Genomic DNA, 72,089 nt, shown 5'->3' with positions numbered 1-72,089 from the left:
CCTCATTTGGATCTTAAGAGCTCAGTCTGGTGCTCCAATTTGGGTCTCTGTCTCTATCTCGATCCATCGCCAGATGAAGGTTCTAAGGTGATATGCAAGATATTCATCAGTATGGCTATAGGATAGGGTCATTTCAGGTTCCCTCTCCTCAGTTGCTCAAGGTACTAGCTGGGGACATCTCCCTGGACACCTGCGAGCCCCTCTAGAGTCAAAGCTCTTGCCAACCCTAAGATGGCTCCCTTAATTAGGATATATATTTCTCTGCTCCCATGTCCATTGATTTTATTAGTGTTTTTAGAGAATTTCATACTTCAATATTGTATTTATCTCACTTCCATGTACACTTTTCTCCCCTCAACTTTTCTATTGTCCCGTTGACTATCTCTTAATATATTATTAATATATTACTACTTCTGACTAGTTCCTGAATGAGAGTTTTAGATAAGTAAAAGTTCACAATTAAAGACCCATAGCTTTATTGCATACTGAATCTTATTCACCTAATATTTTAGCAGTTTCATTTGCACTTTTTTCAGAAACACACATGCACACATATATATGTATATACATATATACAAGTAATGGAAGGTATATATATACATATATATGTATATATATACACACACACACACACACACACACACATATATATATAGTGTGTGTGTGTGTGTTGACATTGGACAAGTCATCATGTCCTGTCCTGATGGCAGTCTTTCATATCATATCTTCCATTTCCTCCAAACTTTCTTGTGAAATGCGTCTCTACCAGGGGTGACTGAAAGCAGACTTGGCTGTCCACCAGATTTGATGCTAAGACCTGAATGCTGAAGACACCACACACCTTGGTCACAGGAGTTAGAAAAACCAGGCTGGCACTATCAGGAAGCTTTCTGTCTACTGGAAGGTTTTGTAATTCTGGGAGGTGCTGTAGAGGCTGCTTGGCCAGAACAGTCATCACATGTCTTCCCAACCTTGAACTCTGCAAACTGCAGTAAAGATTGGCACAGTGAGATATGGCCATTCATGAAATAGTGGCGTGAATATTATGGGGCAATCAAATGCTTTATGGCTGGACTAAATACCTGCTCCATGAGACAAAATTCATAACTGGTACTAGAGCTACAGCCAAGAACATATGATCAGGAGTTCATAGACCCTAGGAGTAAACCTACTACTATTGTGTTAAATTGGTTGAGTAGTAAACTGTCTTCTAAATCTGTGTTTCTATTCTTATTGACTAATGAGTCTAAAAATTCTGATCATAGAAGTTTCTTCCTTCTGTGAATGGTCCTTAACACAGAAACTCACTATTGATAATAATGCAGTGAATAGGTAGGTGTTTATAGAGTACAAAGCCCTAAATGGGACACTGATAGCACTCCCCGCCTTTCAGACTTAGTGAGTATCAGAAGAGGGACCAGAAAAACTGTTAGGGCCAGAGGTCTGATAAGACTGGGGCAAAACAATATCATTAGAACCTGACAGAACCAAGGTACTCAGGAGTTAAAAGGAGCCATGGCTACCTTCACAAGGTCAAGTCAATCAACATTTAAGCATAGACAGAGAAAGACAAGATTTCCCAGCCTAGCATCATTCACAGTTGATGCTTACCAAGGGTAAAAAAAGTCAGTTTTCTTTGGATGTGTGGTCTCTGGTAGGTTTTCCAAGCTCCAGTAGATGGCTCTTCACCCATGCATGTATGGACAGAATTAACTAGATACAGTGAGTGGAGAGGCAGAGACAGAGAGACAGAAACAGAGACAGACAGAGAGAGAGAGAGAGACAGAGACAGAGAGAGTGGAATTGGGAAGGGGTTATCAGTCATAGATCTGAGAAAATAGAGGAGAGAGAGATGTATAAATATGCTCAAAATTCATTGTCTGCATATATGAAATTCATGAACAATAAGATATAAAGATTGAAAGCTGCATTATTATATGTATATAAACCTAAATATTCTTGTAGCTTGAAAATATGTCCATTTAGTGAAATCACCCTCACAGATGCCCCCCCCTGCCCCCCGCATCAGGACCATTACCTCACAAGCCATAGAGCTTTGACTTGGTGCACAACACAAAGAATCCATCATTTCCAATGTGGAGAATGAGAAATCAGCTAGCTGCCCATAAACGGGTAGTGCCAGTGTCACCCACTGAACATATCTTGTCTGCCAGGCTGGTTTTGTAGCATGCAGGGTGCAGAACTGGATGAGACCCCTGAGGAGTTTTCTCAGCCAGCAGTCTGCTAAGCTCCTTCAACCTTGATCTCTCTATGCCCCATAACTGCAGCTGAATTATTTGGGGGTCCCTCGACCAACAACTCAGAGCAAAGTTCACATCTGGCACTGGGATTTTCATTTGAAAGTTCATGGCTCTGGGGACCTTATGATAGACCCATGTGGGACACCTCTGTTTCAAGATCCTTTAAAATTATATGTTTAAGTTAGTTTATAAAGTAGTTGTAAGTTTTTAATGCCTTCCTCATGCACCCTTCGTTCTCATTAACATCCTCAACACATCAAAGAATTTTATCTATAATGTTTTTCGTATTATAATCACTTTATATTTTAATGTCTTCCAAGAAAACTCAAAAATATTTGCAAGATTTGAAAGACACCAAAATGAAAAAAAAAAAACAAAAACAAAAACCTCCGAGGACAAAATAAATACAGAGCCACAACACGAGCAAAACTAACACAGGAAGCAGTAAATACTCACGATGAAATCCTTAATTATGAAAAGAGAAAACATTCCTGAAACAACAACCACATAAATTTTATCTAGAAGAAAGTAGAAAAACTCTAGAAGGACAATAAAAGTAGAGCAGGCTAAATTCATCGAAGAACAAATGAAAAGTACCGTTCTTAGAGTTTTGAGTCAATATAGGCAAGTGCATTGTCCGAAAAGCCATGGATGGCCCCGGTCCCACTTCCTACTAGCAACCTCACTCTCTCACTCTCATGTGAAACACCACGAGCATGGTTGGTCTCTACTCTCCTTGTGCATCTGGACTTCTAGCCTCCTCTCTCCAGCATCCCCAAGCTCAACAAACAGGCTCTTAAACTTCTTCCAGACTAATGATTCCCACAAAGCCTGTCCAAATGCTTCTGGACCATGTAGTCAAACAGTACCACTCAATGCAAGTTCTCTATGGGCTTCACTGTTCCAGAATATCTTGGAGAATCACTTAAAGAGGGATAGATTTACCATAGTTCATGATTTTGGAGATTTCATTTCATGGTAACTTGGCTATGTTGTTCCCAGGCTATGGTAAAGTGGTGGAATGTCATGGTTAGAGATGTTGCACAGAAGAACAAGGATTCTTGCCTCATGGTGGCCAGGAACTAAGGGGCAAGGAAGGAGGCTGGAAGGAAAAGAAGAAGAGGTGTAAGGTGGGAGAAAACTGGACAGAAGAGAAGGGCCTACCTGGCTTACGATACATCTTTTAAACCATGTCTTCACTTACCTAGTCCTCTAGCAATCCTTACCTCCTAGTCTCAACCAACTTCAAATGATGCAATCAAATTGTGAATTATATCAACCAATCAGTCCATTGTTTAGCTCAGAGCTCTCATGATCCAGTCATTTCTCCAAATCCCAGTTTTTGAATATTTCACTGAAAGTTCTAAGCCTTCAACACATGAGTCTTCTGGGAGACACTTTATAACCAAACCATAACACTTCCTGAACTCCAGACAAAGCACAGATGCCTGCTTTCATGTGACCATTTGTATTTACAATAAATCATTAAGAAATAAATGATGAGTCGGAAGAAAGAAATAACACCATCTATATTATTATCTACATAGGAAATCCCAAGAAAGCATCAATAAAAAAAGCAAACAATTTTTTACTACTGTGAAGCATGTATAGAAACGTCTCCAGATACAAAGTCAATTCACATCATTTATATGGGTAGATCATGAATCATTAAACAAGAAGATATGATCTGGAAGATTCAACATAGAAAATATGTCAGTTACTGTTGGTCTGAATGCAGAAGAATCAAGGCAGTGTTTGCACAAGAAGCTGATTCTAGAAATTTTATGGCTTTTCTACTACCCATAGAGAATGTTGTGGAGCTCCACATAACTTGGGGGGATTTATGTTACCCATGCCATGATGCTAGGCCCATGTCATGATATGTGTGGTCCATGTCACTCAACCCATGCCATGAGGAGCTGCCCATGCCATAAAAGGAAGAGAGGAATACCTTGAATTTTTACTCAATCATATGGCTTCAATATTGATTTCTAGATGACAGAAGAGTGACAGAGGAAGAGTAGCATCATCTGCATCATAGACTGAAGGGGACCTGGGAATCGCAGTTCCTAACTGTCCTTTCCCCATGGAGCTCCTGCTGAGGGCAACATCCTGTCCTCTAGGATTCTATATCATGGGCTTCATTGGATCCATCATTGTGACTGGTATTTCCCTCTAGATTCTTTACTGACCATATCTTTGACACTTCTTAGAGCTGTAGTTTCAAACTGATGATGATGATGATGATGATGGGGTGGCAGCTAATCTTCCACTAAGCCATCACTTGCCTGCCATTGTTCTGTGTAATAGAGATTTTCCTCTGTGTTTAATCAATATTGCTACAATGAGCAATCACAGCTCATTTAATAGGTAGAACATGGCAGGTGCTAACCATGTGAACATGGCAAACATGCTTTACAGATATTCATATGTAATCATATCTGATCTCCAGTTCCATAGAGATGCCCAAGGGCTGGGGAACCAAGAATGACGATTGTTGAAACAGTTGTGACCAAAGAAGAATTTAAGGCAAATGAGCACCCCCAGCTTCTGGATTTACTGTTGCTTGGTCTCTGATCTTAGTTTGCTCTGCAGGATGGCAGTACCCTTTGTGCCTGCTCAGTGACTCCAGACCAAAGGATGAAGCACCCAGGAGACCATTGATGGCTTTCCAATAGAAACCAATGTTAAGTTACTGAGTGCATAAGATTAGCTATTGAGGACTTTGCTGTTATACCACCAGAAAAAAATGAAAAGAAATAACACTTTCAAAAATTACAGTAAAATGTACGTAGAAAGCCATAGACACTAGAACACCTGAAATCTGCATGAAGAAAATCTCAAGGAAAGGATCACTCAGTCAAGTGGTAATATCTAGTCTGTAGAGACAGCTTTCAACACAGCATGGAACTGGTGGAAAGACACAGACAGTCCAACAGAATATCATAGAGAACCCAAAGACCACGCTAATAATGTTCCTCAATGATTGATGACAACTGTAGTGGTTGCTTATTAGAGAAAGTACAAATTTTTCTTCAATGTGTGATTCTAACCAATCAGAATTCATAGGCAAAAAACTAGAAATAGATAGGTAGATGATAGATGGATGACAGAAAGATAGATAGTTGATATATATAGATAATAGATAGATAGATAGATAGATAGATAGATAGATAGATAGATAAAGAGAGAGATAGATGGTATGTAGAAGAGAGAGGGAAAGAGAAAGAGAGAGATAGAAGCAACTATGAACTTAAGAGAAATCTCAGTTGGTAAGATGTATATCTTGTAAACATAAGGATCTACATTCATGCTCAGAACCCACTTAAAAAGCCAGACTTGGGCCGGGTAGTTTTTGTGCATTCCTTTAATCCCAGCACTCAGGAGGCAAAGACAGGCAGATTTCTGGGAGTTCAAGGCCAGCCTGGGCTACAAGAGCTAGTTCTGGGATAGGTTCCAAAGCTACAGAGAAACCCTGTCTCAAAAATCCAAAATAAATAAATAAATAGCCAGACTTGAAGGCACAGGCTTAAAAACCCAGTCCTAGGGAAATAGAGACAGAAGGGTTACTTAACTGGACAACTAGCCTGGCCTAGTCTGCTAACTCCAGATATGAATGAGAGACTAGAGGTGACATTTGAACAGGCATACAAATTCATACAACATATACAAAAAAGTAAAAATGGATCAAACTTTTATAATTTATACAAAATTAGTTTCAAATGGATTCCAGATACAGACAGTATAAATGAAAAAAGTACTTAACATTTTTAAAGCAATAGTGGAGGAAATCTTGGAGAAATAATGAATTCAGTGAAGAATTCTTAGATTTGAGAAAGAAATCTACCGGTACATTAGAATTCAAGAAAATTAAAAGCTCATCCCACACATGGAGGTGGAGGTCTGAGCTACCTCTGAAAACTCGTAAATCATGTGCTAGCATTAACTGGAAGCTCCATGTACTATAGACCCTCCTGAAAAGGAGTCACAGTGGCATAACTCCCTTTATCAGGCTGTGGGCATCTAAGTGATGAATTGTCTTGATTGATAGTAATTGATGTAGGAAGGTTCAATCCACTGTGGGCAGTATCATTCCATGGCAAGTTAGTCCTAGGACACATTAGGACTAACTGATTGAGCACAGGCAGCAAGGCAGAGATCCAGCTGGCAAGGAGCTCTCCTCTATGATCACTGCCGACAGGTCCCTTCCTTAGCTTCTCTTAAGAATGGATTGTCCAGCTAGGAGTAATGGCATACTTCTTTAATCCCAGCACTCAGAAAGAAGGGGCAGGCAGATCTCAGTCCCAGGACAGCCTAGTCTACATAGTAATTTCCAAGAGCCAGAGCTACCTAGTGAGATATTATCTCAAGCAAATCAAAAGAATTGATTGGAACCTGAAACTCTAAGCCAATCAAACTCTTTCCCTCCCCTGCCCCAGGTTGATTTGGTCAGAGAGTTTCATTGCATCAACAGAAAGTGAAGTAGAATACATGTAGCTAACACATGGGTCCTACCTGCAACATACAGAAAATTAGCAAGGTAAACTTCTTCAAATGTGAAATGAAGAAAGCTACAGGAAGACAAGACAGTAGAGGAGCATGCGTGGTATCTTGAGCTGTTAGAGAAATAGCTATTTAAATGAACATGAGATGGCAAAAAGCAAAAGCAGAATGTGAAACAAACGCAAAACACTGGTGAGAATCCGGTAGAAACCATTCACCCTGAATTGTGGGTGGTAGGAAGAAAGCTGAACCATGGGGAATGTTCTTACAAAGTAACCTGCAATTACACATGGCCCAACAATTCCATTCTCCATATGTACCCTCCTCCCCCCCCAAAAAGCCCTGAAAGTTTATGTTCACACAAAAGTCTCTACAGAGGAGCTTCCAGTCCAGAACTTCTTTGGTGGATAACTTGTTAGACACCCTGTGATACGCATTAACCGTGAGACATAGAGGTGGAATAGTATTCACCACTGGGAGGAAATGAACTATTCAACCACATAACAGTATAGATGGACATGGATAAACTGTACTGAGTGAAAAACAACCATCTTCATAGATTTATTCTGTTGGGTTCTTTCAACAGCTTCTACAATGTGACAAGGTTATAGCAATGGTAACAGGGTAGTAGCCATGTGATGTAGGAGGTTGCTGTGATTGAAATGAGGAGGCATCTTTGAGGTCACAGCATTTTGTGTACTATATGGCAGCTGTCACACAAACCTACAGGTAACAACACTGCTTAGATAGAACCTATCTAACACTGCTTAGATAGAACTACTACAGAAAACTACAACCAATCAAACAAAGAGAACAGGAGATCTCATAGTGCCCATTTTCACCTGATACATCTAATAGGGCAGAAAGATTATTAGAGCTAGAGAATCAAGTCTACTGTGAGATTGTGTGTCCTATAAATGTCAGAAACTTCACCTATACAGCCTCATCACCATGGCTGCCTAAACACGGCCTAAACAATGATGATACAAATGGGAATGCCAACAGGAAAAGGGGAAATCTCTCAAGGCCTGGGCTCTAAAGGAAAGTCTCCAGGAAACTGGGGGATGCTGAGAACAGGACAAATGGTCTTCACAGGGAGGAGGATACCATCTGATCACCCACTGAGCTGTTTGATGGCCTAACATCAGTATTTTCTGGCCATGTGCTTCCAATGAATGCCACTCCTCCCACTTCCATAGTTCTCTGAGCTTGAGAGTGACAGGAGCTTTAGTGAGTCCCAGTGTCCTGATCAGTTCTTCTTTCCTCTGATGCTCCCCATGACCCTTTTCATCTATCCAGTAAACAAAAATCCCTGAAACAATATTTGCAAGGAGAATTGGTAAGCCATTTTTCTCCAAATTAAGAAGAGGTAACCTCTTTAGGGCTTCCAGGAATGGTTGACTGCTACCCTTGTAAGACAAAGAAGCAACCTGTGTTTCCCAGGTTCACAACCATACCCTCCTCTATGAACTCATAGCTACTTGGGAACTCATTGTTGCCTGTCAGTAAGCAGACCCGTAACATAACCTATCTCTGGGGATTGTATCTTATCCATTGGAGTACTGATGGCATAGGCACACATCGTCTTCAGATTAGGATTTGTCTATGGAAACTCTTTCATATATATTGTGTGTGTGTTCACACATGTGTGGACACATGTGTACATTTCATATATGGGAAAAGGAAGCATTTTACTCAAACCATTATTATAATCTCCAAAGTTTCCCTCATACCGATTGACTCTAGTTTCCCCTTGCATATCTTTATTCTTTATTTCATAAAGGACGTAGCTCTCTGGAGGTGTGAAGAGAGCCCACATGTCTATTCATAAAGATCCCTTTTCCTTTGTTACCATTGGACATTTCTGAATTAACTGTGGTCACTGAAGTTTAATCAAGATGACAGAGTCACCACTGCACCTGCTTCCATTTCTGTCTGGCAGACTGCATCAAATTCTTCTCTTTGTTAATATTCTCTAGATGTCTACCACTGCCAAGAGACAAAGGATAAAAATTTGATTTTTACCTAGAAACTTTACAAAACAATTGAAATATTATCCTATGCATCAGCATCCATTTCGTGGGTTTTATGAAATCTATGGAAATGGAAATGATAATTGAATTCTATTGTTGAAAAAATCGAAAGGTTTCAATGACAGTTGGCAGTGGACAATACACAGAGGGTGTTTTATTTCATTATTTTGTTTATAAAGCCACCATTGGAAAGCATTGTAAAAACAGCCATAAAACATAGCTAACATACCTAATTCCATATTACAGGGTACATTTTCCTCCAAGCCATCTGGAAAGCAGTTAATACCCTGAAGCACAAGATTGATAGTCCTCTTAATTTTTATCCTTGCTTGCTGAAGGTCTTTGAAAACATTGCACTGAGTCTCAGTTGTGTATGGCAGTGTTGACATCAGACTGAGAGAAGAGGGAAGGCAGCTGGAGTCTAAGCTCCAGGGCCTCATTTTCAACAGACTTTCTCAAGCTTCATGCTGAATACAGTTGTGTGTGATTTATACCAAGGTAGAGCTAAGCAAGAAAAATGAAATAAAATTTGTATTTTGTACAATGTTTGTCTCCCCTCCGTGATTGGCATATAAGAAATAGAAAGTGATTGTTCAAAACTCAACCTGTAAAATATACCTTAACATCATGTAATCTGAAGTATTATCCTTTTGTGTCTTGAAATTCAGAGACAGTTAACATTTGTAAGATATTTATATGAACATCTCAAAAGTTCTTTGGTTTTGAAAGTTTTCAAGATGTAGCCTTATAAATATGTGAGCTTACAATACAGAGTCCTTCCCAAGTAACTCCCAGCACAACGTCTTATATTAAAGAAACCAGATTCAAACGCTAACAAGGAAACACCTATTCTCCAAGGATGTCAATGCCACTCACTAATATGAAAAAAAATAAACATATCCTGGTTCATAAAACTTGGGCACAAGAATATGAAAGTAATTTTAAAAAGAATATTGCAATTCAGAATATTGCAATAGCAACACTGAGGGTTATCTGGTTTCATGGTGTGAGGTGTATGTGTGAGTGTGGGGTGTGTAAGCATGAATCTGTGACTGTGAATACGTGTGTGTGTGTGTGTGTGTGTGTGTGTGTGTGTGTGTGTTTGCAAGAGAAGGCCAGAGGACAACTGTTGGTTGTATATTCTCTCCTTTGACCTTTAGTTCCAGGGACTGAACTCAGGTCCTCAGGTCGTCTTTACCTACTGAATCGTCTAGCTGGCCCCATCTTGCTAAGACTCAAAGATAAGCTTACATTTTCTTCTTCATAATCTAAAGTGTTCTGACTTTGGGGAAGCAAATGAGAGAGGGAAATTTAGAGAAGGGCAAAAGAAGGGGGAGGAGAAAAGGAGAGGGGGTTGCTGAGAGAGGAATGAGGGGGAGGAGAGGAATGGGAGAGGGGCAAAGAAGAAAAAGAAAGAAAACTGATTCCAAGAATATGAGTCTCAGAAATGAAAGACTATCTATTCCCGAGTGAGAATGGAGTCTTCTCAGGAGGGCTTAAACTTAGGTAAGGTCTTGCTTGACCTCAAGGTCCCCTGAGAGTTCTGCCTGCTAAAGTGTCCACCTAAAACATCCTTGCCTTCAGTCATTCAGAACTAAGGGTTATTCTGAGACAGTCCAAGAAAGACATGCTCCATGACCATGCAGGCAGACATTACTAGCAGAAGAGAGCGGCTCCATGACCGTGCAGGCAGACATCACTACCAGAAGACAGACAGACTAGATCTTGCTCTCGCTCCCAGGCTGAGCCTCTTCCCAGAGGATGCATCCCCGGTCATGAATCAATAGGACAACCCAGTTTAATATTTTGTCTCAGACAATTTTTTTAAAATTCCATCTAAAAATACGGTATTCAGCAGATATAAGAGCTTTGCTATAAATTTTATGGCAAAGCACAAGAATTTAATGAGTACTTACATTATGTTGGGGTGGGAAAAGTTTTGTTACTGGAAAACTCTTTACAGAAAATCTGTAGCTCTCCCATCCAAGACATCTTGTGGGAAGGTTCACAGTTTACATGCTTTTAATACAGAGTGCACGGAGCCAAGCTGCCTTGGGGTGACCAGGGCTACTGGTTTTACTAGCCTTAGGCTTTGTTTAGTATTTTTTTATTCTTTTTGCCTACTGCTTTTTGAAATGGAAATAATTTTTATCTAACACAGCACACATGGTGTGGTACACAATTTTTAATCCCAGAATTCCCAGAAGACTGCCTCTACCTCTGCTGACTGAACTGTCCTTCTCCCCCGCCACAAATGCTACTGACTCCCTGGGCACCTGCCCATCCAGCCCCTAGCAAGTTCAAACTGCAAACCAACAAGATCTGTGTTATGAGATGTACCAGATTTTAAAATTATTATCATCTCATGATTTTACTAAAAAATGTATCCCCCCCCCCATTAATGTGTAGCCAGCCAGATTTAAAATCTTTTTCACTATATAGCAATACCTTTCCTTCCACCAACAGCGATTCAGATATCTTACAGGGGTGCCCTGTCTCAGGTCTGTCTACTGAAACCTGTCTCAGCAGTAGGAACTGAGGGTCACTGCCCTTGCCTCCCTCATACTTGTGAGGCTCAGTATGACAGTGTCCTTTACAAAGGGAGGTTTTGAGTTGACTGGAGGAGCAGCCTTTCTGTTAAACCAACTCAGTATTTGCAGAGCCTCTCTAGGCTTTAATAGAGGAGCTTATTAATTTCATCTGTAGCTCGGGTGCCCAGCTTCCATTAAACGACTACGTATTTGATGGCTCGCTCACCCCCGGCTCCAAAATTAAAATTAATTATCCAATCCACATATATTGAACTCCTCATTATTTTGGGGCTCTGCACACTATGTTCCACATACGTAGCATTTTAAATTAATTATCTGTTTCTTTGGCTGTCTTCCTTATGGGACCTTAGGTCTTTGAATGCGGGGAGACCACATTCATCATTGTATCTCTGGTGCTTAGAAACCAAACAGACCAGCAGATAACTGCCTGGGAATTCAAATTTCAAAAATCTCAAGACCTGGCATTTCACTTCCAAATCCATATGATTTGCAGTCAAATTTCCAGTCATAAAACTGTCTTAACAATTCATTTGCAATGAGGAACCATGAAAGGAGCAGCACCCACAATGCATTGCCGCAACATAAATTCAACACAGGGAAAGAGGAACATTTTATTATTTTAATACAAAATACAAGCCCATTTTGAAGATCACTAGTACGATGTCGTGGGTGTTAACAGACAAGACTTCCTATGCATTCTCAGAGATAAATATCTTAAATCTTATATTTACTGTCACATAAAAAAAAAACATCGAGGTTTCTCCCAAACTATTTTCTTTCACAAAATATGTTTTCAGAAATATCTACTTAGCTTGATTTTTATTTACTTACGTATTATGATTTTTATTTAAATTTATATTTTGAGACCCTCTGACATGTACGTAGTATATCTTGGTCATATTCATTCTCCCATCCATCCATGCTTCTTTCCGCTGGCCCTGCCCCCAACACATTAATTACTGAAGCAAAAATCATTTAGCAAACGTCTCTAAAGAAACACTGTGGCAGCCAGCAGGAGGTGTGACAGTATTTTTAGCAGAAGCTTGGCACTTACTGAAGGAGAAAGGTTTCAATGTTAAAGGAAACCCTCCGTCTCCTACTATGTTTCCATGCAGGGTTCAGGTCATGCGGCTTCTAATTTGAATTCATTATTTACAAGAGGATTTAAGGAAACTCTGCCTCTGTTAGACATCGCTTTCAGGGCTTCGCAAGAATGTTTTCTTTATGATATTGAAATTAAGAACACCCTCAAGTTTTTTAGATTGTTTTTTGTACTTTTTGTTTCCTTTTTATTTTTTCCTTGATTTGTTTACTGCCTATTTTTAAAAAGATGATTTATTAAGTATCTAATTCCTGGCACATCCTGCTGTTTCTCAAAATATAGGGCATGCTCTGTAAATATTACGTTACTATTGTTTTAGGGCCACCCTGTGAAGCCCGGGTGGGCCTCAAAGGTGCAGCAATCCTGTTTCAGCTCCTTGGGGCAAAGATAACAAGTTCTTGTCAACACACTGAATGATTTTTGTTACTTTTGGAAATGAAATTTTAGTATATCTATTGACACTCTGAATTCTTGAGCATACAACATCAAACTAACCATCTAATACAATAAATTCCATTAACTCAGAAACTTTAAATGATTTTGTAAGATTGTCAACAACTAGCTTCATAGTAAAGCAAAGAACAACAGAAAGAACAAGATGTTATTATCTGTAGAAAAATGTAATAAACACGCACACTCTTATTTCTCCTTGGAAACTGAAATTCTATGATGACCTTACAAAACCAGATCCAAAGAAAGTTGATTTTCCACATTTAAAAAGATTCATAACATTCCCATTTATTTCCATTGTCCTGAATTTGCTGTCTTTTCTGATAAAAATGAACATTTGAATGAAACTGGGATAAACATCTTTGGAATCGTGTACAGTTTTAAGATTTTAAAATGATCATTTCTCTTAATTTTATTTGTGTGTGTGTGTGTGTGTGTGTGTGTGTGTGCATGTACATGCCACATGTGTGGGTGACTTTAGAGGCCAGAAGAGGGCATTGGGTTTCTGAAGCTGGAATTGCGGGGACTTGTGAGCTGCCCAACCTGAGTGCTGGGAACTGTACTCAGGTCCTCCACGAGAGCAGCCGGTGCTTTTAACCATTGCACCATTGCTCCAGCGTAGTGGGCGCAGTTCCTGAGTGTGGGTTACAATCAGACTCTTGAGCTATCGTTTGACTTACATATGAAACTTCCTATCTTAGAGAGTGTTGTGTCTCTTTGGCATAGCCAACTCTCTGTTGTTTTGATTCTGAAGCTCATAATTAAAGGAAATGAAGATGTTTAGAAACAGTGAGGGCTTTGTGTCATCAGAACCCTAGGACCTAAAGCACTTGGGATGAAACTTTCAAGAGGCCCAGCTTTAAATATTCACCAAACAAACAGGAGCTGTACTTGGGGGATTTTATGGCAACAGAAATCTGTTTTGCTTCTTAAAAGCAGCAATTTTGTAAAATTTTAAACACTTCCTAAATTATTAAATAATTGTATAGTACGTCAAGTCATTACAAGTAATAAAATGTATTCCTCTCTGTGATAGCGTGTTTGTAGCAGTGAATTGTTTGCTAGTTTATGAAAGCCACTCTTCCGGCTGGCGAGGAGGTTGTATGAGCAGAGGACATGGGTCCAGCTCCCATCCCTCAACCATTTGTGGCTCCAGCTCCAAGGGATTCAATGCTCTCCCCTGGTCTCTAAGGGCATTACGTCACAGGTGCACCCCTACACCCCCCCCACAATACACATAAATAAAATAAACAGAATGGAAAAGAAAGACACTTCCTTAGATGATCTTTGTGCCACTGTAGTGCACCCCCGAGTTGGAACTGGGAAGTCATGGCTCACCTGATCAGTTCAGCTACACACATCCCCTTAACTCTTTTATGGTGAGGTCCTATGGGCTTTTACACACAGGTCCCCTGATATTATTCCATAATTATGTGAATGTTTTTACAAGATCTCTTTGCCTATCTCTGTCTCCCATGATAGAGCTGGGAATCCTCAGAGGCAGTGACTGAATGCTTAATTCTTCATATTCTTTTAAACATTTTTTTACCCATACTCTTCTGCCTTCCATGAGGCAGCTGGAGGCTATTTTGGGTCAAAGGCCATGCACTAAAATTCTTCATATTTTGTCATAACATCAGCACCAAACAGTTCACAGGAAAAAAGGTCTTTCCGCAAAGTCTTTCTAAATCAACTCACAGTCCTGATGGGTGTTTATTGAAACTAATTTCACATCAGTAGGTCAAGCGTGAAGGGCACACACAGGGGTTCTAAGAGACGCTGGCACTCGGGGCTCTAATGCTGGCAAAGGTCTCTTGGCCAGTCTACGAGAAAACAACTGGCAAGCAGCTCTCAGCTCCAAATCCTTAGTATTTTTTCCAAGGGTAAATGAAGAATGAATTAAAGCTCTGAAGTCTACTAAAGCAAGAATAACTGAAACATGTAAATTATGCTTTTCCCTTCCCTGTCAACGAAATAGGCATGGTTTCATAAGCGCAGCTTAATCCAAAAAGCAGATGTAGTTTTTCTTAAGGATATGAGACGTAGCCAACTGGCTCTCAGGGTACCTTCCTTCTCCAGCCTTATTGGAAGTGGCAGGTTGAAAGACCCTGGGATTATAGTGGCAAGACAGCGATAGAGTTGGAGAATGGAGCTCTAATCCTCTATAGGAAATAGAATGAAAAATTTGGGAAGGGAAAGGATGAGAGGAGCGTTTAAGGGAAAAGTAACATGATGTCTCTGAAGTCAAAACAGCGATGCTGAGAAAGGATGCCATATACCCCCCGACAGGCCCAAGCACACAGTTGAAGGGGACAGTGTACCAAAGAGACCATCTTCCACTGAACACATTCATTAGCTCTTTCTGTGGTCCCATTCCCTCCGGACACAGCCAAATCTCTTAACACACAGAGGTTGCGTTCTTTCCTGGTGATGGGCTAGGGGGCTGCTTGTTAAGTCAGTCAGCTTGGCTCGTTGATGATGCAGTGCTAATGTCCACGTTGGGGAGGGTGTCATTTGTGTCTCTACAATCACCCCAGAGCGCCCTGTTTACTGCTTCCTGAAATGTTTGGGTTTCAAACACAGGAGTATGATTGTCTGATGGTTGAGCACAGGAGGTGTTCAGAACAGTCTTTAAGAAGGTCCAAAGACATCGTGTGTTAACTGTGAAATACAGAAAGGGACATCAAGGGGTTGAAGAGATGGCTCAGGGGTTAAGAGCATGCACTAATTAATTACACAGAAGACCACAGTTTGATTCCCAGTACCCATGATAGGCAGCTCACAATACATAATTTTTTATTTTATTTATTATCATTGTCATTATCGTTATTATTTATCATTTAAATAATATTATTACTTAATGTTTAATATAAATTAATTTATATATTATATTTATAATTTATATAATAAAACAATATTATTTAATATAAATTAATAATAATATAAATTAAAAATTATTATTTATCATCATCTGTTTTCAGAGACAGGGTTTCTCTGCGTAACCCTGGATGTCCTAAAACTTGCTTTGTAGAACAGGCTGGCCTTGAACTCACGGAGACCCACCTGCTTCTACTACAATGCATAATTTTTTAAAAAATATATTAATATTAAAAACAAAAAAAGGAGACATCAAGTTTAGGTTTATTGGAATTTCCAGTTCTTTTTGTTTAGATTTTAAGATTAAATTATATATCTGTCTAAAGACTACATGCCTACTTGGTACATATTACATATTTGATGAATGAAATCATAATTATTGGTCTGAGAAAGCAAGGATATTAGCAAGTGTTACCTTGTGGTGAAGAAACAGGCATAGTGGTACTGGTTTCCCTCTGGGTCACGGGTAGTCTGTGTAGTTCTCAGTAAAAGAAAATACATCTCACAAAGCCAGTACGTGCAGTAGGATCAAAAACCCACTGCAATTGTTCTTGAGTTCTCAGTATTCCTCATTGTCCGCTATGTTCAGCTAGTCCGGATTTATCCCATGCTTTTTCAGACCTAGGCCAGCTGGCCTTGGTGAGATCCCAATAGAACATCCCCATTGTCTTAGTGTGTGGGTGCACCCCTCGTGGTCCTGAGTTCCTTGCTCGTGCTCCCTCTCCTTCTGCTCCTGATTTGGACCTTGAGATTTCTGTCCGGTGCTCCCTTGTGGGTCTCTGTCTCTGTCTCCTTTCATCGCCTGATGAAGGTTAATATTCCTGAGGATGCCTATGTGTTTGTCTTTGGATTCAAAAAAAAAAAAAAAAGAAAGAAAATACATCTCCTCCTGCACATGCGCGCGCGCGCGCACACACACACACACACACACACACACATCAGCTCTCGTCACACAGGGCTGCACCCTCTCACTAAGTTTGTACATCTATTATTTTTCCTTTGCTTTAGAATTCTAGAAACTGAACTAAGGGACTTTTAGATATTCTGCAAGATCCTTACCATTGACCCGTATTCCCAGACATCACTGCAGTTTTAAAGTTAATACTTTTAATTTTAGGTTGTTGTCTGGATGTTAGATTTTTGATCCAAGCGTGGTAACCTATATTTGCAATTTTAGCCCTTGGGATATTGGCGTAGGCAGATTATCATGAATTGAGGGAAGTCAGGGTTATGCAGTGAGTTCCACATGTGCCTTCCCCATTGGGTGAGTCCCTGACTCAAAAACAAACAAACAAATAAAGATGTTTTGGTTATATTTGTGTTTCGTGCTATATCATATAAAACTATAACTGCAAACTATTTTTGTCTTCTAATTATCTAAATATTTCAAAGGAGATTGACTACTTCCTACAGCCTCCCAGTTAACTGAGAATTAGGTATTTCTGGAGACACATTGTTACAGCATGAGCCTTCCAGTGTCTACATCTCTAATAATTTAGATAGTTGTTGACAGAATCCAATGAGTGGAACTTTGACCTCTTATTTACAGAATTCATCTTTTCTGTTCCATGAGCAATTAATTCCTATAATGGTTGACATTAGGAAAGGGAACCCTCTTAAATGAACCTGAACTTCTCCCCATTACGGATGTGGTATGTTCTATTGCCTCAACAAGAGAAGTGTCTATCTACCATGTAGGAGTGACTCAGAATAACGGTTTTACCTTAATAAAAAAAATCCATGAGATTATACGAAAAGTCAATAATGAAGAAAAATGGGCTTTTAAACCCATTTTTCAATTAATGCAATGCCTATATAAGTAAACTCTAATGCCAAACACAGACTTTTACTATTATAAATGGCAAAGAAATATCGACAGTGACAGAATTATTACTGCTCAAACTCTCAAATAATTTTTGAGATACAGGTCATAAAAGAATTCTTTTCCTCTCAAACATCAACAGACCCCATTTTGAGTGTTCTTGTGATATGGGTATCAGTTCTAGTCCAGATGTAAAGAAAAGCCGTAAGAAAGAGGGACTCTAGTAATCTAGTGAAATATATCACCAAAATTTTTAGGATGAAAGATATCTATTTCAAACAATTTGACCAAGGTTAATGAGTTGAGCACATACATTTCTAAGCTAGAAGAAAGATGATTAAACAGAAATTTAAATTGATGCCACTTTGCTCCTGCAGGGTCCCTCTGTAGACCCTGCAAAGGATTAACCCAGCTGCCCATAACTGACCCTGGCTAAGGAGGGGAAGCATGCCACTTGCCACCCAGCCCCCAGGTCCCAGAGACAATCAGACACAGCGGGGTGTATAGCATGCAACCTACAAAGCAAAACCCCACAAATCCCAGAAAGAAGCAGAAGGGAAATTAGCCAGTCACATCTGCATGAGCAGCGGCTCCTAGAGCCCCTGATGGGGATCACGTGGGCATCAGGCATTTTATGTCATCTTAGCCCATCTTTAACTCCAATCATCTTTTTTATCTCCTTCCCCCTTGCGCCCCTTCAGCGCCATCTTGGCTGGGGGTATTCTTCACCGGCTTTGTGACATTACTGTTTTTGAATCTCGCACCTTTTTCTAACTGTTATGCTATGGGTGCCAGCTGCGCCTTTTTCTGACTGTTACACTATTGGCGCCAACTTTGGTCACTCCAGCCTCCTATGTACTCCATTAGGCCCACATGCTCCTTTGGGGTAAAGGGGTCAGATCCACGAGATGATTTAGTCAAATGTTTTGGAGAATAAGAATTTGGTTGAAGCAAACAGGTTGCGTCAAAACATATGTAAAGTGTTGGCACCTGAAAAAGAGCCAATGTCAGTGACATTTGTGTGACAGAAACGAGGCAGAGACAAACATCTTTGGTAAAATCCTGTATGATATCCTATTACTTGTTTTTAAAATGAGGTTTCTTGTTCTGGAAAAAAGCACTATGAGACACGGGTAGTGTCATGATTTAAGGCTTTCCTCTAAAAGAACCAACTAAACCTGCCCACTCTCGACTGCCTCCAGCACGACGGTGATATTGCGTTAGATGATAGTGGGGTGATGGTTTCCTCCCCAATGCACACTGCTGCTCATGTGCCAACCGAATCTGCCTCAGCTAAAGCAGCAGATACTCAGCTGAGACTGAGGTGGTTGTGATTGTGCAGCTCCTTAGGATAGAGAAAGCAACATCCCTCCCTGTGTCTGGGTTGTTTCCTCACTACAACATTCTTTCCAATGATGTTCTGATTGGCTGTGGTGATATTTTGTTTGTGCTGTTACAAAGAAAGCTTGCCTGAAGATCAGCATGTGGAGCTAGGCATACTAGCTAGCCATAGAGGCTGGGCAGTGGTGGCATGCACTTTAATCCCAGCACTGGAGAGACAAAGGTAGATGGATCTCTGTGAGTTCAACGCTACCCTGGCCACAGGAGATTGAATCAGTCTAAAAGAGAGACAGAGCCAAGGGGTGGCAGCTCACCCCTTTAATCCCAACACTAGGTAGGTAGAGATAGGAGTGATATGTCTGGGTGGAGAGGGAATAGAGAGCGGGAAGAGACGGGAGCTCAGAGCATTTAGTCCGAGCATTCAGTCTAAGAATTTGTCTAGAGAGGATCTTGCCTGATGTGGGATTCCCCTCTGTATGCTGGGAATACCATTGGTGAATAAAGACACTGCCTTGGCCTGTTGATAGGTAAGCGACAGTCTTGTGGCAATACTCAGATTAATGGAGATGGGTTAATTTAAGATATGAGTTAGCCAGAAATATGCTTAAGCTATTGGCTAAACAAAATTGCAAATAATACAGTTTCTGTGTGGTTATTCTGGGAGTCTGAGCAGCCAGAAAACGAACAAGAGGTCTCCTACTACACTTGCCTTTTTGGTTTGAGCATTCAGAGAGGTAAGCACTCTAGTGGCTGGCTGCTCTGCTTCTCTGATCTTTCAACTTTCACCCCATAATATCTGACGCTGCATTTTGATTTCATAAGATTAATTAGGACTGTGTTACAATCTGCCACAAGGAAACCCCAAACTAAGCTTCTTTTACCTGTGGTAGTACCAAGTCCCACTTTCTCTTTCTTTTCCCAGTCCCAGCAAAGGTATGTCAGCCATTCTCTATTCCTCCCTCAAAACCATCTGTATCTCCAGTTCCAGTGGGTCAAAACTCAGGTCCTTGTATTCAGAAAGTTATTAAAAGAAGTTTGCTAGGTCAAGTTCCTTTCACCAGAGTTGGCCCTCATAATTGCGTTGGATTTTGTTGAAAGGCAACAAGACCAAGTTATTGGGCCTAGTCTCTGATGTTCAGAGACATCTGGATTTCTCCTACTCTCCACTGTTTTCAACTCTTTGGTACCTGAATTTGGAATGACACATACACAAAAGCTAATGTGTATGGGGCTATGGTGATGGGTAAGAGCAACTGATGCCTGAATGTGAGGATCTGAGTTTGGATCCCCAGCACCCATAGGGGCAGTGTGGTGTAGTAATAAGGGTGGCGGGGCTGCATCCCTGGCACCCCAGCCGCCTGCTCGGCTAGCTTATGCCCCGAAATAACAACACACAAACTGTATTCATTTAAACACTGCTTGGCCCATTCTCTTCTAGGCTAATTCTCACATATTAATTTAGCCCATTTCTAATCATCTGTGTATGGCACCCCAAGGTGCGCTTACCAGGAAGATTCTAGCCTATGTCCATCCTGGGTCAGAGCTTCATCCCAGGAGCGGGGCATGGCGTCTCTCTCAGGTGTCTGCTCCCGAGAGGAGAGCTGTCGAGAGTGAGCTCACTTCCTCTTCCTCCCAGCGTTCTGTTTTGTTTACTCCTCCCACCTATCCTCTAACCAATAAAATGGGCCAAGGCAGTTCCTTTATTAGCCAATGACCTTCCTCCATCAGTGTGGTATGGTCAAACTGATGCCAGGAATGTCTGTACGACAAGAGTCAAAAAAATAGAGAGCATTGCCACCTCCTCTTTGCTCCTCTCATGTGCATGGGCACACAGTCTCCACCTACATTGCTCACAGGCAACTCAATAATTACTCTTCTATTACTATTTATCTTAGTTATTGCTTATCTTCCTGTTCTCACTATACAAACTGGGATTATTATTTTATTATCATGCAAAGAGATGGAGAAAGACCAAAACTTAAGAATTAAAAACCCTAAATCAAGACATCATGATAATCTCCAACAGCATTTATTGTATGTTTGAGTTTATTGTTTTAAATCTTAATGTCCCTCTACCCCTAAACAATTTAAAAGTGAATGTTTTCATGTAGAAAAATTTGTTCAATCATAAACTTATGAATTAAAAAAAATGAACATTTCTTATAACACCCAGATCCTGAATAAGGATGAAAAGTCTCTAATTCTGGAAGGATTTGGGGTTAAATGTTCTATACGAATATAAATTCAGAGAAAATACGTTCAAGCTTGAAGTTTCAGGTATAGGAATGATGTACACAAACCTCTGTGGATGTTTGCGCTGCATTTCCTACCTTGTGTCTTAATTATATTCTCTCCCATGACAATTTCGTCTTTGAAGAAATAATAAACATAATTTAATTTCCTATCGTTGCCATGGCGAAAACTCTCCCCCCTCCACTTAGGAAGGCAGATAAATGGCAGGGCTGGGTAGCCTTCTGATGCCTCCTCAGGCAGTTTTAAAGACTAAAGCTGGGAATACAGCCTTCCTTAGAGAAGTATGATGGATAGTTCTGCCAGGAATCAGAAGATTCTGAGCTGGTGAATGAAGCCATCCATCTGGATGGCGTCCGAGACTGAGGTCTGACATAGAGAACCAGGAAGAGCCTTAGAGGCCGAAGCTTGCCAACCCCTGTTCCTGCACACCGGCACTCCCTTCTGACTCAGCATCCACATACACATCTCATTTCATTCATGAGCTGCACTGAGTGTTTGACAGAGCTCATCCATCATCACATGCTTTTGGCATCTGGGGTGCAGCCAATGCTGGCTCACCGTGGGAGAATGAATTAATGAGGGTGAGCTATGGAAAGCCAGAGAGACAAGTCTGCTAGGGCAGATTACATAATGAACTGCCCAGGTCAGCAACATCTCAAGAGAGATAGTCACTTCAATCAATAGGTCCTGTACCTCACTGAGCCCCAGTGTTTAAGGACAATCAGTCTTTGTTTCTCCTTTTTCTTTTGCATTAAGAAATACTGCTATTTGGCACCAAATATGGGGCTGGGTAGGAATTATTCTGTTATATTTGATGATATAATCTTGTAGATAGTTTTCTAAAAGTCTTCTGACTTTTATATCTGTATTTATGTCTGTCACTTATAATGTGTTTTGAAGATCATTTGCATTTAAATGAAATGAATGAAATAAATAAGGAACAAACATGCATAACTTTTCTATAATGATGATAAAATTTCATGGTGTCTATGATTTTTAACATTTTATTTTTGTGTGTGCACACCTGTGTATATGTGTGTGGGATCATGCATTATGGGGCTCATATGGAAGTCAGAGGACAGGCCATGGTAATCTGTTCCCTCTTTATCACCCCCCCCAACCCAACCCAGAGTTCCTTTAACCACCAAGCCATCTTCAGGACTATCTTTCTGATCATTTTAATTATCATTTCAATTGGAAGGAGAAGTACCCAAGATAGATGGAGAGATCCATAAGTGGTCAAAACGCACAGGATAAGTGACCATTGTATGTCACCCAACTGATACATATACCAGCAGTTCCAACCCCAAAGTGTTGGGGAACATCAAGGAAGAAGGGACAGAAAGATTGTAAGAGCCAGAAGACAAGGGCATCTGCTGCTTGGTAGTATTCTATAGATGTCACAGGGAGGCCATACCCAAGAACTCTCAACAGCGTGGTTACTTGAATCAGACCAGCAGAGTTCTAGCACCAACTGGCATACCAATGTGGATGGGAAAATTCACAAAGTCTTGCTACTGGATGAAAAGCTATAGGAGACCTATGGCTTCGAAGAAAGGGAGAATCAGTCTCCTACAGTAACTGACTCATCCATAAATTGTCCAGTCCCAAATCATCAGTCCTGGACACACACGCATACAAGCAATACTAAGTGGACTCTGGATGTTGTCTGTGTTTGTGTATGTGTGTGAAGGATATATGGATGTGTGTGTGCGTGTGTGTGTGTGTAACAATATTAATTAAAGAAAGGGTCATGAATTTGGGAGAGAGGGAGGGGGACACAGAAGCTTGAGATTAGGGAGGGAAAGGTAAGTGTAGTGTAGACACAGTCTTCGTGTAAGAAATTCTTTAAGAAATAATAAAATAAATTACATCTACAGCATGTTATTAAAATATTTTCTCCGCCTCCTCACTAGTACTTACAGTTGCCATCATTTTAAAACTTAGCTATTCTGTTATTTTGCATTTCTGTCTCACTGTGGTTTTGATTCATTTAAACTTACTTATTTAATTGGCAATATCTCAGACATTGAATTACTTTACTAGAGTTGTCAAAATCATATAAATATTGATCTGTATAGCTGGACTCCAACAATACGGCCTGAAAGGAATTTTTTGAATAGAGTTTATTTTTGGGGTGTGTGTGTGTAGTACATGAATTGAGGTGCCTGTGGAGGCTAGATTTGATGCCCTGATACCCTGGAACTGAAGTGACATTGTGTGCCCCCTGACATGGGTGCTGGGAGCCAAACTTGGGACCATTCTGAAGGCAGTACAGGCTCTTAATCACTGAGCCATTCCGTCCCTGCTCTGAATTGTGGAAGGTATATAATGAGTCTTTAAACTGAACATACTTGCTCCTCCAAATATTTTTCTTTGTTCCCTTGTCAATCAGTTTTAGGCAGTCTAACTCTTTGCTTTTTATAAATCAAGAATGCTCTTGTCTTACCACATAAGTAGTGCTAGAAATTCAATTGGTTGTATACAAAATCTAATCCTAAGTGTCAGGACATCATGGTATCTTCCCCCCAAAAAGGTGCTTCTCTGTACTGAATTTGATATGTAATTTTTTTTCTTCAATATTTACAATTTTAACTTACAACCTACAACTTTTAATAGATGTTCACCCTATAGTTTTGAGCTGTTTTAAATGGTAAGTTTCAATTTCATGTCCTTGTTTGATTACTAACATATGGAAACATAATTTGCTGGTCCATATATCTTCTCCTTCCTCATTACACTTTTCAGTACAGTATGTTTTCTGTGAAGGTTCAGTGGAATTTTCTGGGTAAAGTATCATATCTTCTACAAGGGCAGGCCTATATATTTTCTACCCAAGCTTTCTTTTATTTCCCTTTTCTTACTGCACAGGCTCAATCTTCCTGTTCATTGTACTTAATTAAAAGACCCAAGTGAGAGTGCTGGGAAGAAAGACCAGAAGTTTGGGGTTGGTAAAGCCTTATTTCTGGGCGTGTCTTCAAAGGTGTTTCTGGAAAAGATTAACTCTTCAAAGGTCTGAATCAAGCACAGATGGAGAAGGAGACTGACTTCTTGATGTTTGAGGGGGACATCCATCCATCTTCTGCCTTAGACAGCAATCGCCCCTACTCTTTAGGGCTTCAGCCTTAGGCTGGCACTGAGGTCATCAGCTCTCTGAGCTGGCATCTTCCAGAGGCAAATACAGCAGCGTTTGCTGAATCTCTGTTTCGTACAGCTGACTGTGTGTGGACTTCTCAGCTATCTTGGCATCTGCCAGTTTCTATTCGCTGTACCCATCTGGATATCACTACACAAGTATTTTATTTTCTTATAATTTATTACTTATTACTTATATAATGTATTTTAATCACATTCAGCTTTACTCCACCCCAAGCCTTCTTCTTCCCAGTAAGTTGAGTATTTTATGCATGCATATAAAAGAAGCATATATCCAAGAAGTATATAAATACAACCCTTTAAAAGGTTATGAGTACATGAGGGAGATAAAAATGGATGATTCACACATATACACCCCAATTGGTCTACCTTTTTGCTAAATAATTTCTTGTTCTACATTGCCCGAGTACGGAAAAAAAAAACGATGAGCATTCAACCCTAGTGAGAAAACAAGTTTATTTTTATCATGTAATATGTTACTAGATATAGATTTTCTTACCATTCTCTTTAGCTTGGAAAAGTACCCCTCTATTCTTTTTTAACTTTACTTATTCCCAAAACTTACATTTTGTTTGTACATTGATTGACATGCTGCTGTAATTTCTCTGTTACCATGATAAATGATACAGGTAGATTTAGGTTCAACCATCCTTCAGTAATTGAAATAAGCCCTGTTTTGTTCTAGTAAACATATGGGAATATTTATTATTTTATTTTTCATACTTTGTTAAGTACTTCTCAATCTATTTTGATAATCTATATTGACAAACTTGCCAGATGATTGTACATTTGTATGCATACTTGCATATGTGTGTGAAATTTTTCTCAGTTTTGCACTGAGGTATTATAAAATTCAAAATAATAACAAGTTACAAAAGGCACCTTCCTTTTATAGTTTCAGAACAGAATGAACATATGAGTATTCACTCTTTAAATGTTTGCTAGAATTCATCAAACAAGCCATCCTCACTTAAAGATGTTTTTTTTTTTTTTTTAAACTTTGTTAAATTGCAGATTCAGGTATCTTAGATGATCCTCTTCACAGTACCACAAGCAAAGGAACTTGGACTTTGGTCACCTCAATTGTTGCTTTCTGTGTTTGGCCTTCTCTACTAATGCTCCCTAATTCCGTCGAGCTTTTATCTTTCAATTTACAAAATTCCTTTACCCATTCCTCTACTGCACAATGCCACTTACTACACTTCAGTGTTCTGATGGCTTTTATTCATGGAGCATGCCTCCATGCCTCTTTGAAGCTGGGGGATATTTTCACGCCATATGGCTTCTGAGGTGACAGCTCTCTTAATAGCACTTGCAAACCGCCATCTGCGGCTGGCTTTCACGGCTTCCGGTAACAGCTGTTATCATGTATTTCTCTCCTGAATGAAACATTTTTTTTTCTATTTCTGCTTTGATAGTAATTTATTTGTTTTGGCCATCCAAGATAGACTGTGATGTTCATTAACAGAAAATACCTGGTTGTGTCCAGTCTGCTATTCATTCAGAGTGAATTCAGCTTCGACTTCTTGTGTACTTTGAGAACATATAAGCCACTCATTCTTCATATTTTGTCGTCTTTCTTCTCTTCTTCCAAAACTCTGATAAAATAATCATAATATCATTCTTATAGTTCTATGGGTCCCCAAGTCTATAACTTTTCCCATGTAGGGGTTTCTTTGTGATTCCCATTCTCAAGATTTATTTTGTGCATAGATTTTCATACACCATAGTGAGCTTGTGGGTATCAGAGGTCAATTTGTACTTGTGGTTTCTCTCCCTCCACCCTGTGGTCCCTGGGAATCTTACTTCAGTTGTCAGGCAAGGTGGCAAGGACCTTAACCCTGTCTTCCATCTCATAAGCACTCTTCATAGTTCAGCTTGTGATGGAGGAGGGTCATCTGTCTATCTGTTGCTTTCATTGGTTAATAAAGAAACTGCTTGGCCTGATAGATCAGAACATAGGTGGATGGAGTAGACAGAACAGAATGCTGGGAAGAAGGGAAGTGGGGCAGACACCATGTCTCTCCTCTCTGAGATGGAAGCAGGTTAAGAATCTTCCTGGTAAGCCACCACCTCATGGTGCTACACAGATTAATAGAAATGGGTTAATCAAGATGGGAGAGTTAGCCAACAAGAGGCTAAAACTAATGGGCCAGGCAGTGTTTAAAAGAATACAATTTGTGTGTTGTTATTTCGGGTATAAAGCTAGTCGTGCGGGAGCTGGGCAGGAATGCAGCCCGCCGCTCCTTCAACAAGCTTGAGCAAATAATTCTGTCTCCAGCTGTCTTCTGGGTTTCTCCGGTGCCCACAATCTGCTCAGCAGCTGGACCCTGCAGAACTTTGTTTCTCTTGATGTTTTATTAGTAGCAAAAGTTTCACGTGTTTCTTCACATCTGTAATTTCTTTACAAGACAAAATTCTCATTCTTATCTGGCTTAGGGATGAATATAAATACGTTCTGAGGCAATTTCCTCATGGTTGCTCTAAAATGTTTATACAATAGCCTGTTTTTAACTCACGGCTCATGTCTGTCGATTGTCTTTTTCCTCTCCACTCTCCACAAAGTCTTCTCAAATGTTGTTGAATGGATATGTCAGTAACTAAAATAAATCGTAACATCTTTGCTTTGTTTCAAAATTTGAATTTGTCAGTCATAAAACATAACAAATTTCCAGGTAAAAATGAGATTTAAAAAGGTTAAATCTATACAAAAATATGAGCTTTATCACTGCCAGTTTGATGGAAAAGTTGACTGCTCTGTAGGCTTCTTGGTCTGGGACACCATAGCTCATTGACTAGATTACATTAACAGCTCCTCGTGAGGCCGCCTCACTTCTAGCCTCGTCGTTGCATTCCGTATTTTCTCAAAACCACATGGGCATAACCATCTAGAATGTTCATATGGTTAAACAATTAAGACCAAAAAGTCACTAGTAGTCAAATACAAGCAGCCCTTGTCAATTTAAAGCAAAAGAACACTGAGCGCTTTATAGTTCCTGCAGGATGTGCCTGGGCTTCCTTCCCCCATGGGCAACCTTGCTTGCTTCCGTCAGGTATTCCTCTGGGGCAGATGCCTCAAGTGCCCCCCTCTCCTTGAGCACAGGGCAGCTCCGGCCACTCAGTCTTCACAGTACTCTCTCATCTGTCTGAAATGCTCACTGTTTCTCTTCCACTCCTACCCCTGCGAGTATCTGCTGAAATTTGCACATTCCGCTGAGGACTTCCTTGTCTTGTTTTACTTCTATTTACGTTAAAATCATAGCTACATGTTTCCTCAATGTCCAAGCTTTACTTTACATTCATATTTTACATCTCATTACTAATACTGGAAAATAATATCCTGTAGACTCCTTTTGAGTATCGTCTGTGTCCTGTGGCATATGGAACTCTTGTCACCCTTAGGTTCTCAGCATCTGGTCAGGTGTCCTCATGTCATATGTCACTCATGATAAAGAGCTACTGAGCAAATCAATCCGTCAAGGACTTCCCGTACGCCCTAAAAGGAGCAATTGTACTGATGCAAGTGAAAGGGGTTTGTTCCTCTAAATCATAACCAGAAATTAAATGGTATCATTCTAAAAAGCACTAAAGAGTGTGTGTGTGCAAATGTATTTGAGTGCTGAACACTTATGTCACACACACATGCACAGATGCACAGGTCCCTGCCTAATCTCAGCACAATCATGCTGTAGAAATCTCTGGAAGCATTCACAACCCAAAGAAAACTTCCTGCAGATGCTTCTCTGTGGACCAGTTACCGAGCCCTCACCAGACGCTGAAGCCCTTGGCACCTCAGTAATGCACTGTGACACTCCAGAATTGTGAGAACGAAATTTCTTTTCATTGTAAATAAACCAAACCATAATATTCTTTTGTAGCTGCCCAGATGGGATGAGACATTTCAAAATAGACAAATGGTATGCGCTGGACCCATATCTTATCATCTTTCTAGAAAATTAGAACGAGATGAAGGTCTTCTATAACATCTATAATGTTCAGGATCCCTTCTTCTTTACTTATAACATATGAAACAGTGTCTAGGAGTGTAGCAGGGATCATGTTTTAATTGCAGCCTCTCTTTAGGAAGGAAACACAGTGGAGGAGGAGGGGGGAAGGGAGGGAGAGATGTACAATGGAAGGGGAATAGCATTTAACCAGCAATGTCGTTAGTGGAACTAGACAAACAGAATTAGTAAATTCTCATTTAATTTTAGTGACCATAAACAACAGAGATCCAAGAGATGGATCCTTGGGTAAAGTGTTACATGAAAGCCTAAGGACCTGGATTCAGGTCCCCAGAACTCACAGAAAGCTAACGTGTGGTGGTGTCACCTACCTTCCCAACGTTGGGGTGCAGGCAGAACAAGCCAAGTTAGGAAAAGAAGAAGCACTAGGCTCAGGGGAAGACCCAGTTTCAGAAAACAAATGGCAGAGAAACATTGAGGAGGACTTCACTTCACAGTGTCTATCAGAATCATCTTTCCAGGCGGTGGTGGCGCATACCTTTAATCCCAGCGCTTGGAAGGCAGAAGCAGGCAAATTTCTGTGATTTCGAGGCCAGCCTGGTCTATAAGAGCTAGTTCCAGGACATGCCCCAAAGCAACCCTGTCTCAAAAATTCAAAAAAGAAAACAAAATCATTTCACTAAGCACAAACAACCAGGCACAGAAGGAAACACAAACTTAGAACAGAGGCGAAGGCAGTGGTTTATCCAGGCTGGGACTAAGACACAGTGAGGTGCCACAGGACATGGTAGGACCTTGTAGTACACATTGATTAGAATTATTGAAATTGTACAATTAACATGGGGCCTTATGTAAATGTTCCCATAATAAAAGGTGATTTGAAAGAAAATTAAACTGATTGAACCTGGTACGCAGTCAAAGCAGACAACTCTAAGCCTCATATATGCCTTTGTCCAATGAAAGCCAGGTTCTGTGGGGTAAACAGTCTGGAGAGCCAGGTTCCATGGGGCAGGCAGTCCAGGGAAGCCAGGTTTTGGGGGTTAGGGGGTCTGGGGCAGCCACGTTCTGTGGGGTAGGCAGTCAGGACAGCCAGGTTCTGCAGGGTAGGGGGTCTGAGGGAAGACAGGTTCTGTAGGGTAGGCAGTCTGGGCAGCCAGGTCCTTTAGGGGAGTATTTGTATGTTCTTTTTTTTAATTTATTTATTTATTAAGGATTTCTGCCTCCTCCCCGCAACCGCTTCCCATTTCCCTCCCCCTCCCCCGATCAAGTCCCCCTCCCTCATCTGCTCAAAGAGCAATCAGGGTTCCCTGAACTGTGGGAAGCCCAAGGACCGCCCACCTCCATCCAGGTCTCATAAGGTGAGCATCCAAACTGCCTAGGCTCCCCCAAAGCCAGTACGTGCAGTAGGATCAAAAACCCACTGCGATTGTTCTTGAGTTCTCAGTATTCCTCATTGTCCGCTATGAAGATGTAGACAGCCTCTACACTATCCATAAACCTTCCCAGCTAGGTTTACAAAAGGTGTTGCCCATTTTAAGTTATGATATACATTTCTTTTGAAAGGGTTCTAAGGCACCTCTTTCAGAAACTGACCAACAGGTGCTTTATATTTATATTTTGTTAAAGTACAATATTTCACTGATTCTTAATTAGATGTTTACAAGATTCAAAACTGAAGCTAACTTGAAATTACATGTTTTATTTGAATTCTGAGAGCAATCAGTGAGCCACAGCACAACGAAAAACACAAATTATTTTAAATTTTTTCTGCTATGACAAATGTTCTGCACCAAGTGTTTATTAGCATTTCTGCAGTAATATACTCAGCAATTAAAACTCCTTAGCACCATTAGCACTACGCAAAAATGTAATAATTAGTCTAAACTTGTGTTTAAAATGTCATTATTTTTTTATATCATTTTGTCCACTTATGCAATGGACCTTCTAGAACCACATGGTAAATTCTTTAAACACAAGGTGTAGAATCCACCAGAACTTCAAAATTTTAACATATTGAGGACTAGTGGGGAAATATATGGATATTTCTAATGAAAGTTTCACCATTATGGGATAATGCTGTGTTCTTCTAAGGGTTCTTTTTTGTTTGTTTGTTTGTTTTTGTTTTTTCAAGACAGGGTTTCTCTGTGGCTTTGGAGCCTGTCCTGGAACTAGCTCTGTAGACCAGGCTGGTCTCGAACTCACAGAGATCCACCTGCCTCTGCCTCCCAGGTGCTGGGATTAAAGGCGTGCGCCACCATCGTCCAGCTGGTCTTCTAAGGGTTCTGTCTTGACAATTCAGAGGCAGAAAAGAAAAGCCGAAACAATGGAGGCAGGAATGAGAGTCTCTGTGGCAAACATGGGGATATTGGAAGCTCAAGCAAACAGGGATGTTGAACCTGTTGAGAATGCAAGAATTTCACTCTGGCATCTTCACTGGAGACCTTCCCCAAACCACCCTGTGTGTGTACCATGGTGCTTCAAGTCACTGGATAGAAGAAAAGAGAAAATATTTAGAGACAATTTTAATCACTTTTTCTTAGAGCTGGAAATAATTTTGATTTCTGTGACAGGAAAAAAACATGTCTGTCTGAAATATAGTATTCAAATGACAAACCTGGGTGGCCTAGATGGTCACTTGTGCCGTGTGCTGTCCTTGGACAGAAACTCACATGCCAGGAAAGGAACTGTCTTATTAGCACCACCGTGGTGTTTTTTTTTTTTTTAAGACAATATGTTTTCTTTCTTTTTTAGAAAAGTTTCTTTTACTACTTGTTTGGAGAGACATGTGGTTGAGGATATCCTCAGTCTCCTTATATAGCACAGGATGACCCTGCTTTGAATCCTTGCACCTTTAATTACAGTCTTGAAAGAACAGATGTGCACTACCACAACCAGCATAACTAGTGCTGGGCATCTAAGCCAGAAGGCTACGTGCAAGTTAGCAAGCAAGCACTCTACTTACTGAGACACCCCAACCCAACTGTGTGTGTGTGTGTGTGTGTGTGTGTGTGAGAGAGAGAGAGAGAGAGAGAGAGAGAGAGAGAGACAGAAAGACAGAGAGACAGAGAGAGAATATTTGTGTGTGTGTGTGAGAGAGAGACAGAGGCAGAGACAAAGACAGAGACACAGAGAGAGAATGTGTGTGTGTGTGTGTGTGTGTGTGTGTGTGTGTGTGTGTGATTCTGTCATATTGTCCCCTGTTTCAGATAGAGGCATATTGCAGTAATCAGAAATAAATATATCATTAAAACATGTGTGTTCCAGTCCTGATATTGATGGAAGGAACAGCTACAATTAATTTGATGTAGAAAAGATCACCTTTCTTTTGCACTCTACCTCTCTCGGTCTACACAGATAGACATACAAACATGCTGTTAATATTCTTTCCAACCACTACAGATAAAGACTCATTAACTAACAAAGAAGGTTTCATTTAGTACATAATTTTGTAAGTTCTGCATCCCAACAAAGACAGACCCATTCCTTCAAGCCTGTGCTAGACTTTTGGGATGCAAAGAGTGCCAAACTAAATCAGCCACCTTAGCTGCCTGCCAGTATCATAGGCATGTGAGTGAGGGTTGGAGACTTTCATAGAAATGAACATCAATTTGGGACATTTTTGAATCTAAATAAACTAGCCCACATACTCACAAATACCACAACTATCAAAGTACCACCTTTAGGAACTTGTTACCTAGAATTTGAAAAACACCCAGGAAAAGTTTGCAAATATATTGGAAAACTTTGCCATGGGTTTAGGTGTTTAAGTGTGCTATTAGGTTTTCCATTCTTGCTTTAACACAACAGTGGATGGGTGGGGAAAGCATGATTGAAATTCTTATTAATGTGGTAAAATTATTTTAGAGTTATCTGTATATAACTGTAAATAAAACTGCTATTTTATTTCAGGAGTGACTTTATTTACACTCTGTCCCCACCTCATCCCAAAGCCTAATAATGTTAAAGGAATCTGAATGCTGCACATACCTCTGCCTGGCCGAGTGCACATATTTCACATGAATCATTTGATAACCCTTGGCTATGTGGAACCCAGGGCATTTTCAGGTCAGTCTGGTCACACAGCCTTAAATACATAGATCTATGTGGTCTATCAATTATCTATGAGTGACTTTAAAACATTCACCTCAAAACACCAGATGGCTAAGCAGGTTGGCGATTCAGGCTCTGGTTTCAATTTTTCCCTGGACAGAATGACTAAGGGTAAGTGTCACGTACCATCTGCCAGAAGCTCGGGGACAGGGATTAGTGTGCTCAGTCTCGTTCACATACATAGTTGTCTATATTGAAGGGATGAGCCTCATTCCACACACAAATGATTTATTTCTATCCCCTTTAATGAAAACTTCTCTTAATTTTACCTCCTGTCACTGTCGTAACAAAGCCTGGTAAAAGCACCTTAGGAAGAAAACGAGACCCAGTCAAGGAAAAAGGCTGAAGCAGCCAGTCACAACCACAGCCAAGAGCAGAGGATGGATGCACGCATGCCTGTGCTTGGTTCACGTCTCCACCCCTACACAGCTCAGGATCCCCTTCCTAAGGAACGGGGACACCCAAAGTGGATGGGTCTACCCACCCTAAAGTAACCCATATTCATACGTACAGGGCAGCCTGATCTAGGCAGTTCCTCGCAGATCATTTCTCCAATGGCTGTAGATTATGCCAAGATCACAAATAGCATGAATGAGCAGAGCACACACAAACTGCAAATTTCTGATGGGGATTTAAGAATTTTTCATGTTAAAGTCCATAGAGCATGAGGAACCAGTAAAATGATTTCTAAACTTCCTATTTCTAAAGAACTTTCCTATTTTCTACCACACGTCTCTGGGGCATTCTGTCCTGAGAATGAGGAGTGAGTACTTGCTTTTCATCTTTAAAAACAAGGATATTCAACAAAATAGTTACTCACTGTTGCCCCATTTATATTCAGAAAACATAAAGTATCTTAGCAAACTATCAGTTACTGAAAAGAACCTAGCTAACGTTTGAGGACGTGCTGAGAAGACAGTGCACAGTCACGGCCTCTTTACCACACTCTTTCCTGAGCGCAGACCCATGAAAGGGTTGAGGCAACAAGGTACCCTGACTCCATGATCATCCCTAAGACTACTGGTGCATCCAGGGTCATTTTTATGTAAAGGAGTTTGATGAACACAGATATGTAATCATTTGTCATCTGAACAGTAGAATTGCTGCACCTGTCTCTAAGTTCACACTAATCTTCATTTTGTCTTAGTTTTTAGCAATTGAATTAAAATCTAATTGCACCGTGCTTCCCTTTTTTCCTTTCTCCAAACCCTCCCATGTCCTCTTCCTCCAAAACCCCCATCTGCTCTTCCTCCAACCCCTTACTCCCTCTCAAGTTCATAGCCTCTTTTTCTTTGATTATATATGGATATATACACATATATATATATGTATACATACATACATATATATATATATACATCATGTGTCATTTTAACAGAAAAGAAACCTTTATGTATTTCCATAGACACTTAAAAAATAACTCTTAAATGTAGCAATATTATAAATTATTTTTATAGAAAAACAGTATAAGACAGCCACTGTTATTTAGTTATAAAAAATCTTAAAAAGAAATTAGAATGGTAGTTCAAGGTCTTACAGTGAATCTAGCTGATTTTCAGAGTTCTAGTCAACTCATCGAATGTACTCATATGACTTAAAATAATCAAGTCATCTTATTGAGTATTGCCCAGTAAAACAGCTATGATGTATAAATCGTTCCTAATTTTTAAGGGACATACTTATTTCTGTCTCTGACATTTTTATACCACTGTCTTCTCTCCCGTTAGCTCTATGTCAACCTACTTTACAGGCAGCTCTAAGCCCATTAAATATCATAGGCCTTTGTATTTGCACAATAGACTGCCAGCAAAGCACAGGACTGCAAACTAGAGAAACCTCCTAATTCATTCGTTTTTTACTTTTTGTTAATTTGACAGGCTTTGAGAAATTAGTGTTTAATTTATTATTCAACCTTAATTCTGGCCTTTTTCCTTAGGGGTAGAAAAACAATTTCTTATTTAATTTGTGGTAATTGAGTTGGTACCTAGATTCCCTGACTACTGGTTGGCTCTCGCAGCCCTGCTCCTCCTGTGAGTCACCAAGATGATTCTTTGACTCCTCATCCGCTTCGTGGATGCTTTCTCTCACATTGCTATTACAGCATCCTTGCCATCATGACTTAAAATCCTCATGGTTACTGCTTCCTTGAGTCTCATATTTGCCCTAAATAGTAGGCAAGAAGTTGAGTAACTGGAGCAGAAATCAGGCTCTCAAGGAAGCAACTTGAAACTTTCAAAAATTAACAAGCATTACCTGACCCCTACCTGATCACACGCTAAGGATTAAACAGAACCTGAATTCAATTAGCAGCCGCTACTTGGCCCCAACTTCTGGTAATCAGTTTGATTAGCTACCTCTTTTCGCAAACACCCGTGCATATCCAAATTCTAAAAAATAAGTAAATGAATGTTTTAAAATAAACCAAAGGAAACTAGTGACTTTATAAAAAAGTATTGTTTACCAAAGTTTGTGAAAGAGCACTGGGAAAATATAAAGTAAAGGGGAGAGGGGGAGGATAAAAACTGAATTAAGGAAATTAATAATTTAAGTTATAATAGAAGTTTTAAGGAAAGAAATAATAACTTAAAAAAGGTAAGAAATTCTATGTTAGGCTTAAGTATCTAAAGAGAAATGTTTGTGTCTATTGGGAAATGAATGGAGAAAAAAGCTTGAATCTATGATTGAATTATGACAATGTAATTGAGTAGGAATAGAAATTAGGCCATCCTCATCCTCTGTGGTTCATTTGAACAGGAATTTTAACTCTGTGGTTCACCTACTGTTAGTAAACACAAAAGTATAAAACTAGAAAGGAAGTCCCCAGGATTGTTTAGCTCAGATTTCTTAAAGAACATGGATTTTAGTAGTTTATTCCCCGAGATAATTATATCATTTTCAGGAATCATTTTGCAAGTGTTTGGATGAATTTCTATAAAAGCAACCCTTGGATGACCAGCATATATTTATAATGCTATTTTAAACATGTACTTTTGGTGTGTGCGTGTACTTGCACATGAAAAAGGATGAGTATATAGAAGTTGGAGGAAGACCTGAAAAATTCTTCTATGACAAATGTTCTGGATATTAAACTCGGGTTACCAGTTTTGACTGTGAATTATCTACCTGTATGCCGAGTATCTTGCAGATCACACGTCTTTTCTTTAAATAACTATTCCCACACCTTGTTGAATAAGTTTCATTTGCCAGAAAAGAGGCCTAAGAAGAATGAAGTTGTGAGTCTGTGTCCGTGTCACAAATGGACACAAACTCCACAGCCCTTCGCGATCTGTTTTGTACATTCATTGACTGTACAGTCACAGATATCTGCTTTAAGGCAGCAATATTTAAATCAGGGTCTGTCTAGAATCAGCCCTTGTTGATGTATTTCTGACACTGTTCCATTTGAGAGGAAAGAAAAAAAGATATAAACTGAAGGGAGTAAAATTGGAGCCTTTGTAGACTGTTTGAAAGATAAAAGCCCACATATGTTCACAGAGTCCTAAACTTACTACATCCTTTCTATTAAATTATTAGCATAAAATATTTACATGTATCTCACAACAAAATGATTTTTAAAAGCCAGTAGTTTGGTATAAGGCCACCAGCAAGAGAAACACTTGGTTATTTCAAGTGGCATTTCCCATTTTAAACTTTATATTTAATAAATGGGAAAATCAAAATAAATATAAATGTACTTAACTACCTAGAGGTAACTCTAATGTATCTATATTTTGATGTTTCACTTCGCTATGTCTCTACAGTAAGATAAACATGTATCTTTATATTTTTCTGTGCCCATGTCTCATGTTCCAACCTGAGCTTCATCTGGATGGGACAGTTTTCAGTGTGCCACCAGCAGTCACAACAGCAGCCTAAGGCTCAGGTCTACAGCCCCTCGGCTTACTCTACGCTCCTGCCTTATGCCATTGCCTGTAATCCAAAAAAAACCTTATGGAAGGGAGTTCACACTACTGACCATGGCTATGGGCTTAAGAATAATGATAACAAGCAATCCTGTCTTAGATCGAGGGGCATAGAAACACTTTCTGTTCTTGGATGTTTCTGCTGGGTCAAATACTCTGTGCTTTTTTTGTCTATAAAAGTGAGTCTCATCGGGGACCATCATGGAAAAGGAGAGCAGGGAGGACCTGGGCAAAATAACATCCTCGGAACATGAAAGAAGAGCTGCTCTATGGAGAACTTGGGGGAGGGTTGAAGGAAGGAGGGGAGAGACAGGGAGGGGAGCAGAGAAAAAATGTAGAGCTCAATAGATATCAATAAAAAAAGAACAGCTGCTCCAAGGACCTAGCAATGGATAGCTGTTGCTCTCTACTCAAGATCTCCACAAGAGCAAGCCAAACTGCCCTCAAGCCTTGACTGGGGTGGGGCATGAGCTCCCACTTCTAGATGAAATGCCATTTGACAGCTGATTGCTTCTGAGAGAGGGAGAGAGATTCCATTTTCTTCAAGGGTGTGAGGTTCTGCATTTGTGACTCCCAAACAGGAATATTTGTTGGTAAAATAATACGCAGTATAGAACAAGATAAAATATATAACTCATAATTGTCCAGTTAGTGTTGTGTCAATATGTATAATACATATTAATGAATAAGAATCTTGAAGAACTTAAATGACCATTTGTGTCTCTCACACATGCTAAGTCCATCTAAGGAGAACAATTAGGGATCTCATTTTCCAAAGAATTTCATATTCAGTTTGTCCTATCGGATTCACAGTGAGAGAAGTGCAGTTTTCAGTCACTATCTTGTAATTTTAATAAAAGACATTTTAAGACATTTATGTTTTACTGTTCCATTTTATACTTGACACGTTCTGTCATAAAATAATGAACCACGCTGTGGCGGAATAGGCTAAAATGGTTTTAGCTTCTGTAAGATAATCATCAATACTAATGCTTTCTTTCCCCTCTACCTGCCATGATTTCCAGTGACTGGCAAACTGAACACTTCATGACAATCCCATAAGGAGTGTAACTTGTATGTTCCAAGAGTCACTGCATTTGCTAGTACATAGAAAAGAGTTAATAAGAATTGGTGAACTTTTCCCCTGCTGCCCTGAGATGGGTCCATATGGCATTGTTCTTCATTGCCAGCGTAACTTAAAGGGAAACTTAACACAAGGTCCGGAGCCTTTGCTGTTCTGCAAACGGACGAGGAAGAGTGTCCTCAAATACCTCGCTGCAGGAACTGGTTTAGTTGGCACCAACTCAGGCCTGGAACCTTTACTAACCAAATCCAAGCAGCCTTCAGGGAACCGTGGTTTCAAGTAGTGACTTATCCTGAGGCTGACCACCATCCCCTCACAGAGGAATCTTACATCAACCTGCGCACCATTGCCCTGTGTAACAGACTCTCCCCTGTGCTGCGTGGACATCGCCATCCCATGCAACAACAAGGGAGCTCACTCAGTGGGTCTGATGTGGAGGATACAGACCCAGGAAGGTCTCTGCATGAATTGTACTATTTCCAGAGAGCTCCCATAGGAAGTTATGCCTGATCTTTACTTTCACAGAGACTGGGAAGAAGAAACAGCCTGCTGCTGGGAGACTGTGACCAAGGAGGAATTCCAGGGTGAATAGACAGACTGTGCTAGCTCCTGAGTTCACTGCTGCTCTGCCAGAAGGGGTAGACTGGTCTGAGAGGGTGCCAGTGATGTCTGTAGTTTCCTACTGAAGTCTGGAGCACCCAGAAAGCCACTGAAGATTGATCAGCAGCTTCCAAGGCAGGGGCCACCAGATGGGTTGGAACTACCACTGAGTGGACTTGAGCTCCTCTGGAAACACCTGAGCAAAGGGGGAAAAGGTGGAAAGAAAATAAAGTTCCTACAAGCTGTCAAAATAAAACAAAACACAAAAGGAAAGGAAAGAGAAAAATGGCAATTTTGTATATTTTTTTAATTTTTTTATTGAGAAAAGGAAAAAAAAAGAAAAAAGTTTCCGCCTCCCCCCAGCCTCCCATTTCCCTCCCCCTCCTCCCACCGTTCTCCCCCTCCCCCCACTCCTCTCTCCCTCCCTCTCCAGTCCAAAGAACAGTCAGGGTTCCCTGCCCTGTGGAAAGTCCAAGGTCCTCCCCCCTCCGTCCATGTCTAGGAATGTGAACATCCAAACTGGCTAGGCTCCTACAAAGCCAGAACATATAGTAGGATCAAAACCCCGAGCCATTGTCCTTGGCTTCTCATCAGCCCTCATTGTTCGCCATGCTCAGAGAGTCCAGTTTTATCCCGTGCTTTTTCAGTCACAGTCCTGCTGGCCTTGGATGACTTCTCGAATTTTGCATGCAATTGAATGGAAATAGAAAACACTATCCTGAGTGAGGTAACCCAGACCCAAAAAGATGAACATGGGATGTACTCACTCATAATTGGTTTCTAGCCATAAATAAGGGTCACGGAGTATAAAATTGCTGAACCTAAAGAAGCTAAATAAGAAAGTGAACCCAAGGAAAAACATATAGTTATCCTATTGGCTATGGGAAGTAGACAAAATTGCCAGGGAGAAAATTGGGATCTTGGGGGTGGGGTGGAATGGGGGTTAGGGGAGATGGGGAAAGAAAAGTGAGAAGGGGAGGATGGGGGGAACTTGGGGAAAAAGGAGGATTGGGATAAAGGAAGGTTGGATAGGGGAGCACGGAAGCACAATTCTTAGTTAAGGGAGTCACCTTAGAGTTGGCAAGAGACTTGAACCTAGAGTGGCTCCCTGGAGCCCAAGGCGATGTCCCCAGTTATTTTTTTAATTTTTAATTTTGTGAATGTGTATATAGGGGAAAGATCTGTGCACAATGCTCAGGTGCCCATGGAGTTGAGAAGCATCAGAGCCCTTGCAGCTGGAGGTAAAGAGGTTGAGAGCTTCCCCGTGTGGATGCTTGTCAGGAGCTGTTTCCCCCCCAAAATTATTACAGGAACCATCGCCCTGGGGAGTCTGCAGAGAACCCCACTTTCCAATTGTATTGAGAATTGTTCTATTGACAGAGCCTACCCCACACCCAATTATCTGTTAATAGAGAGCTATCTGTTAGCGGAACCCACCCCACATTCCAAACTATCTAGAGAACTAGGTGTGTCAACTCGTGACTTCCTGGCCTTTGTGACCTGACCGAATGTAACCTCCTGGCCTATGTGACCAACGTGAACCACGTGGCAAGAGTCCAGGCCCCTGTGCCCCCGCCCAATTCCTTATCCTATATAAGCTGTAACCCTGTCTCTAATAAACGGAGGCTCTGACAAACCTAGCATGGCCTCCTTCCTCTCTCTCGCCCATTATCTTCCAGATAGTGCCTCTCCGGGACCCTGGAATTATTGAACTGCCAGGCGGGTTACAGCCCCTAGACTGAGTAACCCGCCGAGGCGGTTTACAGATGCTGGGATCAAACACCGTTCTTTTGGAGGAGCAGTGCGTGCTATTTTATTTAAATGCCAGTGTAGTGGATCTGTTTGTTAGAACTTCCAGTGTGTAAAGTTCAAGTAAAATCATCTGTCCAGCTGCTACAATTTGAAAGTTAAATCATCTTTTGTTCTTTTAGAAAAACTGTGTCACAAATTAATAGAGCAGTGAAAACCAAATTACATTTAAAGCAACTTAGAAAACATATTCACTTATTTTGTTAAGTGTAAATATGTGTAAAGAAGGGTAAATTTTATTAATGAAATACAGACATTCATATCATAAAGATAACAAAAGAGGCACATTTACAGTTTTTGCTTGAGATGGATGTAAACATGTAAACAGGAAGTCCTCCCTTTAGGTTTTAACCACTTGCCTTCCACATTCAGCAATAAAGACTTACTTTTCAGCTGTCAGTACTGATATCTGACTGCATTAATATGTACTTTATTTTTAAAACAATCTTATTTTACATACCAATCGCAGTTCCCTCTCCCTCCCCTCCTCCTTCTCTCCCTACCTTCTCTCCCCCCCCACTCCCCATTCCCTTTTCTCCCCAACTTGATGTTTGGTCGTGGTGTTTCATTGCAGCAATAGGAGTCCTAAGACAGAAAGATGACTCTATAAACAGGAATTAGATTGCAAATTTATTTTAAAAAGTAGCCCATGCTTTCTTTATGATCTCAACAGTCTATTACTCCGTCTTCAGGTGGTCTGATACCCTCTTCTGGCCTCCTTGTGTATCCCCCCCTCTCTTACGCATGTACTCCACACAAACCAGAGACATGCATAGAAAGTATGAGCGTGGCACAGCCCAAAGGTCTGGATATGTGAGAGACCACAAGGAAAGCTTCTATTTCTCAGCATGGTTCTGCAGCAGATGAATGTTGCATTCTGAAAACAGGAGATTTCGTGATGCATTAATTAAAGGACTTTCCTTCTTAGTGTTGATAACTGTCAAATTTGTCACGTGATGCAAAGTCATTCATTTGATAAATTGAAACAAAATGCTACAGGTTATCTTTTAATTGAAAAGCAGATTTTAAAACATTCTCGTGTAGCACACTCCTTTAAATATACACATATATGCACACGTACGCATGCAAACACACACGTGTGCAGGCACACAAAAGCATACTTCTGCAAAATTAGCATAACCTGCATAACAGAATCGATACATTTCAGCTTCCACATTTGCCTGTGGGAGTTGAGATGGGTAAGTATCAACCCTCAAATGAAAATGTAGATGAAGATCCACTCAACGGGAAATGCCAACATTTCTTTCTGTGCCTCACCTCCCAGTTGTGCCATCATCTCTCTGAACTTTGACTCCATAGATCATCTCTCCTACTGCTTGGAACTCTCACCACAACTTTGCCTGGAGGTAGAACATGACAGGGCCAGGGCACCAAGAAGACTGAAGACTCCAGTCAAATGCCTCCCACCTCCTCAAGTCAGTCGGTGAGAAATTATTAGGCCAGGTGTGGAGTAAGGAAGAGCTTCCAGCCTATGTGTGTTAGTCATGTGACTTTATCAAAGTAAGCACTGATGGATCTAATGGATTTATCAAGTTAGGATGGTTAGATCGAAGGGATTTTGTAAAAACTGTGCAGACAGTTGGATACATAAAAAGGAATGTGCTATTGTAAAGAACAACCAATGTTCTTTTCTCTATGATGTCAATGCAGGGCATTTTAGAACTCAGAAATTTTACAGAGTGGTTTGATGCATGTCTCTTGACTAATGTCTGGAGAGCGCAGTGATCTGCACATGGTAGAACATTTCTCTGCTGGCTTACTATGGTTATATATCATGAGATTTCTGAAAGGTAAAATCAACTAATAATGATATCTGTATTAAAATACTCATCACAAGAAATGTCTTCAGAGAATCCCAAGCGGATGCCTCTTTAGTAAATTTTGATTTAAAAAAAAAAAAAGATGTTGCTAGGCTGGATTTCCTACAACAATCTCAAGCTCTGTATCCCACTCATACATTTTTAGTGGATTCAAATTACTTTAACTACTAGAAGTTCATAAAGAAATCAAACACACTAAACTGCTATTTGCAACTTCATTATTTTACGGTTCCTTTTTTCTTTCATCGGGAGGAACCCAGGCCAAAACACTCAGAATCATTTTTGGCAGAAATGTAAACACTTTCTAAAGCAAATAGCCAATTAGTTCATTTTGGTGTGCAGCCTTTGGGTCTGTATGAGAGAGAGCATTGTAATGCCTGGGACAGTCCATCACTGCTGACTAGGCTCTGCCTAGGAGTGGCCAGGTTTGATCAGGGGAACTCTGACCGGAGGACCCATTCCAAAAGTCTCGGTGTTCAGACAGCATGCAGGTGGTTTGCTTTCACTCAGTCAGCCCACTGCTTTCTAAAAATAAACCTTAATGAACTTCTGTTCATTAACCTTGTTCTCCATGAGTAATGTCGTTTTAATTGCATCTTTCAGGAAGAGATGAAAAATTTGTTCCAACTGTAGTGATCTCACAGGAGAGGCTGCCGAGGATGTGAGCCTGGCCATCTGTTCTCAGGGCACTTTTCTCTCCATGGACCTTCGCTTTAGCCTCTTTCATCTCCCGACTATACCTGCAGCCTCACCCAGCTGTACTCAGAGCAAATACCGTAACATCCATGCGCTGAAACCGGAGAGTGCAGTACAATCAATTCTTCCTGAAAGGAAGGGACAAGATTCACAATAATCTCTAGAATGGAATGAAAATATGATTTACCCTTTCTAATAAGAAGTTCAAAAGTAAAGATTAGTTGACTAAGCAAAATCCACTCATGAGAACAGTGAAAAGTCCCAGCCTGAATGTCCAGACTCAGAACAACCGTCCCAAGTGTTTGCTCTGTAAAACGCATCTGCAGGTCTCCAAGCTTGCCTCTTGCTCTCTTGCTGCTAAGTAAATAGTGTCAGGATGTCATCCACAATGCTGTTTCTCATTATTCCAAGAAATAATTGCTCGGTGTTCCTGGCTGCATTCCTGTGACATGGAGCAGTGGGGCTTAGCTGAGGACATGTGTGTTGGGTCTGCAGCAGACCATCAAATATGAGCAGCCTTTTGGTCATTTCTGTGTTCCTGGCTGCAGACATGCCTCTTCAGTAAGCTGCACCCACCACCACAATCACTAGGCTTAAGGAAAATGGACAGAAAGAGGTCTTTTCCAAGCACCCCCTGCTCTAGGAGAAGCCTCACTTCCTAATTTATGACTATGTGTAAAACACGATGTAATCACATCTGTTGCTTTTTACACTGTAAGGCATTTCCTGAGGTGGTGGGAGTAAGTCCATCACACTGTACCATACAACGCTCAGACACACCATCACAATTACAGGTACAGAGACATTACCTGCGGCAATACTGTACCGTTTCATGTAAAAAGCGTGATCTAGTTTACTTTCTGTTGCTATGATCAAACACTGACTACACATAATTTGGGGAAAGAGGAGATTATTACATCTTCTTTGATACAGTCCATCACCAAGTGAAGTCAGAGCAGGAACTCAAATGAGGTGAAGCAGAAATCAGAGGACCAATGCTCTCTGGCTGACACTGAGACTTGTGTTCAACTGTCTCTCTTACACAGTCCAGGCCAATCTGCCTAGAGATGGCGCTGCTCACAGTGTCCTAGGAGCTCCTGTTTCAATTACCAATCAGGACAGGGCCTCAGTGGCATGCCCACAGGTGAGTCTGGTGGAGGTAACTCTACAGTTGAAACTCCCTCCTTCCAGGTGTGTCAACCTGGCAACCAAAAGAAACCATGACAGAATTATTTTATAGACTTCACATAAATATATAAATATGCACGCACATTAATATGCTTCTTTCTTGGGATATGTTAACTTTATCAACTATGAGACTTAATTGCACTTTGATTCATTAGGCATTTATCAGAGCCCTTGATGTCTAGTTTTAACAGCTTTCTGGTGTGTCAGATCTGCAATGCTTAGATTATTCCCCTTGTGCGTGAGCCATTCCCACTTCCTCGTTTGAACTGACTGGATTGTACGGAACTCACCACAGTTCTGTCTTCAGACACTCCTAATCCTAAGAGTGCTTCCTGTCCACCTACAGTGACTTCCCCTTTACACTCTCGGCTCTAGGCCACCTCCAGTCAACTCTATCTAGATGGCATCTTTCTGCCCTAAACTCTTCAGCTCAGCTGATATCTTCTTCAAATGCTTCTTTCACCTGCTGGCTCTTATGTCACTCTGGAGGTGGGCCATTTTTGTTTGCTCCCCTACCCATCCAAAGACAGAAACAGGTGCTTTAAGGAACCCCAGTTTTTCTGAAATTATTGTACCATCACTGGTGGAGCAGCAGCCCTCGACCTGGAACCAGTAGTCTGGTCCTCATTGTCCTTCACCCCAGGGCTCTCCAGACTGGTATCACTTACTGGAAAGAATGCACTGATCTCTGCTGGTTGTTTACAGGCTCACTGTCTCCAAAAACAGGGATCTGGTTGGAGTTAGCTGTCCAAATCCAGCCATTGCTCACGCCCTGAAACGTTTGAGTTACCACCGCAAGTATCATCTAGACTGAGCACTGTCTGGGAGGCTATGGAATCTTCCTGAGGAGGAGCTCTGTTGGAAGAAGGATGCCACAGGGAGTGGGGCGGTTGCTTCAAGGGTTTATAACCTTGGTCATTGGCTGTTCATTCTCTGCTTTCTGTGTGTGGTCGAGATGTGCTCTCTCAGCTTCCTGCTCTGACTGCCTGCTGTCACCCCTTCCCCCTCATTGCAGACTTCCCCTCTGGAACTGTAAGCCAACATAAGTTCTTCCTTCCTTATGTTGCTTTTGGTTATGGGGTTTTGCACAGCAACAACAAGTAACTAATAGTGAGAACATACAAGACAACGCTGATGAAATCAATGACTTCAGAAAGAGGAAAGATGGAGAAAGACTGTATCCAGGACACAGGACACTCCCCGGTGAACCTCGGGAAGGTGCCCTCCCTGCACACAATCTGCTAGGTTTTCCATATTTGCCTTTGGGTCTGCTCATGAATACTTTATGATGTATGTAAAACAGGGGTATAAAATGTCTGTTTTTCCTCATTACAATGAAGGCCCAATTGAACTTGGAGATGCAATAAAGACAGGTTATCATGTTTCGAGACACTTTGTGGTTGTGGAAAAATTCAGAAAATTAAAGAGCATCCCATGTTTTCAGAAATCCTTCTGTGTGAAGCAACGTGTTGGGAGAAACAGCTTTCTCATGATGGCTTTGTGATGTCTGTCTCGACAATGACAGAGAAGCTGCAGTGAGTGGTAGATGATCTCCAGGCACCTGCCGACAGAAATGACGAAGGCAGGCTCTTCCGAGTGCAAACCTCTCAGGATGCTTTTTCCCATGAGGTTTCCAGTGGGCTGTGGTTTGTGCCTGGCTAACATGTTGGGACACTGGTCCAAAATGCTTTCTTGTGGTAGTTCAACTTTGTCCCTTTTGGATGAAGCCAAGGCCAGGAAGCAGACCAAGATGAAGAAACAGGGCTTGTTTTGTTTTGTTTCATTGGTTTTCTTTGTTTCCCCGCTGAAAACTTCACTGGAAAGTAAAAATTGCTGCCTCAGAGAAGCTTACAGAGGTTAAATGAGTTCACCCACTCAACATGTTTTTTTTTTTGTGATATTGAATATTTAGATGTTTACAAAAAAAATCCTTTTTGCAAATAGCAAACTCATGAATCCATCATAATTTGCGGTCATCAAACCCTGAAACTTGACCTAAGTTGCAACTTTGTGAGATGTGGGTATTTAAAGCTTGTTGTATATCTTTGTTTAAATATAGGTGCTACAGGGGAGTGAATTGAGTAAATCTCGGTGCCCACCCAGTATAGACAGAAAGGAAAACCAGAGAGACAGCGCTGCCCACTTAAGGATTTCTCCAGCATCTTCTTTCTTCCATCCAACTCTGCTTAGTCAAAGGAAGAGGAAACGAGTTGATATTTGTGGTGAGAAGCCCTCCCATTTTGTTCTGGGACACCATCAAGCAGGAAACTTATGACCCAAAAGGGCAATTTTTGGACATCCGCAGAAAATAAATCGACATAGAAAAGCGGTATTAGAATTTCAATTGCAAAGCCATTTATTAAGCAATTTCAGATTTCATGTCGGCTGGCAATCATAGACGTCCATGGTGTTGTCTTAGGTGTGGGGCCTTGGACGAGGGGTATAATTTGAGGTCCTTTTTGCTTTGGATTTTAAGAAAAATAAAACCAGATTCTGGTTTTCAAACCACATCCATTTGCATGTTAAATTTTTTTCTTGACCTTTTAGCTTCAAACAGACAAATACTGAAATGTTCTGAGTTGTGTTTTGGGTTAGATAAATACTGCATTTTGAACTGAAAATCTTCTCTGTGACTCCTATTACATTCACCTATGATTATTCCTCCCTGACGATAAGTACTTAATAGCAGCATAAGAATTAGAATGATTTTATTTGTGGTTTGAATTTTTTATTTGTTTTGTTCTCCAGGTCACAGAAGTTTTATATTTTTTCTATTCTCTATACTACATTACTTTTTATAATTATAATTGTTTTCAAAAGAAAGAGCATCAATAGAGTGAGGAGAAATGTTCATGTTAATGTTCATTGAAAAAAAAACTAAGACAGGCTAACAAAATAGATGTGGTATGTCCACGTAAAATGGAACATTCTTCAGCATTAAGTAGGAGAAAACTCTGACCAGTTCTTATAATGGGACTGAACTGGACATTGTTATACATCTAAAGATAAGTCAAACACAGAAACACAAACACCATGTGATCTGATTGACATGGAATCTGTAGCATGATTAATAAAAAAAAAAAAACCAGAGACAGAAATTGGGGTTCAACCTGAAGGTCAGAAAAACAAAACAGCCAGTCACTGGCTCTTACCTCTACCTCAGTCCTAAATAGTGATTCTGCCTCCAGGAATCTCAGAATGAGACTGCGTGTGAGAGCTGTCTCCTCCTGTCTTATAGTCCTCTCTAGTTCTGGGATTAAAGGTGTACACAGCTACCACCTGGTTCTATGATGAAATTTCCTGAAGACCTACTGTGAGAAGGGTAAATAGACTGATGACCTACTGTGAGGAGAAGACTGTAGTTACTTCTCCCTGGTATACCCAAAGCTGCTTACTAAACTGAAGTGTTGGGTCCATTAATTAGCTCAGTTATGCTAATCATTCAGATGTATGTCAGTCTAATAATATCATGTTATAAACAATAACTTCCATTTGTATTGGCTGATTACAAATAAATAAATAAACAAACAGATGAGTTACATAAACATAATCCACATATACAAAGGAAAGGTACTGGATATACAAACATATAATCTGGACAGACCATATCCTTCAGTATAAAAACACCCTTAATGATTTGCCTCAATAAAGAACATGATCAAAAATGAAGACATCTGGAGTTCAGGGTTGGTGATATAAATGTACAAACACAGAAAATGTTCTTTCTAAGAATTCCAAGAGGTGAAGAAGGGTGGCCCCCGTTCTGCTTCAGTGACATACAAAATGAACTCAATGGTATTTTTGTAGACCTTTCATCTCATATTGCTTTGTTTAGGCATTTCTTTGTCTTACACATTATATAAGGTTTCTAGCTTTTGCATTTTTATAGGTTCTGCTTTTGTATGTGTGCTTTTTGTGTTTCCTTTACACTGTTGATTTTGTTTGTTTGCTGTTTGCCTGTTTGTTTTCTAAAGAGAGAAAGAAGTGGGGAGGATCTAGAAGAATCTGGGAGACGGGAAATCCTGATCAAAATATATTGTATGAACAAAATATTTTTTATAAAATAAAAGGAATGGAAATAACTTCTGCTGATTAGATTTTTGATGTGAATTTGTGGCCTGATAGGAATGTCAACATTCAATGTCAAGACTGACTTCTGAAGTAATTTTACATATACTTTCCTAAAGTTTAACCTTTACAATGATGACAGAAAGAAGGGGCCACGTATTTTGATTTGACTTTTAAAATGCGCTACCATTGAATGTCATCCTGTGTTTGGTCAGCTAAGTTTGAATCACAGTAAATTAAACTTATTTACCTTTCCTGCGTTTTTCTAGAGCTATGTCTTCCCTCACCTTGGTATTCAGCATGCTTCGCTTAGTATACCTGGTGATCATCTTCATGCTACTCATACTACAGTATGTCAGTTGGGGTCTATGGATGGAGAGTTTTCCTCATGTGCCCAGCTAACTAAAATCATAGCTTCCTTCAGATGTACCTAGGAAAAGCTGAGTGTTATGGATCATCTTTGTTTATATTAAGTTGACTGCATCCAATGTGAACCAAAACCTAAGCAATTGGGCATGCCTATGTGGATTTTCTCAGATGCTGACCTATATACAAGTATGTGGAAGAAAAAAATATGACCTACATATAAGAACATGGAAGGAGACATCTGACGTACACACAAGGTCATGGGAGGAGAAAGCCGACCTACATATAAAGACATGGAAGGAGAAAGCTGACCTAGATACAAGGGCATGGAAGGAGACATCTGACCTACTAACAAGGACATGAGAGAAGAAATCTGATTTACATATAAGGACAAGGAAGGAGAAAGCCCTTGCCTTTTGCCTGCTTTCCTCACTCTCACAGCAGGTTCTGCTGCTGAGTCATTGCTTCACTGGCATTACAATTTACTTTTTCAAGATTCCAACATCCAGCAAAGTATATCAGCTCTCCAGCAATTCCCCAGACCCTGGCCCTTCTGATGAAAAACAGCCATTGCTGGACTTTCTGGACCACAGTCTCTAAGTCACCCTCATCACTCCCATTCACCATGCTGTGTGTTCCTAACACACAGAGGAACCCTAAGGACTGATGGTTTTCCATTTTCTGCTTGCTATCAGCATCTTATCAGTCAAGGGTAAGCCCAAACAATGGGAATGCACATGGAAGAACTTGCTAATTATGAATCGATCGATGGAAGCGGTGTGTTTTGTTGTTGCTACCTCATGTATTCACCGGGTTCCCAGGACCAATATTAATGGGACAGATTCTACAGTTGCCAGCATCTAAACAGTGTAGAACAGCTCACTCCCAGGCAGTCAAGGAAACTCACTTCTGTGAGGCCCCTGAATTAGCCGCCATGTTAATTCAAGTTGAATTCATGAATTCAACTTCTACAGAATTTCAAACTACCATCTATAAAGTCACAATAATTTTAAGCTTTAAAGAAATAATTTTAATTAATACAATATGTTTTATTTTACTGTTTTGTGTTGAGTTTTTATTTATGTTTTTTATTTTATTTCTTTATTGATTGATTGATTGGGTTTTGGTAAGGCAAAATCTTGTTCCATAGATACAGTAGTACTTTGTTTTGTTAAGAATTAAATTCAATTTATTCAGACAATTGCTAATTTTAATTTTATTTTAAATTATCCTAAATATCCTTGATGTAAATTTCTCTAACTTTTGTTTCACAGATGAAAATATTTTAGGAATGCCATAATATTGAAATATACAAACAACCCTAGCTTTTAACAGAAGTCAAATAGTGTGCTGAAAGAATCCGCACCAAAGCACTGTAGAGACTCAGAGTGTATGCAGTCTTCGGATGACGGCTTCCATAAAGTCAAATGACTTTTCCCAGGGAGGAAGGATATATATCAAATTTATACAGCCTGCTGTCACTCTCAATGACCGTGTGCCAGATGTTCACCATTTATCATTGCCACAGCTGCAGAGATATATCTGGAATCATGTATAATAAAGAACTGCGTGAGAAGGTTTGCAGCTAAAGTTCCAGTTTTTAAATTCCGAACCATGGTAGGTTTCAGATGCACGGAGTGCTTTGGTTTCTCGCTGCCTTGTCAAAGGGATGCATTTGGAAGTGCTTTAATGGCAAAACACTGTACTTATAGATAATAATCGGGTGACATCTACAGTGTGCTTCGTTACTAGAACTTTCATAAAACTCCAGACATGCCCTTTGGTCAGGGTAGTGATATCTACAGAAGAGCAGCAGAGCACAGTAGAGCATGCGACAAGCGAATGCATGCTGCTACTTTCCATTGAAATCTTTATTTCATTATATTTAACAAATCCCACAGAAAACGCCAATTATTTCCTGAAATTCTTGTTCCTGCCTTTGTGCATCTGTGTGTATGTATGTCTGCGAGCATGTTTGGGGTGGAGGGCGGTGAGGTGCTGAGGTGCATGTGATAGACATAAAATCACCTAAGAGAAAACATGATCAAGAGGCCAAAGCTAAATCAAAATGGTAGCTTTTTCTCAAGCTCTTCAGTTGTTCTCTCATAGAGACTAGAATTCTGAAGGTTGGTGATAATTATACACCTAGGAAAGCTTGAAGTAGGGTTGGCTTCATCAGACTCACATCTGAAAGTCTCCATGTGATTCCAGTTTGATCTAGAATATATTTTACACAGATAAAGAAAAGTTATCAGTTCCTGGGGTTTCACTCACCTAGCAACCAAACTGAAATGGCTGCCTTTCAATCTCATCAAGTCTCCTTTGTTTGTGTATGTGTGTGTTATTCCCTGCCTTAGTGACACCACCTTTACAGGAACAAAGGACAAAGCAGTATAGACAGCTCCCCCAAGACAGGACCACCAGGACATGGGAAATCAGATACATCTCCCACAACATAGTTAACAAATTTTATAAATGCTAAACATATACCTCCTGGCCAAAATGTTAAACTACAAGGTAAAATCATACTTTCCCCTAAAATGTTACAATGTAATTAATATTGAACTACATAACTTACATAGTATATGTGTGTCTAAAATTTATAGGGTTTAAAAAAGTACATGGGATTTTTTTTCTAAGATTATGTGTTTTTTTCTGAACCTCATTATTTCTTACACCCTCATTATATTCATACCTTTTCTCTTTCATTTTCCCATCTTCCCAGAATGGTGTTATTATAAATCTTTATGGAAAATGTAAATAAGATAAGCTCTTTGCACTATGCCACTGTTTGCAGTTCTATTGTGTATTTCATGAGATGTAGGGCTGGAGAGATGGCTTAGCGTTAAAGGCTAGGCTCATAACCAGAAATAGGTGTAGGTTTCAAAAGAAATCTAAATGGTGAAGAAGATTCCGAACATACCAAGAATTCACTTTGATTTAATCACTGTGGTAAAGAGGCCAAAGTCTCTAATTCTCTAGGAGAGTAAACCATAGATTCTAATCCTCTAGAAATGAAGGCCGTAGTCTCTAATCATCAAGGAGTGGAGGCCATAGTCTTTAATCCTCTAAGAGGTAAAGCCATTATCTCTAAGATTATCAAGAAAGGAGGCCACAGCCTCTAGTACTTTAGGGGTAGAGGCCATAGTCTTCAGTCCTATGGGAATGGAGGCCATAGTCTCTAGTCCAATAGGAATGGAAGCCATAGTCTCTAATCCAATAGGAAGGAGGCCATAGTCTCTAATCCTTTAGGAGTGAGGCTCACAGTCTCCAGTCCTCTGGTGAGAAGTTCATAGTCTCTCATCTGATCTTTTTAGGTGTGTTTTAATGACAAACACTGACTTTCTCATGAACCCTACTCTCATGTCTTCAGAATGTTTGTTTCAGCATCTGTTGCTATGAGAACTGTCCTCATAGAACGCAATACTGATATATCTGTGCTTTTCCTCACTGGTAGTCAAGGGTTAACTGCACAAACCAACTATGAAGTTTGCTACAAACAGAGAACTTTGGGCTACATCCAAGACATGGATACATCAGTTAGAGTATTATTGTTCAATGTATCAGTGTCATTGTAGTTTAGAAAATAAGCTAATATTTAGAACTTGTCTTATGAAGAGATAATGTGAATTGGCCAGACTCTAACTACCATGCAGGAAAACTGATACTGAGAACAGCATCTTTCTGATATAATTCTACTAGCAATAAAAAGTGTAAATTAATTTATAATTGTACTCATTCAATACATGTTTGCTTTGGATTACTTTTATTTCACATTTCTTTAGCAAAGGCACATTTGAATTTAAACATTTTCAAAATCATTTTGTGCTTCATGTATAGAAACATTTAGTCCAAATTCTAAACTGTGTCTTAAATATAAACTAATATGCATCAATTTCTTGGTGCTTAAAAACAAAGAGCAAGATATGTATGCACTGTCTCAGTGTTAATTTATTTCTCTTCACTCTAGAGCAGCCAAACACAATGCCCCAGTGAATTGGACTCATTTCTATGTTATCCCAAGAATATTCCAAACATATTCATTCACAGAAGGACCAAGGGTTAACAAAGATATCTGATACAGTGCAAGGTAAGCCCCCACTCATTGCTTTGCATGTTCAATCCCAGTTCAGAACATGGTCTCACTTTAGTATTCCTCCACAATGTCATTGTCCTTTCCCCATCACTTTCTGCTTTACAGTACTGTATCTCTTGTGGATTAAGCCACAGAAAGAACACGTTTGGATATTGAAGTGTGAGGTCCAGGATATACAGTTTCCATAAAACCATTGATATATTAAATATGTTCGTGGAGAAAGGAACGGCTCATGCAAGCTGGGCTTTCTTACTAGGATTAAGCAGAAACACACCTAGTGTGCTATGCTACACCCGGTACATGTTCCGTTTTTATTTCCCGCATTATGCCATGAGCCCACATAGGTATCCAACCATAAAACAGGCAGACTGTTTTCACAGCTGCTCTGCTAACTTACCCCTGTGCTCTGAGGACCACACAGGGGGTTCCAGGGCTGCACTCCACAAGTGTCTCCAAGGAGCAGCTCATTCCAACCTAGTTAATTGTGCTGTCTGCTGTGTCCGTAGACTCATCCACGGGCTGATAACTAGTAAGGATGGGTATTTTCTATAGCTATGATTTGAACAATATGAATAAAATCTAAAACCCCATGATCCAGAAGTAAAACAGGATTAGTTGTACACACTGCAACCCAAAGGCACACCTAGAATGCCTTGAACACATCTGAGAAAAGACAGTTGCTAACACAGTCCTACAAAGTGATGACAGAGCATGGTACTATGCTTGCTAAAGTGGTGTCTCAGAACTTTCCAAAAAATGCAGCACATCCTATGCACTGCTCAGCTTAGACTATGCATATATGTAAATGTATGCGAAGACCAATGATTTCACTTGCATATGTATATTAGCAGTAAATAGAACAAAGAGAAAGAGATGAAAAATCATCATGATTATTAACCATAACCATTAAGTTTTCTTTTGTGAGCATTTCAAGACAAGACCCACCTCTGATAAACTGATCTCTAAATCTAAATGAAACAGCGCCCCTCCCCCCATCTTTAAACCCAATTACTTGACTGTGAAGTGTGACATATTTTCTTCGTTTGTCAAGAGGTAACTATCATCTGTCAGTCAGCAGATTTCTGCCTCAATGGGCATACGTAAAATGTTGCCTTTAAAAGAGTCAATTGAGTAAAACCTTTGAAGTGGAAAAACAAAGAAATTAACATTTTTCTTCCTAATTATTTTATTAAATATTCAAATAACATAACAGTTTTATTTTCATGTAAAAGTAAGCCCAATTGCTAAAAAGAAAAAATACTATTTTAATTCTGGGTCCAGAACTCACAATCTTGTCACAGGGCTCTGAGGATCTGAGAGCCCATGCCAGTGACTTTACTTAAATGACACATTCAAGTTCCTAGAGTCCATGCACCCAAGATCTCTTCCAGAATCAACCTTTGCTTGGTGTTCTCTCTCTCTCCCTCTCTCCCTCTCTTCTTGCTTCCTTCTCTCTCTCCTGTAGTTGTTTTCTCTTCATAATATTAAGATGACTGACTTTTGTTTGTTTGTTTTTGAACAAGGTTTCTCTGTAGCGTTGGAGCCTGTCCTGGAACTAGCTCTTATAGCCCACGCTGGCCTCAAACTCAAAAGATCTGCCTGCCTCTGCCTCCCCCACAGTGCTGGGATTAAAAGTGTGTGCCATCATTGCATGACCCAAGATGACTGACTTATAAAATGTTCTTTGTAGGAATGTGTGGGTATGTGGGTGTAGGCTCACCCACCCCACCCCCACACACATACATAGGGCAGTCAGAAAACAGCTTGGGTTCTCTCCTCTATCACATGGATTCCAGGGATTAAACTGAAACCATCAGATTTGACTGCAATTGCCTTTATCCAAGGCGTCATTTCACCAGCCCCACGCCGCTTGATTTTCCACTTTAGTGAAAATAATAAAGTTTTCTGTTGTATTTTTATATTTTTTAAAAGATTTTAAATATATTAGTGTCTGATTCAGAGGCTTGACTTCTAAAACTGGTAATAGTAAAGATATGAGTGTAAAACAGTAGAGAATGTGCTCACAGAAAGCCTGGGTTCTGTGGGTCCTTGTATCAAGTGAAATGGAAAGACTAAGAACTTGACTCAAAGCCTTTCAACTCAGTGCTACTCCTTCTTTCAGAGGTTACCCAAAATAACAGTAACCATGGGCTACAGAAATAAAGCTTTCAATCCAGCTCTATTTACTGGACATCAAAAGGATCCTGCATATACACAGAGTTTAAAAAAAAAAGTAAAGTAATGTCCTGGTTTATGTCTCAGAGATTAGAATAATCAGAGAAACAAGATGTTAAGACTGTGTCTGAATCAGGATGATTTGCACAAAGCAACTTCTTTGCCATTTAAAACCAAAGATAGGACATGGGAAATGGGGAAAATACAATAGATAAGAAGGCAAGTGCTTCTCCAAGACAAATTTATATAGTTCAAATCAGCTCTGGAAATAATGTGAGTGCAGAGAATGAGGCATAGGATATCTCTCAGCATCATCCGCACTCTCAAATGAGCTCAGATCCCAGATCCAGAACCATACAATACCTGTCATAACCCAGATCAAAATGAATATGAGTGTGCCATTGTGCTTGGCCTGATAGATGCTTGGTAGTGAATTTTCTGTCTTACATTTTGAGTAACATGTTAAATAGACGCATTGCTTTCAAATAGCATGCAAGTGTTCCAGAAAATATATGAATTACTTAGCAGAAACAAGAAAGCATAACTAGCAGCTGCTGTCACAGACATGATCCATTTCCACTCGAATTCGTGAAAAGGGTCCTAATTGCTCAGGCTTCAGGCTTGAAGACATGCCCCTGAAGTTGACTTTGATCAATGTGTAATTGTATCTTTCTCTCCTCCCTTTACCCCGCTCATCCATGTCTAATGTGGTCACAGTCATTTCAACAAAACTCAACTTTATACAAAGATGTCTATCTTTAGAGTTAAAAAACATGGGAATGTTTGTTTGTCTGAAGGCAAACATCTGCATGTTTGAAGTCTCAGCTTTTTATTTGGATGATTTCATGTCATATAGACATGGCTGTTGTTATTTTCAATATTAAATATTTTGCTGCCTTTAGTTAGTTCTTTGATTTTCAAATGATCATCATTTTTAGACATCTATTGTTTTTATTTATTGATCCCTTTTCTATCTCTCCGTTTCTCCACCACTCTCTCCACATGCATGTGTATGCCACATGTGTGCAGGTTACCATGGAGACCAAGAGAGGGTGTGTAAACCTCTGGAGTTGTAGTTATGGGTGTCTGTGGTCACTGAATGTAGGTGCTGGGCTCAGAACTTGGGTCCTCACGATTGAGTAGAAAGTGTTTCCCCACCACTTAGCCTCCTCTCCAGTCTCCCCCATTTTAAAAAAGCCCATTGCCTCTTCTGTCTTTTCTGCCTAAATTCAATTCATAACACGCACTTGTAAACTAAGTAAATGGAGACTTTACTTGCAAAAGCTGCCTTCCTATGTTTTGGACAGGTTGGGATTTCATTCTGGGTACCACAGAAGTGAAAGCAGGCATATTTTTGATGTGATACCATATTTTTCAGTAAGCTTCATTGACATAGAATTACATAAAGAGCAAAGTATGGATTTCTTAAATATGAGACCTGTTAAGAACACAGGGTTCATCAGGGGAGGGGAATGAGCGAGAAAGATAGGTGGAAATTATCAGATACATTTAAAAGTTTATTATTTGAAAGAATTTAATATACGAACACAATATATTCACATCATTTCCTTTCCACCTTCCAAACCTTCCCATGTTCTTCCTCTCTCAACTTTAAGACCTCTCTTTTTATCATCATTTTATACACTCATACACACACACAAGCATACATGTATACAAACACAGCCTACTGGGCCTAATTATTGTTTCTCATATGGGTATGTGTTTAAGGCTAATTACTTAGGATTGAATAACTGTGAGGGTGATCATTCCTGGAGAAGACTGGTTCTCCTTCTCCTAGAAACTGTTAATTGCCTGCAACTCTTCATCTAGGGGCGGAGTCTTCCCTCCGTCCATGCGAGGATATCAACTGGTATTGTCATTATTCAAGTCTTATTTAGGTAGCCAAGTTAATTTTCCATGGTGCAAGTCTGTGCCACATACAGAAAACACCATCTCACTGGAAAGGTCTAAACCCTCTGCTCTTCGACTCTTTCTGCCTCCATCTCCATGAGCCTTAGACGTAAGGTTTCTGGTTGTCAATGTACAAATGGGATTAGATCCCACATTCAGTTGTTCTCTGTGTTTGGACCAGCTGTGACTTTCTAAAATGGTCTCAGTCCACTTCAAAAGAAGATTGTTTTCTGAGGGACGAGAGATATACTTACCTGTGTCTATGAGGATAGATATTTAGCTTACAGCTGGAAATCACACTGCTTTAAAGTGACTGTAGTAGGGTCCTTAGATAGGGTCCTTGGCCTCATAAGTCACAGATAAAGCGGGCTAGGTTTACAGGACCAGACGTGAATGCCGTCCTATTGGGTGGGGCCTCAAGTTCACTTTTAAGGCACATTCTGGTCATTGTGACATGTGTATGCACATCCACAACCACTTTAGACACACAGCTTCTTATCACATAAGGGTCTTCTTTCCACTTGTCAATCAGCAGCTCAGATCCTCAAAGAAACTGTGATCTCTGTCACCATCTATTTCTAACACCATGCATGATTCCTGAATCTTATTCATATCATTGTCTTTTGTATGTGATAACATGACGTATAAATAAAGACACATGCTTCTAATTCATCGTTTTATGTTTTCCAAGCAGCATATGTCAAATAGTATTTTTTTTCTCTAACAAACCGATTTGCTAATTCCCAACCTGATCATGTGCATATACATCTGCAAATGTGACTGCATTGATACATTCTTTCATTCCATTGACAAAAACATACTCTTCATTACTGTAGTGCTGGGTGAATTTCTGTGCATAGATTTTCTACGTAGTTCTCTGTGGTACTTGACTACATCATGTTTTTATATACTTTAAAATTGTATTTAAAAATGTATGTGGTTTGTCCTTCTTAAAAACATAAAAACAAAGATCAATGTTGTTTACTTGATCTAGATCCCATGATATTAATAAATTATACACTTATTCCATATATCTGTTTAGAAGAGATTCTGTAGTGTTTCCTTGTGTACTGGTGTGCTCTGTGTTGGTAGGTGGTGCTAATCTCTATTTCTAATATTTAAGTTCCTATTTTATACTATGGAATTGGCCTGCATATGACATTGCATTTGATATTTAATAGATTTGCAAGATAAAACATTCTTCAAAGGGTGCACTTAATAACTTAGGATATAACTGTGTTGTTCCAGATCAAGTGTCTCACATGCAGAAACCCACAAGTTTCAGTAGTGCCAAGTGATGGGTGTAGAGTGTCCTGAAACACTTGTCTACATCTTTTACGAGTACTGTGCTTTGATTTACATATCCATCCTGATTTATTTCCCACTAAAATAGCACCATGAATTCCCGGATGAGTTCAAGCTGGTCGTGACAAAATCCGTAACTATGGTAAGCATATTGGTCAGTCCACTAAGAGATGTGGATTTGTCACTATTCAACTCTGTCCTTTGCCTGTCCCTTTGACTCTACCACACTTCAGATTTGTGTTTGCAGACGTTAGTGTTTAATTCCAAGTTTGGAGCTAGGACAGACTCATCTTTAGTAGTAATTAAAGTGCGATAAAAACATGTCGCCTTTGCTTCCTCCTGGGAATCAGGACCGTGTGATGGGAGACATTATAAGTGGGATCTGGACAATGGAAGAAGGTCAATTAAGCTCTAGTTACCCGGAGATCTACCTGAATTACGAAGCTTTCTTCTCTGACAGGAAAGGAAGGGCCGTCTGTCTCAGGTGTCACAGGTGCTCTGGGAATGTCCTGGGTCTGACACTATGGGAGGCTCTGGAATTATGGCATAAGCTCCTTCTTGGATTTATTTTTTTGATTTTGATTTATATTTTTGTTTTTATTTCTTAAAACTTTTGATGTGTTTTTGCTTAGTGTGTTTTCCAATAAGAGAGCATGTCAAAATGTGAAATACATTTTGTACGTTCTCAAGTGCAGTAACCAGGAATTCAGGTTTCATCTTTAAATGTGCCAGGACATAAAGATGTGAGACTACCTGGGCAAATATGATCTTTAATAAATATGCTTGAAGTGAGCATTCGTACTACATTGCGACTAAAATCCAAGCAATTGCAACAATCCTAAATTCTACTTGCCGTTTTCTTCCTATGGTGAATGGATTCAATTCTTGTAAAAGCCCCAGTGAAAAGCAAAGGGAAGGCTATCCCAATGTAGACTTCATTGCTGCTTCTGCTTAGCCAGGATAGACCTTTCCAGTGAAATTGGGCTATCTCAGACACTACTCAGTAGGATACAGGGATTTCCATAATATACAACTGCACAAATACAAACCAAATCGCTTAGCTCACATGCATCCGTTTGAGTACATGGTTGCAGGCAATGCAGCAAGGCAGGCTCTGCTGGCAGAAATCTGAGCGTGAGTCTGGCTGAGAGGCATCTGAAGGATTCAGGTTAAATTCCACACGCATGAAACACTTGAACCAGGAGAGACCTTTTCATCTTTATTTTTGCTGTCAGGTCTCTCTCTGCCACATCTGTGTTGTAAAATCTTTGATTTGCAAAGTAAGTCAAATGTATCTTTCCTTATGAATGCACAGCTGTAATTATTTCTTCTTTATCTTTCTGGAACACTTACAGGCACAGGGAACCATTCTCTTCTGCCCCTCAACCCCACATAAAGACTCTTCCTGACCTTCATTTGAACTGAGAAAATAGCAAGCATTCCATAGTCTTGAAGGACGGGGGTCTTATTAATTATCTTATATTTCATTCTGTCTTGGCTGTCACTGTTGCACCTGCTCCAATGTTTTACACACAAATTAGTGGATTTGACATTTTGAAGATAGCTGCTGTCGATAAAAAATACAGGTATTATTTTAAGCACTGTGCCTGGAAATCAGCCAGCGGTAGGTCCTAGGAGAAGGGCTAGCTCAGACATCCCCCAGGCATAGCTTCCCATGTAGTATCAGGGCCTAACAAACAGAATAGCATTTTCAAATTCTTACATAGATTAATTTTAATTTGTTCAGTAACTTACATTAACCTATACAAATAGTATAAGTGACCAAATAATTTTAAATTATATATTTAAAAAAATTAAGTTTACTCTGTAGAAGATAAATATATTTTTTGTCATAAAATATACTTTATTTTATTCCATTTAGCTTTTATTTATTTATTTAGTAAAGATTTCTGCCTCTTCCCTGCCACCGCCTCCCATTTCCCTCCCCCTTCCCTGATCAAGTCCCCCTCCCTCATCATCTCGAAGAGCAATCAGGGTTCCAAGGACCACCCACCTCCATCCAGGTCTAGTAAGGTGAGCATCCAAACTGCCTAGGCTCCCACAAAGCCAGTACGTGCAGTAGGATCAAAAACCCATTGCCATTGTTCTTGAGTTCTCAGTAGTTCTCATTGTCCGCTATGTTCAGCAAGTCCGGTTTTATCCCATGCTTTTTCAGACCCAGGCCAGCTGGCCTTAGTGGGTTCCCGATGGACAATGGGGATTGTCTCAGTGTGTGGGTGCACCCCTCGCCATCCTGAGTTCCTTGCTCGTGTTCTCTCTCCTTCTGCTCCTGATTTGGACCTTGAGATTTCAGTCCGGTGCTCCAATGTGGGTCTCTGTCTCTGTCTCCTTTCATCGCCTGATGAAGGTTAATATTCAGGAGGATGCCTATATGTTTGTCTTTGGATTCACCTTCTTATTTAGCTTCTCTAGGATACCAAATTATAGGCTCAATGTCCTTTATTTATGGCTAGAAACCAAATATGAGTGAGTACAACCCATGTTCCTCTTTTTGGGTCTGGCTTACCTCACTCAGGATAGTGTTTTCTATTTCCATCCAGCTGGAAAGAGTCCCCTCAAATTACTTGCTTTATGAAACTAAACTCTTCTCATTACTGAAGAACATCTTGTTTCACAATCCTTTTAGACCCCTGGTGACCCCAGTGACTCGTTCCGTTGCTAGAAATTTGATTAGTTTAAACATTTTATGGAAGTGCCATCTACTGTACCTGTTCTTTTGTTATTTGTTATTGTGCTGAACTGAGTATCTCCAAGGTTCATCTGTGTTGAGCTGCAAGTTAGGATTTCCTTTCATTTCAATGTTGAATAACAGTGTCTGTGTGTCCACATGTCCATGTGTTTGTGTGTCTGTGTATCTATGTCCATGTCCGTCTCTCTCTCTCTCTCTCTCTCTCTCTCTCTCTCTCTCTCTCTGTGTGTGTGTGTGTGTGTGTGTAAAACATTTTATTTATTCCTTTATCCATCCAAAGACAACTGCCTTGCTTTGTCCTTCTGGCCACAATACTATTGCTCCATAAATTTGGTACACCAATGTATGTATAAGACCTTGATTTATTGTCAGGCAATTGAGGCACATGCCTTTAATCCCAGCACTCGGGAGACAAAAGCAGGCAGATGTGTGAGTTTGAGACTAGCATGGTCTGTAGAGCAAGTTCCAGGAGAACCATGGATACACAGAGAAACCCTGTCTTGGAAAAACAAGCAAAAAGCCCAGTTTATTTATTATTAATTTTCTTTTTACTTAACTAAATAGAAGAAATTATTCAAGGAAAGCAACTCAGGTGCCCTTCGTAAATCATGAAGTGAGAAAATGGGGCTCTCTGCCTATTTCTGAGCTAACCCACATCACAATTTGTGTTTGAGACACATCTAAACAATTTAATTCAGCTGGGGAGTCAGAAGCCATATGTGAATCTCAGAAAATACAAATGCACCGCTTCAAATTTTTTTATTGTCTGATCAAATTAATATTTTGAAACTTCGAAACTCAAGAAAGCCTAGAACAATGAATTTGGGTAGAGTAAATCAGATGATTAAAGTGATAAATATTTAGGAGAAAATAGAGGACTCTAGGGAGGTGAATCTTCCTGCGAGTGTGAAAATCTGGGTGCAGTTCTCAGAATCCATGTGAAAAATGGTTGTGGGAGCAGGAACTTGTCATCCAAGTGTTGGGGAGGCAGACAGGTAGATCTTGGGATACACTGGCTACCCACCTAGCATGACTGATGAGCCCCAAGCCAATAAAGATGCTGCCATAAAGAAGGGGAATGGTATTCCTGAAGATGGTACCTCATGTTGCTCTCTGACTTTTGTATGTTTGGGCACATGTGTGCCTATATCTTTATACTCAGAAATATGCATACATCTACACATGTGCACGCACATACACACACGTTAACACAGTGCAATACAAAATAAAAATAGACAAAAGATGCTTATGTCACAAAAATAAATAAAAATCAACAACATATAAAATATCCTCTTTAGCATTTTCAAAGCCAAAAAAAGTCGGTTTTGGCTATCAAATTGAAAAATAGGAACTACTTTAGAAGTTTAGCTACCCAGGCTGTGAGATAACACAGTCCTTGCCTATCATATTTGAAAGTTCCTTCTGCAATAAATATTTGCTACCCTAGCCCCAAAGGTGAGCAGTTCTCCCAGACAGCTCTCATCCTAAATGTGGATACCACAGATGATGCACAAATCTTCACAGCTAAGAAGGCCAAACTGTACTTAAGATGCTACTGATAAAAATACAGAAGCATCGGTACTGAAAGGTTAAAAAATGGCCCTCTCACTACAGTTTAGATTAAAATATGTATAGTATGGTGATAGCAAAGGCCTCCATTTGGTTTATGTGAGCATTAAACTGAAAACTGTTGATTTTTTTTTGACTGTCCATCACACAACTTTCACAGGCGTGTCCCTACTAATAGACTTAAGAGGTATGTTATCAGATAAATTCAACACTGAAAACACAAGTAACCAAATGCAGGTAAAAGATCCAAACAGATAGATCCTCAAACAACACATGTAAATGACTAATACCAAAAGAACACACTCAGCATCACTATACATCAGAGAAATTCAAATATATATAAGCTCTACGACATCACTTCATGCCTCTCAGAAAGACACTGTCAGAAAGATAAAAGAAAAAAATATTGCTGAGAATGGAGAGAAAGGCAAGTTTCAGAAAATTGTCTCTTAATTCTGTGTTTCAGATACTGAATCAATTTGTGATAATTCTAATAGTGATAAAGAATTGTAAGTATTGGTAGAAAAACCTTCTAAAGACTCTTGGAAAATCCGAAATTATCAAAATGGACAAAAGTCAACTGGACAGACTTTTATTTCTGTTACAAACCGGTAGAAACATAAGTATGTGTGTATATATACATGCTTATATACACACATACATATGTTTGCTTGCTTTTTTTTGAGACAGAGTTTTTTTGTGCAACAGTCCTAGCTGTCCTGGAACTATCTCTGTAAACCAGACTGGTCTTGAACGCACAATGATCAGCCTGCCTCTGCCTCCCAAGTGCTGGGATTAAACGTGTGTCCCACCAATGTACAGCTCTGTGCGTATACATTTAAAGTTAGTAAGATGAGTTCATATGTTGTTGGTCAGAAAAGGGACACTATTTTAGTTCTCAGTTCCTTAGGCTGTATACAACTGCCAGTAACTTCAGCCCCAGGTAAGTTGTAAGAGGAAAGGTGTTAATGTTGTTGAGAGTGTGCAGGTGGCCTTTCTCCTGAGTGGGGTTGACCAGTAGTCTAGAGTCTATGCTTAAACCACAAAACAACATTCAACCAAGCCTCAGTGATCACTTTATGGGTGTTATACAAACACACACACACACACACACACACACATATATATATATAACATATATAAACATATATAAACACACGTGTTTGTATAAATATGTATATATAGTTGTCCAATGACAGCTACTTTTTATAGTCAACTGTTCTTTCTTGCTCTGAGGCTCCTGCTGTAGCAGGGGATGAGGTAGTGGTCGGGTACAGGAATCACAGTGACCCTTTACCCACTGTTTTTTTTTTTCCAGTACAACACAGAGTAGTCAGTAGCTGTAGTGATGGGAGACCATGACCTTACAGTTTAGACCTCAAGACTGCATACTGCCACACTGAATTAATGACCTGTCCCCTGCTCCTTTTGCTTCAACAAGGGCGTGTTTAATCTAAGAAACACAGCTATTGTGTCAGAAACAACAATGGGAATGCATAAAGGTTCGAGGGGAACTAAAATAAAGGCATAGAGCTCACCAAATAGTTAAGGTAAAACTCAGCATCCGAAGTGCAACTGTGGAGCTTATATTTAATTCCACCTCTATTAAGAAGAGATAATAATAACATGGAACATGTCAGGTATTCTTGCATTATCAAAATGTCCTTTAGCTTCATGCAAGTCTATTCCTGATATATTTGAGATTTCACTGAAGTGTTTAAAGGCAATTTAAATGTAAATTAGTAATTCTGCAGAGCTAGTCTGTGTACATGGCTAATATCTACCACCAGTGTTCTCTAAGGAAAGGTAATTGGCCTTGATAATAGTGAAGTGTGTGCACAGAGTTTTATTGAAGGCTGAGTAAGCACAATCTAGCTTTTTCTCAAACTGCAGGAAAAAATTCTGCCTAATTTCCAGCCTACTTTTGTTCTTCTGGTTTCTAATATGCAGCTCTGACTTGTCAGGAATCAACTCCGTAACATATCTTTTTATCCATTCATGTGTCTGTATATTCATCCATATTTATCATCAATAAGTCTGATTTTATTGAATTTAAGAAGCATGAAGCATTGTACACATTGTTTCTAAGTTTTAAATTACTCAAAAGAGTTATATAAGCTAGTTATATAAGTACAGAGGAAAACACATGTGTAAACAATTACAGTTGAAATCTGACTTGGCAACAATACAGGTGGAAGGGTCAATACTGAATTTCAGTTTATGTGAAAATAATGATCAGTTTGAAAATTAAGTAAACAATTTCATTTATAATAATGAAATAATAAAACAATTATGAGTATTTTTAAAACAAAATGTGATATATATATTGAGAACAAACCACTGAAACATGTGGACAGTGTACATGTGTAGGAAAAGACCTCATGCTCATGTAGCCTTCTATTACAGTGCCAGTGTTTTCCTAACTGCCAGGCATCATCAGAGCAATCCTTGTCACAATTTCAGTTGGCTTCTTTGTAGAATTTATAAGCTGAGCTTGAAATTCACAAGAAAACTGAAGAATCTTAGAATTATCACAGCAATCTTGGAAAAAAGAACAAAGTTGGAAGACTCACTCTTGGCAATTTTGATCTAACTGACAGAGCAAGCATGACATTGTGCCTATGTGTATAAGGACAGACACACAGATAATAGGAACGTACTAGATTCTTAAACTAAATCCTTGGTTAGCGTTATTATTGCTGTAAAGGGACACCATAACCATTGCAATTTTTATAAAGAAAACATTTTATTGGGGTGGCTTGCTTAGAGATTCAGAGGTTCTGTCCATTAATGGTGGTGTGCAGACAGACAAGAAGCAGAAGGAATAGCTGAAAGTCCTACATCTTAGAGGCAATGGGAAGTCAACTGACTGTCACACTGAGAAAAGAAACCTCAAAGCCTCTCCCCACAGTGACACACATCCTCTATCAAGGCCACACCTCCTAATAGTGCCACTCCCTTTGGGGGATATTTCAAACCACCACATTCTACTTCCTGGTCCTCTAAGGACATATATAACCATATTATAATACAAAAATGCATTTAGTCCAACTGCAAAGGTCCCTATAGTCTATCATAGTCCCAAACTTGTTTCAAAGTACAAAGTCTCTTCTGAGACTCTTGGCAACTGCTTAACTGTAATCACCTGTACAAATCAAAATTAAAAAGTGGATCACACATTCCAACACCCAGGATATATATTACCATTTCAAAATGCAGGGAAGGGAGCATAATGAGGAAATGCTGGACCAAAGCAAGACCAAAAACCAGTTGGGCAACCTCTAAACTCTGCATTTCCATGTCTGATGTCACAATATGCTCCACATCTCTAATCCCATTCAGCTTGGTTGACTGCAGCACACTTCTTTCTCTTGGGCTGGCTCTACTCCCTGTTACCAGCTCTCTTCAGCATATTCCACACCTCTGGCATCTCTAACACCTTGGGTTCTCCAAAGCAATTCAGGCTTCAACTTTTCAATTTTACACAACTGCCTCTCTACTAGGCCTCCACGCAGAGACACTCCTGACACATGCCTGGACTCAGCAGCTTTTTTCCCTAAAACTCCTTTCTTCTTTCCTTAACTCTAAAGTCAGAATCATGTGGCCAAAGCCTCCAAGTTCTTCTGCTTGCTGGAACAGGAACCTGGTCCCATCATTCAATTACATCTTCACTAGCTTTCTATGTTTCACTGCCTAAGCTTGGCTGTCCTGAAACTTGTTCTTTAGACCAAGTTGACCTTAAACTCAGAGATCTCTAGACTCTGTCTTCCCAGTGCTGGGACGAAAGGTACACACCACCACACAAGGCTCTAAACTTTTCTTTAATTCCTTTCCACAAGTTGGAGATTTAGCTGGGTGTGATCTTGCCCTGAGGTCATCACCCCCTTTATCCTGTTTGTTCATCTGTTTATCTCCTTCAACAAAGAATTTAGCTCTATTCGGATTTTTGGTGCCACTTTTATCCTTGAATACTTTTCCTTGCTCATCTTTCTCCTTTTATTATATATCTTCATTCCAGTTACCACTAAAAATCACATGACAGAGGTAGAGTCTATACTAGGCTTTTTTGAGACTTCTTCTGCCAATGGAATTAATGTGAAAAACTTCACTTTAGCTTCAGGCAGAATTTCTGGACAAAGGCAAAAGGCAGCCACTTTTTTCACCAAAATATCACAGGACTGATCTTTAGGCAACATGCTAAAATTGTTCTCCTCTGAACCCTTTTGAGTGGCCCCTGACAGTTCAAATAGCACTTTGCACCACTGTCTTCCATGCTCCTACTAGTATGGCCCATTAAGCAGTACTTAAAATACAGCATTCCAGATCCAAACTACTAAAGTACCAGTTCCTCCAAACAAATGCTTTGTCAGGCCTACTACAGCAGTACCCCAGTCACTGGTATCAACTTCTGTCTTAGTTATGTTTTTATTGCTGCAAAGAGACACAAGGGCCATGGCAACTCATAAAAAGAAAGCATTTAATTGAGGTAGTGACTTACAGTTTCAGAGGTTCAATCCATTATCATCATGACAGGGAGCATGTCAGCATGCAGGCAGATGTGGTGCTGGAACTGAGAGTTCTCCATCGTGTAAGCAACAGGAAGTTGAATGGCTCTCATACTGCAGGAAGCTTGAGAAAAGAGACCCCAAAACCCACCCCCACAGTGACCCACATCCTCTAACAAGGCCCCAAATCCTAATAGTGCTACTTTCTTTCAAACCACCATAGTCTACTAACTCAAGAAGTTATCAGGGAAATCAATGTTGAGATTATTTGCCAAATAATGATGCTGAGACAATAGGATGCCTACATACAATCACATGAAAATAGAGTATACCTCCTATCAAGAACAATCAAATCAAACTGCAATAGTTGTAGGACTGAAATGATAAAACTCTAGGAGAACATATTTGTGTAATTATTCACATCCATCCACGGGAGGCATTGTTTCTTAAGTAGGACACCTATGTGTCTACCATAAAAAATCTAAATGAATTGTACTCATCAAAATTAAACATTTTTGAACTTCAAGGAATACATTAAGAAATTAAAGAGGGGTCAAGCGGTGGTGGCACACACCTTTAATCCAAACACTCAAGAGGCAGAGGCAGGCAGATCTCTGTGAGTTCAAGGCCAGCCTGTTCTACAGAGCAAGTTCCAGGACAGGCTCCAGAGCTACACAGAAAAACCTAAAAAGAACCCAAGCCTGAGGACTTCACGGGGGAACTGGAAGCTGACAGGTGGCAGTGTCCCTTACTCTCTACAATCACAGCCTTATCTGTGCCCTCCATTGAGTGGTACCAGCATTATTCGGGAGTAGAAGGAAATAACAGGCATAGAGCTGCTTTCTGATTTCCATGGAAAAGAATGAGCAGGAGAGGATTCAGGGTCCACTTGTGTCAGTAATGTCATAGGATCATTCTTGGATGACTCCAGTTAAAGCAATACCTGCCCTGTGGTATTCAGAGTGAGGTTTCTTAAAACTTTATCTCTTTCCGGCCCTACCAGCACAAGAGATGTTTACATGACTTGGTATAAACATAAAATACATATGCACAAATCAAACATTTACAGTTAGAAAATCAGGAAGAAATTTGTCTCAGAACAATTCTACAGTGTACATATAATCTTACCATCTATAAAAGACAGTAACAAATCTGCTCACTACTGAGATGGGTGTGCTTGTTTACCTTTAACATAGACAACACAGTCTTGGCTGAATATTTGACAGTCCAAGCTGAAGGTATCTTTCCTATTCCAAGAGTTGATTGACATTTTGATTTTAGAGTCATTGGAGCTGAGAATGGCACTTCACATAAATATGTAGTATGAAATAACAGACGTATGTTTAAAAACATTTCAGAAATTATTGGAAATTATTTTCCTATTATAAGCCAAAATTCATTTACCCATATTTTGTGACTCCCAAGCCAGCAATTCAAACAGTAAATTTTGAAACTCAAGCATTCTTAAACACGCAATTCAAATAAGTACACTTATTAACTCTCATGCTGAGGTATAACAGTAAGAAATTATTTAAAATGTCTGCTTTCAAAATTAAAGTGTTTTATTTCTATGAAGGCAGAAAAGTTTTGTGTACAGTACACCATCATTCATGGCTCTGGATAGTCTGAGTTAAGGAAAAGTTGTTTCACTTAATGTGTTGGTGTTGTACAGACTATCCAACATGCACGGTGCAAGGCTATTGTGCAGTCAGCACCAAGGCTTCCATGAAGATGCTTGACCCCTGGAAAAGTGGTCCTGAGTTCTATAAGAAAGCATTCTGAGTAATCTGTGGAGAGTTATCTCGTAAGCAACGTGCCTCCATGGCCTCTGCATCAGTTCCTGCCTCCAGGTTCCTACCTTGGGCCCCTACCTTCAATTACATGGATGGCGGACTGTAACCTGTACACTGAAATCAATGTTTTCATACCCAAGCTTCTTTGGGTCATGGTGTGTATCACAGAGAAAGAGAGCTAATGTGGACAGAAATCAAGGTCAAAAGCTTCTTTAGATGTGTGGAAGTACAAATAAAAATCACCAGTGGTGTATATTCAAGACTGCCTTGTCCTCCCACAGAAACTCATATGCACATATGTATGTGCATGCATGCATGTACACACTATATATGCACACGTATATCTATGCACACACATGTACATATATATGTATGTGCAGGTATGTACCTACATGCACACATGCATGCGTGCATGCACACACACACACACTGGTAAAAAGTTTATACTTATCCAGCGACTCTTTTAATTATCAAATACAAAACCTTTGGTTTTAGTCTTCCACTGATAAAATCTTAGCCAAATTTTCACAAGGTGAAAACCATGCAGCGTGGAGTCTGTTGGAGTTTTGATTCACAAGCCTGCAAAGCATGACTTGGTAACAATCAGAAGAAATGAAATTGCACAGCTGGTGTTCAGCTCCCCTACTGTTATAAACACAAGAAATTGGTGTGCAAATTCCTGATTGCACTAAGTGGGGAAATTTAGTAGCAGAAGCCAAAAGCTAGCAAGGTGAGTTGCTTGCTGGATTATAAGTCTTAAAAGAGGCAAATATGTGTGCACATATGCAGAGTTTATTATTTATCCCTGCCACTGAGAGGTAAGTGTCATGGCGCTCCAGGAGTATGGAGCACAGACACACTGTGGACAGGTTTTGCTCTGCAGGCGTGAACTCTAACATAATACAACTTTCCAAATCATACTGCAACCCATGACCTTTATTCACATGATTTACAAATATTGATGTTATTTGGGGACAACAGAAAAATCAGTGTTTGCTAGGAAATGAACTCAGGAGAAATGCTGTCTTCTCAGTCTCCTGCAACTACCCTTTTCTATGAGCCGTTGTGTTTGGGTTGGCATCTCTAATGAATAGAACCAGTGCCTGTCAGCCAACTGCACTTCTTTCTTGGAGAATGTCTGGTCAAGTCCACCATCTATTGTCTTTTTTTTTCCTTTTAATGTTTTTTATTATTTATTTATTTTTAATTAAAAATTTCCACCACCTCCCATTTCTCTCCCCCTCCCTCTTCCCTTTCCCCTCCCCCTCCCTCTCCAGTCCAAAGAGCAGTCAGGGTTCCCTGCCCTGTGGGAAGTCCAAGGTCCTCCCCCCTCCATCCAGGTCTAGGAAGGTGAACATCCAAACAAACTAGGCTCCCACAAAGCCAGTACATGCAGTAGGATCAAAACTCAGTGCCATTGTCCTTGGCTTCTGTCAGCCCTCCATGTCTGACACGTTCAGAGAGTCCAGTTTGATCACATGCTCCATCAGTCCCAGTCCAGCTGGCTTTGGTGAGCTCCCATTAGATCAGCCCCACCGTCTCAGTGGGTGGGCACACCCGGTCCTAACTTCCTTGCTCATGTTCTCCCTCCTTCTGCTCCTCATTTGGACCTTGGGAGCTCAGTCCAGTGCTCCAATGTGGGTCTCTGTCTCATCTATTTTCAATTAAGTTGTTGGTTCTTGTTATGTTGCTTTCCAATTTCCAGAAGAGTTAATAGATTTTTGGAAGCTGTCCCTCATCATATCAAAATATGTCCTGGCTTGGACACATTTTTTTTTTTTGAAAATAAAGATTGCATGAACTGTGGCTTTTCTAAAACACAAATGCTAACATAATAATTTACATTATTATATATGACATAATAGTGTATATTATTATAATAATAACATAATATTTTGCTAGTAGTATCTTTCTCCCCTTTCTTGAAGGACAGTGAGTGATTGACGCCTGCAGGAACACCAGCAGCAGCACTGTGTGAGCAATGGCGTGAGCATGCATTGCTCTCTCTCCTGTCCATCAGCAGTCAGGAGACACCCGTTTGAAGTAACTCCCTGAGTATCCTGGCAGCAGGGGGAAATTATACACATGGGCACTAGGAAGACTTAAGTTGATCTAAAAGCCCCCATAGTAGCCTTTGAGAATAAAACTGGGTTAAGCTCTCAAGGGCTGAGTTGAGTGATAAAGGCCCAAGAAACTCTTTCTTCCTCCCTGCTAATTTATTTAAGCACCTCTCAGAGATAGGCAAACAGAGCTGATGGTAATAGCCTGACTTCCCGCTCATAAGCCTGGAGCAGCTTTGGAGTTTAAAAAAGGCTAGAATCCCAAGGATAAAAGGGCAGAAAAGCTCCTTAGCTCAATCCTGTTTATTCATCATCTAAGCACATCCTTTGATGTAGACACAGACATTTCTTCCACTGGGGAAGAAGAAAGGCCACCGGCTTAATTTTGTAATGGTAATTACTGCATAAAGTAAGAAGAAGCGAAAACTTTCGTGCATCAGGGTAGACCATGTCATCTAAAGCATGTGCTGATTCTATTTATAGACCGTGTGGAGGTCTCCATCCCCTGCCCCACATAAAGAACAGCTGAGAGAACATAAACAGGCTGCCCATATTCTATCATGTCTGCCTGCTTTTTTCATAAATAGGAATTAGTAGAGCAAATGTCCAGAAAGATTACGTTTGGGAAGAGATAGTGGACAGGTGAGAATCCTACACTGTCAGATCATGACTATTGCTCTTCACACAGGCAGGCATGGTATCCATTGTGCTGACTGCTGCCGACAGGGGGAAAATTGATGAACTGCATGAAGGAGCTCACGAAGCTACGCATTAGTAAGGAATGGTGGCTGCAGAGACATCCAAAGACGAAGGCTGAAATGCTAAGCCAGAATTGCTCTGTGTTTGATCCTCATGTAGACCAACTTTAGCCATAAAGGTCTGTCTAGCACTCAGAAGGCAGAGGCAGAAGATCAAGAATGTCAGAAGTTCAAGGTTGCCCTCAGCTAGGTAGTGAGTTCAAGGCCAGCCTGGGCTCCTGCCTCCAAAAGCATTAACGACAAAGTTTAACTTAGAAGACAGGTGTGTGTGTGTGTGTGTGTGTGTGTGTGTGTGTGTGTGTGTGTAAACTGATCAGTTTTCAATTTTAGTTGGATAAATGGGAAGATTTAGTGGAGAAACACAGGTTAAGAACTAAGCACAAGAGGCTGTAGTTAAGGGAGAAAGAAGGGGTAATCTCAAGTTAGTGTGTATGGGAAGAGGGGAAAGAAGAAACCAGCATCATTTAAGTAAACAAACCAACTTTCAAAGGAGAAGAAACCACGTGTGTCTTCCTGCCTTCCGGGACCCCTGTATTGAAGACACTCAGCCTCCGCTCAGCAGGTTGTGACTCAATAGGTCAGGACTTGATCTTTACTTTTAGCAAACTGCCCTTCTCCTGGCAGACATTGAGCAGCAAGGTCCTGAAAAATGGGAAGCTCTCAGCATCTGCCAGTCATTTTCTGTTAATTACAAATGATCACCAGACCACCAGAGGGAGGAAAGGAAGAGTGGCTAGGACATTGTCCTAATTTCTCAGAGACAGCAGGAGTGGATGGTACCTGAGAAATGTGGGAAAATTACAAACAGTGCACAGAGGGCCTCAGAGTGCTGACAAGTGTTTCACAGAGCCTGCCTCTGTGACAGAACTCTCCACGCAGACTCGACTATAGTCCCAGAGACACAGAAGGCTAGGATCATATGTGAGTATGTTTATGGGCAAATGTAGATAAAGCAGCAGAGAGGTGAGTGTGTGTAGGGGGGTATGGGGGTGTGCACGCGCGTGTGCTATTCCTGAGATAGTGCTTAATGCAACCTGTCAGGGAAGGATGTTTAAACACTCCTATGGGGCTGGAGAAACAACTCAGCAGTGTAAAGCACTTTCTGCTGTGCCAGAGGCTAACAGTTCAATTCTCATCACCAGGCAGGGTGGCTCACAACCACGTATAAGGCCAGTTCCAGGAGATCTGATGCCCTCTACTGGTGTCT

General features: G+C 40.2%; 1 pseudogene; it reads left to right on the top strand.

Moving 5' to 3' along the window:
• Positions 1 to 25,628: 25,628 nt before the first annotated feature.
• Positions 25,629 to 38,212, top strand: LOC121452760 (annotated as a pseudogene).
• Positions 38,213 to 72,089: the final 33,877 nt, after the last annotated feature.

Source organism: Microtus oregoni, unplaced genomic scaffold (assembly GCF_018167655.1).
Source record: "Microtus oregoni isolate MIOR12 unplaced genomic scaffold, Mior012 000010F_ref0000083, whole genome shotgun sequence".
In the NCBI taxonomy this organism is placed as follows: Eukaryota; Metazoa; Chordata; class Mammalia; order Rodentia; family Cricetidae; genus Microtus; species Microtus oregoni.
This window is presented reverse-complemented; position numbering and strand designations above follow the sequence as displayed.